Source organism: Molothrus aeneus, chromosome 5 (genome assembly GCF_037042795.1).
Source record: "Molothrus aeneus isolate 106 chromosome 5, BPBGC_Maene_1.0, whole genome shotgun sequence".
NCBI classification, from domain to species: domain Eukaryota; kingdom Metazoa; phylum Chordata; class Aves; order Passeriformes; family Icteridae; genus Molothrus; species Molothrus aeneus.
In genome coordinates this window covers 26,780,694-26,846,843 of record NC_089650.1, presented here as the reverse complement: position 1 = coordinate 26,846,843, position 66,150 = coordinate 26,780,694, and the positions used below count along the sequence as shown (strand labels likewise).

General features: G+C 37.5%; 1 protein-coding gene across 1 annotated transcript; it reads right to left on the bottom strand.

Annotated features, from left to right (window-relative positions):
• Positions 1-7,600: 7,600 nt before the first annotated feature.
• Positions 7,601-46,397, bottom strand: DCN (decorin). The gene is made up of 8 exons (XM_066549819.1): positions 46,269-46,397; positions 41,927-42,162; positions 26,507-26,619; positions 16,449-16,662; positions 16,148-16,261; positions 14,885-14,978; positions 10,940-11,078; positions 7,601-9,114 (listed from the first exon to the last, which is right to left on the bottom strand). Exons 2-8 carry the CDS (start codon positions 42,132-42,134, stop codon positions 8,920-8,922), a joined length of 1,077 nt encoding a protein of 358 aa, XP_066405916.1. The 5' UTR covers positions 42,135-42,162; positions 46,269-46,397; the 3' UTR covers positions 7,601-8,919.
• Positions 46,398-66,150: the final 19,753 nt, after the last annotated feature.

Sequence of the window (66,150 nt, the reverse complement as noted above, 5' to 3'; positions counted from 1 at the left end):
TACCTCATAGATAGCTTCTAGATAGACACAGATAATATAACTACTCAGTTGTGATATAGCAAACCCATTGCTCATATTCAATTTCATGAAAATGGAATGAGAGTATCGCATATTTGTAATAACTTCACTCATAAAGGGAAGGGTTTTACACTGTGTTTTAGCAGTTAAATCTTTGCCATTATTATGGACCTTTTTACACAACCAGAATTGAATAACTCTGAGACCCATCAGATATGTGTTGTCTCAGAATGGATACTCTTCCAGGGAGCCCACACGAGGGCTGCTCTTTCAAGCAAGTAGGCAATAGATGTGCAGGTTATGGCCCACAATATTTTGATTCAAAGCTTGGTGAAGGGAAGAAGGTGTTTGCTTTACCAATTAGCAGGAAATCCTTCTTCTGAAAGCCACCGCTAATGACTTGTCACATACATCAAAACATTTTTAGGGAAGTGCCTTCAAGGTTTTGGAGAACAGGGTTTGGGTTCCTAATTAACTCAGATGATGCAGATTTTAGTCCAGCCTCATCAACATTCTCCAGCCACACTGCCTCCACCTCCTGTCCAGCAGCTGTATTCCAGCGGGATCCCAGTCCTAGCTCTGCTCTGGGCATGCTGTTCCTAGTTTTGTACCTGGCATTATATCATTGACTGGCAATCTGAGCTTGACCTTGAGCCTACCCTCTCAGGGGACATCTGTTACAGCCACCCAAACAGCTTTGCTGTGCTTCATGGGGGACTGTGACACTGCTCAATCCTGAGGCTGCTCCATGCCTTGTGTGACTGCTGGCTCCCAGCTTGCCTTCTCCTCTAGCAGAGATGCTCTCTCCTGCTGAAACCCAGCTGTAAGCTCAGGGAAAAGACAAGGAATTGAGCTTAAATGCACTTCTTGGACAATGAGTGGTGGAAATCTAGGTGGACAGAGGCTGTGGAAGAGATGGTCATGGCAGCAAGAGCCCACTGGTGTACCCAGGGCCCTGATATTGCATTTGGAGCCACAGAATGGCTTGGTTTAGAAGGGACCTTTAGAGATCATGTAGTCCAAACTCCCTGTAATAAGCAACACTTTCCATGAGGCCAGCTTGCCCAAAACTCAATCCCACCTGGCCTTGAACATTGCCAATGAAGAGGCAGCCACAGCTTCTCTGAGCAACCTGTTCCAGTGTCTCACCAGCCTTAATTTAGGGAAAATCTTTCTCATGTCCAGGCTAATTCTACCATCTTTCATCTTAGAACCATTGCACCTTACCCTGTCACTACAGGCCATGGTAAAAAGCCTCTGTCTTTCCTATAAGCCTTCTTTATATAGCAAAAGGCTGCAATAATGTCTCTCCTTAGTCTTTTCTTCCCCCAGAACAGTTCCAACTCTCTCAGAGTTTCTTTGCAGGAGAGGTGCCCCAGCCCTCTGACCTTTCTTGTGGCTGTCCTCTAGTCCCACTGCACCAGCTCTTTCCTGTGCTGAGGACCCCAGCACTGTATGCATAACTGCAGGTGTGTTCTTCAGGGACGTGGAGAAGAGGAGGAGGATCAGCTCCCTGGATTCCCTGATGGCCATGCTGCTTTTGATGCAGCCCAGGATATGTTTTGCTTTCTGGGCCACAAGTGCACACTGCTGGTTCACATCCAATTATTCATACATCAGTATCCCAAAATCCTTCTTTGCAGGACTGGTCTCAGAGTATTCATCACCCAATCTGCACCAATGCTGGGATTGCTTTGATCCCCATGAGGTTCACATATGTTCATGTCCTACATGCTCTCATACCAGCCCAGAAGCTGTCCATGAGGTAACCAAGGGGTAGAAAGCTCTTTTATCTCAACTTCCTCACTTAAAAGGTGAGGGAGGGTGGAGCTGGGCTGGAGGCATCCTCAGCTTCCTCCTCTGTAGGACAGAGCTTTGGTAAGTGGGACATGTCTTCTTCAATTCATATTTCCAAGTTCTGCAGAATAAGCTAAAATCCTTGTGCTGTTGCAGTTTTTTTTCATAGTGTGAGACCGTTCCCACTGTCTAAGGTGTAGGAAACATGTTAGAATCCTGTGTGTCAGAATTCTAACAAGGCAGTTCAAAGGGAATATTGCCACTTCATTCTAATTTAGTCCTTTGACAGCAGTAAGGAGCTAATATATTTGAGTTTTTCCATAACAATCCAATTATCTCTATCTGTTAAAGAGAAATTCACACAGTCTTCTCTATCTGTCTGCAATCTACACATGCAGAGGCTCCCCTGTATATAAAAGATTGGCATGTCTTTAAAGAATTTGGTGCTGAAAATGAGCAGTAAAGGATAGAAATCTAAAATATAGCCAAAAGGCTAATTTTTTGCTTCATTTTCTTGATGGCATGATGGAATATTAAGTCACTTGAGGTTTAGGATCTCTCAGTCTCTCTCTGTTAGCCAACATTTCAAAGTCAGTGCTTTGTTTCAAGAATTCATTGCAATGTATCCATGTTTTTCTTCCATGTTAGAATGATGTGTAGGGACAAACCTCTGAAGGTTTATTCTCAGAAGGGAATATGAAATGCTTTTGAAGCATTTCAATTGTCTAGAGTTTCTAGCATAGGGAAGCAGTAGTTACAATTATTCTGTCTTTCATGTTGAGATTATTTTATGCATCTTGAAATTTCTTTTTTTTCTGCACGCTGGAATTTGGTTTATTCTTTACAAGCTTTTGATTTCTGCAAAGATTCAATACCTTGAAATTAAAAGATTAAGGGATTCAGCATCAGAATGCTACATGATTAGCTTTAATTGGTTCTGAGTTTTTCCTGCTGAAAGGGCTTTCTAACATGTGCTTAGTAGCAGACACATGGTCCCTATTTTCCATGACTTTAGGGATTTGAACACTTTCAAAAATTACTCTGTAGAGCAGGACTAACCTAATTAATCTCAATTAAAGTCTTCATCTGGAAACAATAATGTAACTTGTATAAACTTGTAGTTTCAAAAATAGCAACAAAATTCTTAAAGCTTTTTTATTCAAATATAATATATGCTTTAATACACTAGTTGAAAATGAGTAAAAGGTGTAAGTATGATTTATCATAAAACATTTCAATGCTGGTTAGACAATAATATAAAGAGTTGGAAAAAATTTGCTTGATTTCATGTTAAATATGAATGGAAAAAGTTTTGTAAATTGTAATAATTTGTACGGAATCACAATTGGAAGGGACCTTGAGAGTTGCCAGGGCAATTTAGAGCAGGTTGCACAGGAACTTGTCCAGGTAGGTTGTGAATGTATCCAGAGAGGGAGACCCCACAACCTCACTGGGCCACCAGTTCCAGTGCTCTGCCAGCTTCAGTGTAGAGAAGTTTTTCCTATGCTGAGATGAAACTTCAGGTGGTTTAATTTATGGCCACTACTCCTCTCTCTGTCACTGGGCACCACTGAAAATAGTCTGGCACCATCACCCTGACACCCACCTTTGAGATATTTACAGGTGTTAGTGAGATCCTCTCTCAGTTTGTCCTCTCCAGACTAAACAGGCCCAGCAGCCCCAGTTTCTCCATATAAGAAAGATTCTCCAGTCCCTTAATCCCCTTTGCAGCCCACCACTGGACCCTCTCCAGTAGCTCCCTTTCTTTCTTGTCCTGAGAAGCCCAGAACGGGACACAGCACCAGGAGTGGCCTCATCAGGGCTGAGCAGAGGGGCAGGATCATCTCCCTCAGCCTGCTGCCCACACTCTTGCCAGTGCACCCCAGGATACCACTGACCCTGCTGGCTGCAAGGGTGCTGCTGGCTCGTGGTCACCTTGTCACCCACCAGGACTGCCAGGCCCATCCTTGCAGAGCTGGTCTCCAGCAGGTCAGCCCCAGTCTGTGCTGGCACTTCGAGCTATTCCTCCCCATGTCCAGGACCCTGAAATTGCCTTTGTTGAGCCTCATTGGTTTCTCTCTGCCCAATTCTCCAGTCTATCAAGGTCCCACTGAATGGCAGCACAGCCTTCAACTGATCAGCCAACAATCCCCCCTCCCAGTTTTGTATCATCAGTGAAATTTCTGAGGGTACATTCTATCTTTTCATCCAGGGAATATCCAGAATAAAGCAGTACATATTCCACTGTCCATTCTGCAAAAATCTATTAACAACACTATCCCATCTATGAATTAATATTTTTGCATCTAAACAAAGTATCATGCCATTTATGACTAGAAATCATAATAATTTTCAAGTATTCACCTTCTCTCCTTCTGGGAGTGAGCCAAAGGAAGTACCTGGGACAATTCCTGGCATGAAAAATTCCTGGATTGAGGTGTTTTAGACAGTTCAGAATTTTTTTGTTTTAAAACAGCCTTTTGTATTTAAAGAGTTAATGTCTTTTTTTTTTAATTATTTTTTAGTTTACCTTCAAAATTGATGCCCATCTGTATTTTTTCAGCTCCTGTGAGTGAAACTATTAGAGCTATTTGTGTGGCTAAGTGTTTGCAGATGCAAGATGCAAGGCCTACAATTATTGCTGCTTTTCAAAAGCTTCTTCACTGTGTTTCATGCTTCACTGTGTTTCAAGAAATACTTGTGGATATAGAAACACAACCATCGCTGCTTCTCATCACACTGTTGTAATTTTGTTATTAGTTTTCTGCTATAGTCTAAAAAGATGTGTGAAATATATAAATAAATATATAATTAGGACAATAAGATTTCTCATAGTTTTTTTCCATTGTTTCTCCTGCAGATTTAAGTCCAATTCAAGCAGGCAGTAACAGAGCATTAACATTCTTCTGGTCTGCTGACTTAAGACACCCACATAGAGGTAATCTCCAAAGCTTTCAAGCAGCATAATGTACACACTGAGAAAGAAAACTGCCTGACAAAGCAGTTATGAAGAAACCACTTCTTTAAATCTCAGAAAGGAAAATGTGGTGTTTAACAGGCAGGGTAAACAGCCTTCAGTAGTGCCTGTATCCAGACTGATCCTCTTATGGCACAGTAACAGCCCTGAACTTCCAGAGCAGGAAGTAGGGCAGGAGGCCAAAGGCTGGTTTGTGTCACTTAAAATGCAGCCATTGATGAGTCTAGCTGTTTGAGTGTTTGTGTTGAGTGTAATCCAAACAGCTACACAGTTTTTGTGCCTTTTCAGGACACCACAGAAACTTTGTTCTTTTGCAGATGGAGCTGCAGGAGCATTTTTAAGATAAAGTTTTATGTTAAAAATTATCAACTATTTTGAATTTCACAATTTCATTTTGAAGATGAGGCAGTTAATATTGGAACCTCTATCTCACAGCCTATATTTCCCTTCAGTGCTCTGCAAATTGTCACTAACATGACTCTTTAATTTATTTTCCTTTTTCTTGAATGAACTATTTTCAGCTAAATTAGGGCAACTCTTCAAAAAAAAAAAAAACAACAGAAAACACAGATGTAGGCAAGTCTCTGAAGCAAAACTGACTTCAGAGCAACGTGTGCATACAGAGAGAATGAGCAAAAACACATCCTTGTTCAAAGCAAGTGTATTTGATTGTGGGTGTACAAAAAGACTATTGATATCACAGCTCTGCATCTCTGACTTAATAAAAAGAGAAAACCAAAACAACAGAGTATGTGAATTTAAGTACCCTCTTCTCATAAAGCTTCATAAACCTTTTTCCTTTTGGTTTTCTCTAGTTAACAGTACCTTTGGTGCTGTCCTTCTGTGACACTAGATGGCACTTCAGAGTAGTGGTGGGATCAGAAAGTCTGTAATCTTTTTAATTGTTTTGCATATGATATTAGAAATACATTAAGTTAATGCTTGCTTTGAACAAACACAATTTTTCAGCTTTTTCTTGTTTTTTACACATGAGTGAGTGTGAGGTAGAAATTGTTCTCTATTTTCAAAAATATCTAACATAAGCAGAAATAGATTATATCAGAGACATTCACTAGAAGCTTAAAAAAACCCCCAAAAAAACAAAACGAAAAAACTCAACCAACCTCCCCCTCCCCCCCCACAAAAAAAGGCCCCCAAAACCAAATTATGGGCCAAAGACCTGTTACCAGACCTTGTGCTTAGATAATTTTAGAAACAGTTTGTGGAGGCAATTGAAAAAATGTACAGTCTTGGAAATGAGAGCAACACACTGATGGCAAGGATTTAAGAGCTGGTCCTTTCCTAGAAATGAAATTAGATTTAGTGTCATTTATACATCAGCAATTGAGTATATGACAACTATCCATAACCTGGTGCACTGTAGGAGAAACCAGATTAAAAGATGGCCACACCCTTGTTGGCAGTCAGGGATGCTTTAGGCTGCACCAGGAAACAAGGGTATTAATTATTCTTTATGTGTTTTGAGTCCAACAATTGTGACCATTTACTGTCTTCATACTTTATGAAGAAGTTGAGGATGCACTGCAAGGCCCAAAGGCTTTCTACTTTAGTTCTCTTATTTCTTTCCACGCAATTGTTTATACATCGTTTGTGTTTGTTCCTTTTCTTTTTTTTTTCCTTGTTTTCCTTTCCTTGTTGTGTTTTTAAGTGGAAGAACCATCTGTTCTTTATTTATATGAAGAGCAGTTTTGAAAGTATTGGGCTTCCCACTGCTTTGAAGTCTCTGCAGATGCTGTGAGTGGATAGAATCCCATCAGTCAAATATTATTGGTGTGGCTGCACAACTTATGGAAAACCAACAGTGTGCTTACCTTTCAAATTTGTCATGATCTTGCTTAGGTCTCTTGTTACAGGATTTGCTTGTTTTGTTTCATTGAGAAAGACTGGGAACCAGGGAAGTCCTGCTATCTTTGCAGCCCTGGGTTGTTAGAAGGGAATGTATTTTATGAGAAATAACTTATGCTTTAGCAGCAAGCAGCAAGCTTGATAGGGGACCTATCGTGAGTATGACAGAGGAGGACCAGACTCAGATATTTGCTTCTGGACTTGTTGAAGTTTGTTCTAATTTGAAACAAAAGCCTTAGCATGTGAGATGTTAAAACTATGGATGGAGAAATGGAGAGTTTGTGCATATGTTTACATGACGCTTTATGTAATTGTTGTTATTTTTTGTGTGAATATTTTTCTGTAACGATGTACATACAAACTCTGTGGAATTTTTCAGGCTAAGACAATGCCTTTGTTCTCTCTTGAAATGCCAATGCTTAGTTTTCTGCATGAAGTCTCTGTCTGCACAATAGTCAACATCCAACCAAGAACCAAAAGGAAAAAAATAAACCATAACTGATGATTTTCTGGAGTGTTTTCCCTCCTGTGACAAAAAGATATCATATACTGTTTGTTTTATTTAAAAATAACTCTCTGAAAATGTGAAATGCAGAAGAAAAACAGATATAAAGCAGGGAAATCATTGGCTACTATATGAAGAAGATAGCTCAGAAGAGTGCAAACCTGCTTTTTCTGTGTAGTGGTTATAGTGAGTCATAATTGTTTCCAATTATTTACTACTGAATAAATGGCAGCTATAAAAAGACTATATTTGTTTGCTGCTGAGAAAATACCCGTGAGAGTCAGGCATGAAAAAGTTCCTTGAGGCGAAAGAATTTCACGCAACTTATTCTTAGCTATCACCATGCCAAAGATGTTCAATTTTCAAGACTTATTTAAAGTTCTGACATACGTATGTTATTCTATCAAAACAAAAGAAGAAAGACAAACACTTTGGAGTTTGCCTGTATTACATTATTCTTTAATATAAATGACATATAAGTTTTACAAATTAGAGAGATTGACTTTGGAGTATTAAGAGTCTGCAGAAGGTTCTTTTCAGGTGATGTTTTTATTGAGTATATGTTTAGCTTTGAAGATTGACAGTAGATATGTGCAGCCTACCTTTGATGTGCTTGCTACCCACTGGTATGGGTTGAAGAATCCCAATTTACAGAGGGCTCCAAATCACTCTAAATAGATACAGCTACAAATGATGTCCCAACAATGTCCACAATAGCAGCTATTTCACTTCATCTATTTCTATAATTATGGTTTTGCTTCTATAGTCAAAATTCCACAAATTTGTTGGACAGAGGAGCCTGCATATCTCTACTTCACAATTAATTCCTTTTTTAAAAAACCAAAACCAGTAAAGGATGCTGATAAATGTAAAATGAAGAACAAGTGAAAAGTGAACTGCTATGGGTTTTTTTTAGATAAATACATGGATTGATAACAATTACTAAACCCTTATACCATACTCTGCAAGGCAGTACAGTCATAAAAACTGCTCTTCTGACTAAGGTGAGAAGGATTTGCTCTAGAGAAATTTAGTCACTGAGCTCCAGATATAGGTTACAAGTTTTTTACTGCAGACTACTCAATATTTTATTCACTAGGATGATGTTAGGCTAATTCTGAATAGCATTGCTCTAGAAAAATGGCAAACTTTAAAGAACTATGTGTACAATACAAATTTATTTATTTTATTTTTTTCAAAAATAATGACATTAGCAACAACTTTATTTGCCTCTGCTAAATAGATACATTCAGAATTATCTTATAGTGGATATTTTTAAACCTCCAGGGCTTGAAATAAATTTAAAGGAGGCAACTCTTACCTTCTCAAGTCTCAAGATGATTTGAGAGTCTTTTTTCCCCTCTGCTATTTTTCTCTGTGTGTGGCTATAAAAATAACCTCAATCACTGTCTTTTTTTTTTTTAATAAATCATAACTTGACAAATATTTACTCTGAATTTCATATACAGTGGAATCTGAAAACCTGCAGCATTCAGCAAACTGAAAAATGCCACAGAAAGCATGCTGGAAAAGAAGGCTGAAATAAGTCAGTTTAAAGCACAGTGGGCAATTCTTATTGATGGTATGCTCGCTCTTGTACATCTGTTATGTCGCATTTATTCTACATCAATGGATCATCTCCACTTTAAAGTGAAGTTTCTGGCATTTGGCGTTAATTGTTAGCAACGGTTTTTTGAACAGGCCTATGAGGACAGACACTTTAGCTGGAACACAACTGACCCCCATCCCTAGAGATCTATTTGTAATTCCCAATCTGTACTGCGGAGCGTTCGTGGATACACCGGAAGGCAGAGGGCTGGATCTCCCAGTACTGCACGGGGTTGCTGAAGAGGCTCACGCCGGAGTAGCTGGCCTTTTTGGTGTTGTAGCCAAGGGGGCAGAAGTCGTTGATACCAATGGAAGCAATTTTGTTGTTATGAAGATAGACCACCTAAAAAGCATACAAGTACTGAAGTGAGAAATTGAGCTATCACAGCAAATAAGAGAAATTATTTCATATTAAATGCTTCATATGCATTTTGGCAACATTATACAAATATGTCTTCTTTCCAAACAAATCCTTGACTCTGTTTACTTTTTGAAATACCTAGCATACACCCAATTGACATAATTTCTACAGAAAGTGCACAAACTGTGCAAGGAATCTGATAATGTGTCACAGACATGTTTTATGAAAAATCCTTTCCTTAGGATTTTTTCTCCTGAGAAGCTGAGAGGCCTCAGGAACAAAATGTAAACAATGATCATCTGCTGCTGTGGAATGCAACAGGTGGATCTGATTGGTCCATGTTGGTTGTTTCTAATTAATGGCCAATCACAGTCCAGCTGTCCGGACTGTCTCAGTCAGTCACAAGCCTTTGTTATCATTCCTTTTCTATTCTTAGCTAGCTTTCTGATGAAATCCTTTCTTCTATTTTTTTAGTATAGTTTTAATATAATATATATCATAAAATAATAAATCAAGCCTTCTGAAACATGGAGTCAACATTCTTGTCTCTTCCCTCATCCTGGGACCCCTGTGAACACCACCACAATAATGTTACTGTCAGCTGGTGGAACTGTAACCAAAAGAGAAGCCAAAGATGTGAAATTATGAATACAGCACTGTGGCTCTGGAGCATGCTCTGTATACTGTAGGAAACACATTCTGTGCTGTTCTTGTGAGCCAGCAAAGGCTTCCTGAAGATAAGGAAAGCCCCATATCTCTCCTGAGGAAGACACCAAGGTTGCCACCATGGCAACATGATGAAGGAGAGAAAGTTAAAAGATACGGACCCTAGCTGGCTCACAGAATGATGTGGCACCTTGGTCACCTACTGAGAATTTTGTTTCTTTCTTATAACCAATGGGCAGTGAATGTGCATGTTAAGTGAATGTAAATATCTTGAAAAAGTATAAAAGCAACATGTTGCTATAATAAATCTCTTTTGAACCCTTCTGATGGAGTCGTGGTACTTTGTGTTGTGTCGTGCTCTTTAACAACATCATACAGAGAATATATTTGATGCTAATTGGTTTCTCTCCAGCTCTAATATTTTCATTCTCATGAGTGCAGCTATACAGGACTCAGAGCCAAAGTAATCACTAATGACAATTTAAAGTAGCTGATGAATATTATTTAGCTCCAGATTCACCACTTCTGGAGAATTTTTCCGAGCAACATGCAGGGGGTAATTTACATTTGAGAGTCTTCATTCTTTGGGAGCTTTCTTTCCTGTAAAACCTTAGTCTGGGTGAAGACAAATTTAAATTGCTCCCAGAGGCAATATTTCTAGATATCTGGTCAAAAGGACCTCAAAAATACTGGTGATGTGAAATGCCTATTTCGTCTATTTGCCCTCCTGATGGCACTGTTTTGTGAGATAACAAAGGAAAGGTTATTGGGAAAGGTTGCAAAACATCACTTAGTAGAAACTAAAAAAAAATCAACAGAAGAAATTATCTTAGAAATTATTTTTGTGCGTAAAGAGGAAACCAAAGTACAAAAATAATCCCATATTTTTGTGGTCCTTCAGACATACAGAGACAACGAATGTACACCTCCAGATCTATACATCTCCATAACCATTTCCGCAAAAAAATTGGAATCAGAGTCTTCCTGTTGTATTCAACATTTCCTTGATAATTCAAGCATTTATGAAACTTGCATCAAGTTAAAAATACTGTGCACATTTCTGTTTAAGAATGAATAAACACACAAATACCACGAGGAAACTTTCAACCACTGCTCTCTGAGAGAGTATGACAAACTTTACCTGTATGTATTTGTGATCACCCAGTCCACTGGGTACTCTGACAAGTTCATTGTTGTTCAAGTGGAGCTCCCTCAGGTGAGGTACATTGTTAAGAGAGCCATTCTCAACTGAAGAAATACTGTTGAAACTGAGACCCAGTCTGAAAAAGTAAAAAAACATAATTTAATATTGAGGGGGAAAATGCTCTGAGACTTCTTAAGAGCTTAATTGATATGAGAATTTAATACAGATAATAAGAGACTTCATGTTAAAATAATTTGCTATGGAGGAGTACTTTTAAAGAAAGCCTTCTTCACAGTTATCTAATAACCTGTCATTCTTTGTGGCTTGTAGCAGTTTCAGAAGTCAGGGCCTGAAACTAGAACAAATTGCAGGACTGAAAATCCTTGCTCAATCTTTACAGCTGAGAGGTTTCCTAGTACTAATTAGCATTACATATAATGCAAATAGTCTTATCATACTAATTTAAATATGGCAATGCTTTCAAACTATTAAATGACAAAGGAGAGTTTCATGAAAGCTCTCACTTGCATCAACATGAATTTACTTCACTTAGAAATCAATTCACAGTTTCCTAGCTAGGATTTGATCATGAAGAATTTTCATTAAAAGTTATTGGAATTAACTTTCTTTTGAATAGGGTATACCAAGATTTAAGATAGCTTGGGGAATTGGATTCTACATAGCAATTCAGTCTGAAGTTCTACAGAATGCTTACAATAGACTTCAGTGATGGGTACTCATAGTGAATGTCTTTGAAAAGATTGGAAAAAACACCTCCATGTTTTGTCAGAGGGCTATAAATTCTTGTTTGACACATATCTAAATATGTGCTCAGTACATATGCAGGTCTACAAGCAGATGTCTCAAACCTGGGAGACCAGTGCCAAGAAAACCAGTTCTGACTCTCATATTAGTCTATTGAAGAAAAATAGTCCCTTTGCACAGTCTTCTAGGGAAAGAATGAAATTATAGGAGTCTGTAGTGAAGTGGACCTAAATCCCAGAAAGAATGAAATGATGTGCAATTACATCTCCTCTAAATGTCTTACAAAAACTCTCAGTCACTTGGGGCTATGCTTACAGATGAAGTCAATATTATTGTGTAAAACAGAGGGTGATTTGGAAAGAATATGGTCTCCATCGCCCTTCCCATAGGAAAAGAAAGGAAGAATTTTACAAATCATTCTTGCTTCATACATTTGATATATTACTTCCTTTCTCATTAGTGAATAAGCAACATTTTCCCAGCATTTCAGTAAATCTCATCCAAGTGTTCTAAATCATTTAAGAGCATCATCAAAAACAAATCTCAAAATTGAAGAAACTCTCAAATAATTTTTCACCTTTTTTCTCTAACATCCCTGCTGAATCATTTCTACTGTGTTTTTGAAAGAAACTTCATGATGCTCAGCACTGTTATTATTATTATGGGTTTAGAATTATAGAATCATTAGGGTTGGAAAAGACTTCTGAGACCACCAAGTCCAAACATTAATGCAGTCCCACCACGTTCACCCCTAAGCCATGTCCCCAGGAGCCACATCCACATGCCTTTTGAACACTTCCAGGGAAGCTGACTCTACCACTTCCCTGGGCAGCCTGTTGAAGTGCCTGACCCCCCTTTCAGTAAAGAAATTTTTCCTAATATCTAATCGAAAACTCCCTTTTTTTGGTTCAATTTCCACTGTTTGAAGCTAGACCATTTCCGTAAGTTTTATTAGAATTTAGATGTTGGTAATATCTTCACGTAATGTGTAAGGATGTGTAATGTGAATGTTCTCTTGGAACTCATTCCTGCATGTAATCAGCAAAGTCTTTTTTGGATTTACGTTCAGAAGATTATTGGTTTTTTACTGAATCACTCAATGAAGGCTTTTGAAAGACTTAGGAATAATTTTACAAGGAAAACAAACAAAAATGACAAATATTGTGCATCTACTAGAATGCAAGAAAACTCAAAAGAGAATGAACAGACATACACCAAGCTCTTGCATTTTACAGTTTAAAATTCCTTAACACAGCCAGAAAAATTACCTGCTTCTCAAAGTTTATTTGTGCTTTAGGGCAGCTATTAGACTGTTAAGCTTGAGTAGGCTTGAACAAGGTTGTCTGACCTTGTCCTAATATCTCTGAAAACTTAGTCATATAAAAAAAAAGCTGGGGTTCTTCAATGGTGGGCTAGAGCTCTTCCGTAGCTCCCTCGTTTCCTCATCTGTCTGTTTTGTTTTGTGCAAGGTGCTCCTTGTTCATGCTCTTCCTTACCTCTCACCTTTGCAAAAGAGCATCTCTGACTATGCTTAGGTTGCCTGCTTAAGTACAGGGCAGAGAGTGCTTTAAAACCTGGAGCCTGCTCTGAGCAGCTCCACATTTCCACATCATGGTCAACAGACTACCTTGTTCCATACACTACAGCCACAATAGGAGCAGCCTAAGCTTAGATATTTTTAGGACTCCATTGGCACCTGCTGTTTAAAACTTTATGTCTTAAGGCAGACTTCGAACAATGTTGTCCATGTGATGCTGCCTGTGGTGTTTTCCAAGTGTGAATGAGAAAAACAGAAAAACTGTGTCATCTGCAGGACAGCTCACATGCCCCACAACCCCCACCTCCAGTAATGTAAATTACTCTCTACCTGAGTAGCTATCATCTTGTTTTGGTTTTGGAAGTTTTCTTCATAATTTCTCTGAAGAATCCTATAATCTATTCTAAGGCTCTGTAATAAACAATAACTGTTTCATAGTCCTCTAGTCCATATTTATAATATTTTTTATTTTTTCATTAAAATCTAGGACAGATTTCTTTTTGAGTCTGTAATGAAATATTAACATAAAACATAAGATGAAATGTCTTAATTTATAAGATCTGGAAAGCTGTTCTAAGCTTATATCTTGGAATTTTCAGATTCAAAATAAGTATTAGGTTACTATATATTTCATTGCATTGAACTGCTGTCCAAGCTACTATAAATAGTTGTAAACTTAACTCCTGTTACTCAGTAATCTCTCTCTGATTTCTATTTTCTACCCTCATTATGACAAGCAGAATGATGAAAATCCATTAATCCAGTAATCTGGTTAGAAGTCTGATTATCAGTCTTTTTAAAAACCATTTTCATAGTAATTTTTTTAATATTAAATTATAAAAATTACTTGTAGTAAAGGACCAGTTTTCTCTGCTACATGTTTTTTTATGTGAATGAATTCACAAATAATTCTATATAAGGGCTTTTTGGGAATTGTCCTTTTTATTGTCCTACACTTAGAGAAACTTATTCAACAACAGTCACAGATTAGCAGAGTAAAGTCACTCTGACAGTAACAATTTTTCAATTAAATTTTATGATTTTTTTTTTCTTAATCATGTTCCTGGACTCATTGCAGACTTGCCTTTCTTGAGAAACAAAGGAACCACTGTTGAAAGAAATTTTGGTTCCCATGTACTTTTTTCCTCATTTTCCAGGCAAACTGCATGAGCATTGCTGTGTTCCAAGAAAACTGCATAAACCAAAGATGGACATGAAATGAAAGAAGCATGATACAATTTTAAAATTCTAATTGTTCTTGTTTGTTTGTTTGGGTTTTTTGGGGTTTTTTGTTTTGTTTTGTTCTGGGTTTTTTGTTCGGCTTTTTTTTGTGTGTGTGCGTTTTGTTCTCTTTTCTTTTCTTTTCTTTTTTGTTTTTTGTTTTTTGTAAATCAAATAAACAGTTGTCCTGAGCATATAGAACTCATAATTGAAAACAGATGAAAAGTTTTGTCAGGAAAATAAAAAAAAGTGTTTGTTCTCTTCAATCACTACACAAATCCTTGGAAGCCTTTCCTGCTAAGTTATGATTATTTCAATGATTCTAATATTCATGAAGGCCAGACTTATGTTTTATAATTGTGTGTGGTGATTGCAATTTCAGCTAATATTTTATGTGAAAAGAAGAAATTAATTCTTACTTTGCCAAGTTAGTGAGTCCAGAGAGACTTTCAGCATCAATTTTGCTGATTTTGTTGCCATCAAGGTGAAGCTCAGTAAGGGATGGAGGAAGGCCTGAAAGAGAGAACACCATCAAATTACTTTTGATTAAACTGGATTCTTATATTTTAAAAAAAATATTTGTACCGTAACAAGACTCTTTCACAGTTGACAAAATTTTATTTCTAAACATGGCCATGAACTATTCACTAAATGAAATAAAGAACTTTCACAATCAGGGAAACTGGAAACAGATAATAACAATTTATTTAGTATGAAATAAGACCAAGCTCCTAGTGTCATTATAAAACAGTTAACTCTTGAAAAATTAAATTCTTCTCGTTTATTAATTCTACCCTTCATGATTATGTAAATGGGACCTATAAAGGTCTCTCACTTTAGCCAGACTATCCATATACATAAATGTGCAAACATGTGCCACCTAGATATTTAACAAGAAACAGCAGTAGAAAATGCATCTGTACGTATGAGGCAAAGTAATTTTAATGTCATTTTAGTTAGGGTGCATACTAGTTTACAAATTCTGTTTATCAGGGAAAAAAAAGACGAAACACATTTTACCTAACTGAGGTCCCTCAAAAGAACATCCAGAACAGGAAATATGGGAAGAAAAAAAATAAAAATCAGTATTATCTCTCAAAAAGTTTTCAGCCATTTCCAAACAATCTCTTGACTGAAGTATGAATAAATTGAATATCATTCCCTCTGTATTAGAATCATTCTCATTTGTTTGTTTTGTTTTTAATAAATGACAATGAAATTGTTCTTATTTTCTAGGAATTTGCAATTAAGGACTTTGAAAAATAGCAAAGATTTCTGTTTTGTTATAGGGACACTATTTTTGGCTTCAAACCCACAGACTTGTGGAGGGCTGATTTTATGCTTGTACAACTTCAGCTAATTCTACATGAGTTTACAGTTGTGTAATGTTAATCAGGCTGAATAACCAGGCTTGGAGGCTGAAAACATTCTTCCATTTTATATTTCAGCTACAAGACAACAAAAGCAAAATAACATAAAATGACATTTCACAGTGCACCTCTCATGAAGCTTCTTGTAACCGAATGACAAAATTTTCTAAACTAATAAAAGTAATCTGGTTTAAAACCAGATACTTTAAGGACAGACTTAAAAAAGCTTTCATAATATCTTTTTTCCCAACTGAGTAGAAGTTACCACATTATACCTGTGCAATTCTCTGAAATACTAATGGAATTTCTTACCCTTTGGGATGCTTGTGATGTTGGTGTCTGCGATACGGATGTAGGAGAGCCTCTTCATGCCCTGGAAAGCTCCGTTCTCAATGCCTGAACTCTTGATTGGATTGGTGCCTAGTTCTGCCAACAAAACATGGTTGTGAGCCGTGCTGCAGTGTTGGTACTTATAGTCTTCAGGTCAAAACTAATTTGGAGGTACAATTTATTGGGGCATTTGTTGCCTTCTGACTATAATCACTGATCAAACTACAAATAGCATCTTAAAAAAACACTCAGTTGTGTTTGTTATAATTTCTCATGCTCATACCTAAGACAATCACTTGATTCAGTCCATTAAACACAGCTTTCCTCAACTTGGAGATCTCATTCTCATGAGCCCGTATCTCCTGGAGAGACTTCGGCATGTTTTCTGGGAGTTCCTTCAGGTTGTTCTTGGACAGGTAAAGTCTTTCCAGTTTCTTCAGAGGAGCAAAAGCTAATGGGCTTATTTTGCTGATTTTGTTGTTGACAAGGATCAATGCCTGTGGAGTAATAATCAAGGAGATCTCAGATGACCACAAGGGAAATTATTTTTGTGGTGAAACATTTTAAAATTATTATTATTATTATTATTATCATCCTCTAGTGCCTTTTGAGGTCTTCTGATGGCAAATTTGGTGAGCTGAAGTAAATATAATGCAGCACTAAAAAAAAAAGATTATAAACTTCTGAAACAGTGAAACATAAGTCCTATAGAACAAGTGCAAGTGTTACCTCATTGCTGGGACTGCAATGCAGCTTCTGTTAGCATCCATAATTTATGTTTAAGAATAAGACAATCATTCCATTTGAAAGCTGGGAAGAACAGGACAGTCACAAAAAAATGCAATTTTTATTTGGGCATTTTTTTCCTGATTTTGTTTGTCCTAAGGATACTGTCATACCTTACCCATCATCGCACAACCCTTCTAATCAGTTTCTCCTGAACAGGAAATTCTATTACTCAATAGAGTGAAGGCACAGCCCAGCTTAATAAAAATATGCATAACTTCACCTCATTACTCTTATTCTTATAAAACAGCACTTACTAGATTTCTGACAAATAACAACCTTTTTTTTTTTTTCAGAGATATAAGCTATCTTTTTGGTAAGAAAAATTTTGTATGGAAGGGGAACAATCTGAAGCATCAGGCTCCAAGTTCCTGTTGGGAATCACGGACCATACGTACTTTGCCTCCCTGTTGGTGCCTAATCCAGTTCTCATAACTGTGATATCTAGACTCAGGGTAACTGTAACATTATCTCTCTATACAGCCAGGGGAGAAAGACCTCCATGAAAGCACTGTTATCTGCAACAGTGTTCTCTGCATGCCTCTGAAATTTTACATTACTTCTGAATCTCATAGATGAATGAACCGTGACACAAAAAGGGAGAAGGTCTCATTACTGTCAGGACATAACACAGTAATGGAGAGTATTTCAGATATAATAGATACTTGAATGACTCATCATTCCATCTGTTTGCAATCTGCTTATCAGATTTACAGTGCTGCATGCTTTTACAGTGGATTATGTAGAATGGGCCATTTAAACATTGATATAATATCTACTTATATTTATTAATAGGGCATCTTTTTTCACCACCTCCATTGTGCTAGCTTCAGAAACAGAAGACAAAAATTGTTGTAAATACTATAGTGAACATCAGAGCATTTTCATACACTTTCAATATTTTCAGAATTACACTTTAGTCTGCTTCTTGGAGGCAAATGGAGTGTCTGACTTATTCCATAATCAGGTAAGTATTAAAACAGTGACAAGACTATCAGCCTCTGTGAGAGCACCTCTCCATCATGTAAACTGGAAAGACAAGTGGGCAGATGAAAATGGTGATATGTTTTTCCCCTGATGGACTCCTCTTGCAGATCACCCTGAGCAAAGCCAGCAGCGTGTACTGGACACAGTTTCACTGAGTGCACGTAAAGCTGAACATAGCTGGTTTCAATTTGGTGTGCTAGCTAGAAATAACTCACATGCAAGAGGAGGTAGAAGAGGTCACCCACAGTTCAGCAGAGTATTTCCCTAACAATAAGCCCATCCCAAAATAAATACGTTGGGCAGTGGAGGCCCTGACACCAACTCTCTTTTATTTGGGCCTGTATGATAAAATGGCATGACAACACATAGATACACATTGGGAGTGGTTTTCTGATTCATGATTACCAGAATTGTGATACAGATGTAGCTTCTTCCCATAGTGAAATTCTGCTACCTGTAGAGTATTAGGACATGGCAATCCAGTTATTTAAAGGTGGTACAGTTGGAATTATGCAGATTAGTCTCTTACATTGTTTTTATTTCAATAATCAAATGTGCTACTGCTAATTACATTGGTCTTTATTAATTTCACCATGTATTTTTTTTGTAATCTCTAAGTCAACACTCAATGAGTTTGGGTTCATGTTATGAGTATTTGAAATTTTTATCCTGTATCTTGTTTTGTACTATGTAACCATTTGTTTCAGCTAAAAGTCTGCCTTTTTTGGATTTCTTTTAAATTAAAAAAAAAGGGCAACAGTAATCACGGCTGATGACTTGGTGTCAAATATTTCGTGAGGGAAATAGGCAGGCATACATTCAGCTAGGCACTGTAAATATTCTGAGTAGTTGATTGCTATATCTCTTCAGAATGTAACTGATACCCCTGACCAAACTCAGATGTTATCTAGGTACCTAGAATTATGCTTTTCCAATGCTTTCTCCTGAATATGTTAATGTTATCCTGGGGAAACACACAGATTTTTTTATTATTCAAACACTCAAGGAGTCTCTCACTTAGAAATTATGGTATTCTATCAAAGGTATGTATAAAGCCACTAATTTCACAGTGGGAACATATGTTTGGTGGCATAAGGTGGGAAAGTAACACAAGCCAGAATTTACAGCTTTTTCTGTACCAGATTATTTTTTCCCACTTAGAGCCCTCTCTGCTAGTCCCTGCTCCCAGTATTTTAAACCTGCATTATTTTTCCATTGTTGTGCAGCTGTAAAGAAGGAAAAATAAACCCACACACTACAGTTTGTAAGAGACATTTTACTGTCTCCCAGAGCAACAACAAATGATGAGGATAACACACCAGTATAGCACCTGGCAAGCCATAGCCCTGGATTCCTTTCCCACTTCACAATGCCTCTATTATATCCCTTACTTAAAGAACTAAGTTATTAGCCTTGCAGCAAGGCTGTTTACTTTCCTCAGAATGTGTCCCGCATGGTTTGCATGTAACAAAAGCTAGACCAAACCAAAATAAAATAAAATTAAAAACTCGGGGGATTTAGAGGTCAATGAAAACAGGAACTAGGGGACAAAAGGCTAGGGAAAACATCTGCAGGCAGTGTTACAGAGGAATGGACCTTAGGCAAAAGCAGGCCACAGGACCAGCTATGCAGAATAAAGTCCAGATGGCATGATGGGACATTACATTCAGTGTGTTAAAGGACATGACTTTTTTGTACAGGGCAAGAAGCACTTGGAGAGAAAAATAAGGGTCATCCTGAAAGTGCTCAAGAACGCTGGAGCCCTTGGTTACAGATACCACTTAGAATGTTGCTGGTGTGAGATAATTTGTCAGAAATGGCATCCTAGAACAAAAGTCACATGAACTGATGCCCTTATTTGAAAATGAAAATCTACCTTCTTCTACACTTCCACTTTTAATGGAGGAAAAAACGATATTTCATTTAGAATAAATATGCTCCCTAAGCTCTAACTTCGTCCCCCTCCCCAAAAAATGAAGCACATCATGAATTCACAATAAAGACTGAGCAAAAAAATGCACAGCTTTCAACATGACCTGGTATGGATACAAAAAATATATGGCCTTAAGAAGAAGGAAGGAAGGAAGGAAGGAAGGAAGGAAGGAAGGAAGGAAGGAAGGAAGGAAGGAAGGAAGGAAGGAAGGAAGGAAGGAAGGAAAGAAAGAAAGAAAGAAAGAAAGAAAGAAAGAAAGAAAGAAAGAAAGAAAGAAAGAAAGAAAGAAAGAAAGAAAGAAAGAAAGAAAGAAAGAAAGAAAGAAAGAAAGAAAGAAAGAAAGAAAGAAAGAAAGAAAGAAAGAAAGAAAGAAAGAAAGAAAGAAAGAAAGAAAGAAAGAAAGAAAGAAAGAAAGAAAGAAAGAAAGAAAGAAAGAAAGAAAGAAAGAAAGAAAGAAAGAAAGAAAGAAAGAAAGAAAGAAAGAAAGAAAGAAAGAAAGAGGCAAAAATGCATCAAGTATTTATACATCAGTTTGTTAGGCTTAGATGTTTCATAGCAATTTCCCATGGATAAGAGAAAACTCAACTTCCATCCTCATTTTCCTGAGATAAAGCTTTTTTCCTTTGTCATGATACAGCATGTAAAATGCACAGTAAACATTGATTCAGTTATAACATTGCACCACTTTATCATGACCAGTAATTTAAGTAGCATTCAGAGTGGAAAAAAAAAAACAACTTTGCTCCAAAGATGACTTCTCTTTTAGTGAAACACTTCTGGTATTTCTGTAGTGAGGAGAAAAATAAAAACCACTGTATGACAGGAATAGACCCTGGCTATGTTGAAGTCAGTGGGAGTCTGGCCATTCAGCTCTCTCTGACCTGGTTTCTACATCAAATATTTATTCCCAACACAAAAAGGAGGATTCACAATTCAGGAAAATTCTGGAACCTTTGTTGGCAGGCTTCTGTCAAAATACACCCTGACAAACTGCAGAGGCAGCGTGTGGCAGCAGGTTGGAATTAGCATAGGGTTGTTCTTCTTGCGGTTACTAAAACTTCCAATTTTTGCCCTGTCTAGGGGTGGGGAATTAAATTTTCTGGTGTAATTTCATTATATGAGAATCTCAGGAGACTGTTCTGAGGTGTTTCAATCCCCATTCATCTTAACTTAGCATAGTTAGAAGTGAGAGCCTTGCCAAAACTAGAATTAAAATGGAAAATTACCAGCAAACTTTCATCAGCCATGTTACATAGTTATACACCTGTTTTGTCAGCTGGGGATGGAACTCTTATCTAACATCAATTCTTTACTGATGCATGCATCCTTCAGGGTTTAAACTGAAAAGTCAATCCCTGACCCAATGGAATTTCTTTAATTTCCTGGGTTATGAATTACATTATTACATGTTTTTCATTACAGTTCTGCTAGGAACAGTTATATCTTAAGAACTTTAACATCAGGAGCCAGGCATCCCAATAAAAATAATAATAAAATTCATCCCTTTTGTTTACCTTACATTTCAAGTTAAGTCATACTTTTAACCTGAACATAGAGGGAAGACTTTCTTCAAAATTATTAAGGATGTATGTACATTTATGGAAAAAACTAAAAAACCAAACAACCCAAGAACAAAACAAACAAACAAAACCCCAAAAAAACAGAACTTGACATTTTTCTCTAATCATCCAAAGCTAGGATCAAGAGGACATAGCTAAGAAAAGCAAGGGAAAAGGGATGAGATGGAAGCAATAGAGATGAATGAATTATGAAGGAAGGAGATGTCAAGGCACTGGAGAAGCAGCCTACAAACAACAGAAGCCTGTGGAAAGCACTTTAATCATGTGCACAAGACCTTGTTGAATAATCTCACAAAGCAGAGGAGCCTGCTGCAGACCTAGTTTGCCTGGCCTTTGGGCTCTCACTGGTACCTCTCATGCAACATGACTTGCACAGATGATGAGGAAACAGGTGGTTCTGCATTTTCCTTTTTCTTTCAACCCTGTCCATGTCTACTGTGGCAAGAAATTTTGGTCATTCATTAAATTTATTACAATTGATCTGATTTTTTATTGTTCTATTCTATAAAAATTTCCCTTTTTTTATTAGCCTAGAATGCTGACTCTCTCCAGAATTTTAAGGACCTCAAATATTTGGTCCTGGCTTTTTTCCTCACATGAAAAAATCTTTACCAATTGTACAAGAAAAATGTTTTCTGTTCATGTGGTCTGTTTTATACTTGTTTCTGTGGAAAATCTCACTGTTTCTTAAGCATAATGCAAAGGAGAGTATGAGGAAGTGAAAATTCTCTAAGGGAGTGCTGTATTTCAGAAAGATTAATTTTTGTTCCCCCCTGTGAATATTTTTTAGGAACCTAAAGCTGCACCTCAGTCCTTCCACTGATGATAATAGGAACTGGGTTCAGAGGTAGAACCTGGACAGACATATCTGTCTTTGTTTTTCCACAGTAGGATGGTGATTACTGATTCTTCTTTCTGCAATTTACTGAGATTAGGTGTTAACTTCTTTTTATGCCTGGGAAAAGGGAACTGAAGCTGCAATGAGTCATCAGAAGACTGGATTATTTAATTGATATGTTTTGATCTCAGGGGGTTTTCTGTATCTCCGAAAGATCTTAGACTTTTCTTCAGGTTTGGTTTGTTTTGTTTGGGTGTTTTGGGATTTTTATTTTGTTTGTTTGTTTTAAAAAAGGATGGCATTAAATTTTCTAGTGCCATACATTATTTTTCCACTTGCTGTTACTACAAAAAGAGTTTCAGTTTCTCTGCCTGCACATTTAGTGTGGATATGATCATAACTTTAAGTTCCAAGTTTAAATCTTTTATCTCTTAGATCTTTTCCTTCAGTTTAAACAAAGATTGGTTTAGCATTTTTGTATGTACAGCCATGGCTTTGAACAGTTCTGCTAGCTTCAATTAGGTAATGTTCCATTTGATTTCAGGCCAATAGTGCACTCATCTTCTTTCACTACACTAGCACCCTGCCAATTGAAAAATTCTTGTTGGAGAAGCATGCAGTCACTATTCTGTTGTTTGTGCTGTTCTTACAATGATCTAACACAGAGCAGTTTCTTTCACCTCTTTTTCCAGGTGCAGGCATTCTTCTGGTTTGCTTTGGCTTTGCCACACAGCCTGCAACTCCATGTGCTGTTTGTGTAGGCTCCTCCTTTACTCTGCATGAGAGATTACTCATGCAGTATTTTGGATTCTTTATTGTGTCCATGGGGTCAAAGTACTGAACTCCATCCAGAAATGTCAGTCTGCCTGGAAAATTCTTTCTGTTTCATAGAAATAGAGACTTTTTTCCCTGGCTTTTCCAATAGATTTCCTGTCTGACTTTTTTGCCACAGGTCTAAGTCATAAGCAAGTTTTTTTATATAATAATATCAGACAGTTTTCTGAAAACGTGAAACTCAGTCCTCAGCCCGTAAAAAAGACTTAAATTTTCCTCTGTTCTCTCAATCCCTGTGCTAAAAAACAAAACCAAAACCACACAAACAAACAATCTTTCATTTTCAAATAGAGTGAAGTCTCACTGAGTTTTAATAGTACATTAATAGTTTAGCCACGTTTCCTGGATAATTTAAAGCTATGAAAATATCAAGTGCACTGTAACTGTTGACTGGGATGTTTCTTGGCAGAAATCTATTATTTGCAGGTAAATATTCCTTTAGCTGTGTCCTCTTGTAATTGCTTGCCATATTTCCACAGCTGCAAATTTTAGCTGTGCTTGGGAAATCTACTTAGGAAAATTTTCAATACTAAGAATATTTTGGTAGGTTTTAATTTCTCTTTCATCTCCAGCACTGTGTCACTACACAGTGATGTGTAGCATAAGCAGTTACATTTGTACTGAAAGAGAAGCCATGAACAAGTTCAGGGTAAATCCTTTCTTTTCTTGCTACCTATTCTGGATTTTAGAACCAGTCAAACCTTAGGTTCAACCCAACTTGTTCATGAAAAACACTTCTAAAACTGATTAACTGATTCACTTGTGGTTGGTGACGTTTGTAAGTATTAGGAAGGTATTTTAATGGATTATTTAAAAGTAACAAACTGTGTAAGCTGCTCATTTTTCAAGAGCTATGAAAATTGGGGTTTAAGGAATTTTTCCCTTAATTGATCATTCATGCAAGCAGTTAAGTCCAATTTCCAATTTTAGATTTTGAAACAATACTACTGTTAATTTTAGTAAATCTTCTTGTTTAGTAGAGTACAAGAAAGTTTAGTAAAGTCTAAGAAATTTTTGAACATCACACTGTCAACTGTGGCATTAACCCAAGCCATGTTTCTCTGGAAATAAGATTAAAAAGCACATGCCTTTTTTTATATGTACCTCACACACTCATATATCTTTAAAATAAATGAGATAATAGAGTTCTGTCAGCAACAATGCTTTTGAGTTTTACTTTCTAAAAACAATACTCCCTCTGAAAAATATTTAATTGAAAGTTGGGGAATGGGAATCGTTCCCAGATATTACACAGGAATATCCCTGCTGAGAGCAAAGATGGTGCCTAGTTACATAAATATACTGCATGACTAAATTATTTTTTTGGGGAGGAGATCATAGAATCTTAGAATGGTTTGGGTTGGAAGGGGACCTTGAGAGAATCATTACTTGTTCTTGAGTAAATCCAGGAAAATTGCAGTTTTGAAGTTACATGTTAAAATTTTTGCTAATGCATGATTTCCAGTGGTCCTTAAGCATCTCCTGGGTACTTTTGTGAGTAAGTCAAACAAATAATTTCTTCCCTGAGGTGTTACATATTCAATTCACTATTAAATTGCATCTGTTGTAAAAAAAAAAGAAAAAGAAAAAAGGAAAACCGAAAAAAAACCAAAATAAAGAAAACCCCTTACAGTTAACTTCAATGACATAAAATAAGGTCACAACAGCATAGCTCACAGCAGGATGTGTAATTGAGACCTGGACCAAATGCCAAGTGGGTAGAAGTCACTGGGAGCAGTGATTTTCATTTGCAATGCTCTGACTCATTTAATACAGTGTCATGAAGAAGGATTGCCAAAAGATTAATTTCACTGATAAGAATTTTGTCTCTTTTAGCACCTCACAGATAATCTTCACTGAAAACACAGGACTTCTTTCCAAGGTGGAAGAAAACCAAAGCAATGGGCAGGAATTACTGTGTCAAATCTGTCCTGTAGCCAAAGAAGGGAATTGAAAAAAAAATCTGGGGAACAAATTATCTCATTCTTAAAGCTAGACTGGTGAAATGTGATGTGGAAGAACATGTTTTGTTGTCTTTAGAGGTTATCTATGGAACTAGATCAACTATAGACACCTATGCTAAAATTAGATGACATGAACCTCATCATGATTCACTCATGCAGATCCCTTCACTATGGACAGTCTGGCATTCATATTTTTTTTAAATTATCTTTTTGATGTTGCCTTTAAACAAATATTTAAGATGGAACTTGGAAGAAATTAAAAGAGGTAAAATTTTATAGGTTTTTTCCAAATATGAGTGGCTGAATGTAGATTCTTGTTTTAAACAGTGATTCTTTGGGTGATGATATTGGCACCAGTTATGGATAAAAAATTGGGAGTTGGCTTCTTGTTTGTGAAAGAAATGGAATAGAATAGAATAGAATAGAATAGAATAGAATAGAATAGAATAGAATAGAATAGAATTAAAATAGGCTGTGAAGAGCCAGGCAAGAAAAGCCAAATAAGATATTGTTTATAATAATAAAGGATCAAATGGAGGGATACACAGAATAAAATGAGTTTTTGAAAGCCTAGAAAGTAATTTTTTCAGATGTATGCCTGAATTAGGATATTACTTTCAAAGAGAGAAAATAGCCTTTTTCTGCTCTGTAAAGAAAAATATTTCAACAAAATTTAGGCAGAAGTATGAGATGTGTATTTAAAAATGTTGATAAAAACTATAGACAGGGAGGAGGACCTCAGACAGAGAAAAAAAATAGAAACAGAGAGGAAGGTAGCTGTCTGATGGAAACTTGGAAAAGAAGAGGTGAACCAGAAAAAAAAATAGTCACAGAAACCAGGAAGGAAAATATTTCAGCAAAGAGGAAACCAGACATAAGTGTTAGAAGAGACTGGCAGGTAAAGGATGAGGATGAAGCTTTGCAGGGAGAAGGTTATTGCAAAAACATAATTTCATTGTAGTCCAGGGGGCAGAAGAGTAATTTGGAACCATTCTTGAACCAAAATTAGTACAGAATGTCTGCTGACAAACGTGGCACATAGAAATCTCTGTGAGCTCAGAGGTAGGAGGGGAAAGAGTGCAGTAAGTGAGTGAGGTGGCAGGGCTGAGATGGAAATAACCAAGTAACTGTGCCAAAGAGACTGAGAACATAAATAAATATGTGAGGGGAGCTATGATGGGAGATCAGGGGACTGAATGGACAGGAGACAGGCATGAAGAGCTGAAAAGAGCTGAGAAACTTCTGCAGTTGGGCAAGAAAGCTTGCAGGAGAGAAATGGGGATAGAAATAAATAGGCTGGGCTGGTGGAGGAAGATCACAAATTATTTAATCAGTTTTTGATAAAAAATGCATTGCCAGGCCAAAGTCACATTTTCTGCTCATTTTTGTTGGTAAATACCAGTTCATTTTTACACTTACATGGAGATTCTTCAGGTTCTTGAAATCTCCTTCTTTAATTTCAGTGATTTTGTTGTTCTGTAAGTCCAACAGGGTTGTGTCTGGGGGAAGGTCTTTTGGCACCTTTTCCAGACCTAGTGACAGTGAAAAGAACAATTAACTTTGGAAGAAACTTTAAATAAGGGACAGTGCCTTTCTTAGTAGCATTTTTCTTTCAGTAAACACCATTTATAGAACTAATTTCCTGAAGCAGCTTATGAAGACTTATTTGAAAGTGTTTCTGTCTCCAGCCAGTCAAAGAGTTTTATTTTGCTAAGTTGAACCAACATTTATTTATTCACATTTCCATTATGCCTTTTCTGAGAAAATATCTGAGGTATGGCTTGAAGCAAAGGATTTAGTTTAGGGAAATAATTTCTAACATGTTTTATTCCACTGAACTGTGTGAATAAAAAATAGAACAGGGATATAGTATTTGGACAGAGATATAGTATTTATTATTTTCACTGGGTGTTAGCTTTTGTAGACAGAGAACATTTCCTGCTTTTAAAAGGTACTAGGCTTTTTGAAGCAAGTATGATAGTTAATTATAATAATTTCCAGAAAAAATACAGTTTGTTTGACAGAAACTGAGTAAATTGCAGTAAAGTCCACCTTAAAAAAAACCCCAAACTACCAATCCACCTCCCCCCTTTTCTTTGAACTGAAACTATGTCCCAGTTTTCTGGAGAACAAATCTCTTGGTTTCCCTACAACTGCCAAAAGAACATCAGACAGTTTAAATTAAAGACTCTCTTTGGGACTATTTTCTGAATAGCTGATATGTAAGTCTGATGAAGTCATGGAAATGAAATTATTTAGTGTTAAATAACACTTGCTTTACCCAGCTTTCCTTTCATACTGTGACTTGGAATAAAACAAATCTTTTACAGTCATTCTGATTTACCACAAAATTAAAATGTTCTTTCCTAACTAGCTTTTTTTTTTTTTTAACAGAATGTGAAATGGTAAATGAATAGTTGGTAGTAAAAATTTTTTAGACACTAATAAAGTCTCTATATGGACATGTATCAGAAGTGGATGTCTCTGGGTAAAATTGTCTTTTTACCAGTAAAGGTTTTAACTAGTATTCCTGAAGCTATATTTGAACTCTTCTGGGAAAGATCTCTCTGCAAGTATTTCCAGTGTCTCCCCAGAACGATGGTGAACTGCAAAATATTCTTCTCAGAGGAAAGATATATACATATATATGTTATTTTTTAAACCTGCATACTAATCCCAAGCATGGCATTGCAAACACAGTGGGATAAGCTTCCTGGAGAAAAGCTGCTTTGCCCACCATGGCTGTTGAGATTCCATGCCTGGAGATACTCCAAAGCGGTCTGGATACAGCCCCAAGCAACCCTCTAAGCAGGGGAGTGGCCTAGATGGTCTCAAGAGCTGATGCCCAAATTCAACAATCCTGTGACTCTGTGATACTTATTGCTCATCAAAAATTTGTTCTCACACACAGAATGTTGGTTTCTCTGTCAAAATCTTGCTGCGTATAGCAAAACTCCTTCTCTTTCAATCCTTTCTTAGAATAGATGTGTGTATATGTAAAGAGAAAAGTAAAGAGAAAAGTTTGGTGACATAAAAAATATTAAAATATTTGGATCAGATTTTTATTAAAACTGAGTGCAATAAAAATTTATCTGAGTTTTAATTACAAGAGATTTCAAAGGTTTTAAAAAGCAGAATAATGTGGCCTGGGATGAACTAGTTAAAGCTTCATAAACTGACATCAGCCAAAACTCAAATCCAATCCTGTTTACCTTAATGATGGTCAGTGCACAAATATTTGATACAGATTAAGATTGTTCATATTACTAAAATAACTTTTACTCATTTAGGCATGGACTTTGTTCTTACTTCAACAGTTGCAAAACCTTCATTACTTCCAGAAGGGTAGTACTAGAGTTCCAAATATATAAGAATATGATACTGTATAATTTGCCTGTTGGTTGTCTTTGGACAGTTTCTGTCTTCAGTGAACAGGACTGATGTCAGCAAGTATAAAATTCTTTCCCAAAAACTCTGCTTTTTCAAGACCATAATTTTGTTATAACTTCCTACAGTCTAGCAACTTTTCTAGCCTTTTTCAAATATTAAAAAAAAAAACAACCAAAAAACAACCTGAAGGGTTTAATTGTTTATATTCAAAGACTCAAAGTAGCATTAGTATGTTCTGGTTGTCAGCACGTTTGTGTTGGTAGGCTGGTACCTCTAATAAGGGTCATGGCAGACAATAGGGTGCAAGAGCTATGCAGCCATGCTTTATGGGATGTCCTTGGAACACACTTTGTAAGAGTACTTGGTGAACACTTGGCTTGCCACTGAAGGGATAATTTCCCAGAGCCTAAACTTCACCCACATCTTCCAGCTGTAATTTTCAGTTTATAAAAGCTGTAGTGTTATTCATTAATATGGTAGAACTGATAATTTCTCAGAGCAATAAAGTTAGACTTTCAATGTTTCATATTATAAAGATAAGATAAATTTGATAATCAGAATTCCATTTCTGAAAATTATTTATGACATCATTTTCCTGTCTTGTATTAGAAACTAGAAGGATGTACAACACAATAATAGCTCTGCATGCAGAGTATAATTGCCATCCCTTGAAGAGTTGAGCTTTTTTTTTACCTAAGCCACATATATTGTAATGCATTTCCTGAAGCTGTTTTTTAAAATGTTTTCAAAACCAGCTATAGACATTATATTTCTTTTTTTTTTTAATTGACTTGTGTGGGCTTTGAAGAGCAAAGTGTAGATGAGTACAGGGTGCATATCAGCTGCTGTGGAGATCTTGCATTATCAGTGAAAGCAATTGAAGACATCCTCCAGCTGAAACCTACATCATCTAAAGCTCTTCAGTGGAGGAAGAGTCTATAAATGTGTGAACCTGGACACTGACCTGCAAAATCAGCATTTAAATAATTCAGGACTAAACTGCATTTGAGGTGTAAACCAGACCCACATCTACCTTGTCTTATGCTTCAGCCTGCAGTTCCAGATCCCTGTACAAGCTGATGAACCTCCAGAGAGATCCATGTGGGAGGAGCATTGGTGTCGTGCAAACTCATCCCTGTGCTGCAGGCTCCCAGCCTGGAGAGCAAAGCTTCAAACCTTTCTGGCCAACAGCAGCCAGTTCAGATGAATGGGGGAGCCTGAACTGATGTGACAGTGTGGCAGAGTTTAAATCAAATGGAGAAAATTGTAATCCCACTGGAAGCTCAGATGGCTCCTGGGATAGAATTATCATGTCCCAGAGAGATTTTTTTGGTTCTTCTGTCTGGGAGACAGAAGTTTAGAGGGGAATTGTGGGCTGTCCTTACTACTCATTTCTGAGAGACTCAGGAGATACCCATGTACTTCTGAAGCCATGTTGTATGGTGCAATCACACACCCACCTACTGATAACTTCTGGTGAAATTTATGTAATGCCAACCAAAAGGAAAACTGGTGTCAGAAAATATCAATTGAGTTTCCTCTCCATCATTTTAAGAACAGTATACTCAGATTCCAGCTCTTAGCTGTGATGTTTTCATACATTAATACTTGCTTCTTGAAAAGCCATATGAAAATCTCTCATAGCCCTCTGAGCTTTTATGTCAATAATCACTGCTACACAGTTGGGTATTTAACTCCCCGGAAGAATTTCAGGCTTCTAGTTCCTAAAATTAACTTATAACTTATTAAAAATTTAGATCCATCTGCCTTTCTAACGTTAAATTGAAAATACATATATACATATATCTATGTATTTTATACATATTTTATACATATGAAATACATATATCTTCTTTTAAATTTTGGCTGAATAAAATTAAAGTTGATAAATAAATTTTTTAAAAATAAATTTATTCACAAACAAGAGGAAATGGTACAGCTCCACCCTTCCAAAATTCTTGTTTATACTGAGATTAAGAGCTTAAAGCTTCTGGAAAGAAAAGATGTTTAATTAACCAGTTCATGTATTTTAGTCAAAATACCCTTTTGATTTGCACTAAAATATTTCCTGGGAGAAATCATTACTTCCTTATAGAAGCTTAACAGCCATCAGTTCCTGTAGCCCAGCTCAGGTCTCTAATATCCCTTATGAATTTTTATAAGCAGAAACTTCCTACTGTTCTGCATTGTCAACCTGGAGCAAGCAATTTTCCCACCAGTATACATTTACTTGTGTAAAAATGTATGCACATGAAAACACATGAAGAACAGAATAAGCCACAGAGCTACAAAATGGCAAAAAAATTGTGTAAGGAAGTTTGAGTATTTCCTTTTCTTAGGATAAGATGAGCTTTTATTATTCATGACAGAAGTTTTCCTAACTTTTTTGTATACTTCCTTGTTACACAACAGATTTCTGAGATAACATGCAACATCAAAATTTATTCAATAAAATCCAGAATAATTGGATTGTTAACCATTTTCTTTCTCACACAAGAAAGATTCATCCACAGTCACCTTTGGTGGGGAGATGTTACATGGACCAGGAATCCCTGCTTAGGGGGAGGTTGGAGAAGGTAACTTTGCAGAAATCAAGCTTGTCTCTGTGGGATCTCATCCTTGTGAGGTGTAGCCTTTTGTCATCATTTCTTAAGCAAATGGCAGTGTCTGGCTGCTCAGCTGTGACAGCCTCACCTCCTGGAGAGGATAGAAGGCTGGTGGGTCTGGAGATATTATGAGATGGGAAATTAGGCAGAGAAGGGCCAAGACTGGCATAATTCACTCCTTGTTTGGCCCCTGAGAAAAAATCAATCAGTGGCTAGCCCTCTTCTGTGTAGCACTGCACCAGCCCAGCTAGCACATGCTGCTCTTTAGCCAGCCAAACAGGTGTGGGAGATGCAGCAGGAATTTGGGAATAGTGTGAGGATGTTATGGGTTTTGGTGTACACAGCAGGCTTTATTATTTCTGCAGCTGAAGGAATAACCTGCTCAGCTACAGGAGCTGAGATCAAGTGGCCATGGAATCTTTCAAACCACAAAGGAGAAGGGAGAATTTTGAGCCCTCCTGGCTGTGCAGAGGTTTCAGTTCACTGTTCCAGCTTCTCGGCAGTGAGAGCCACAAGTTAGGCTGTGTCTTGGCATGGAGCCACATTTCTGCTGAAGCCATACGACTGTGCGAAAAAGGAATGCAAGATTTATGGGGCCAGCGAGGGAGACCAAGCAAGTAGAAGTCTGAGTCTGCAGCCCAGAGATGAGGACGCTTTCCTGACAATTGCATCTTTCCCACACTGAGACCACAAAGCCTAAGTCACAAATATGTGAACAGTGACAGTGATAAACAACTTTTACAATTTTGTGGTTTGATTTTTTTTGCTGTCTTTAGGGTATTTTGGTAGATTTTTCCTTCACCTATCCATTTCACAAGCAGCAGGGATGGGGCTTATTCCTCTGAATAAACCTTTGCTTTCCCAGCTGGAGAGCACAGGCCAAAAGGCAGAGAGACATCTGAAGGCTCTAGCTCAGATACATGTGTTACTACATTGCAACACTTACGCTTATTATCACAGGGGCCATAAAATGGGGCTCGTTTCAAGGCTCTCTCAGTTTCCGCAAGCAGCTGCTGCCAGCTGAGGAATTTGGACCGAGCTCTGTGTAATTCCCAGCCATGATCATCAGTGGCTGCTCTCCCAGTGGAGGCAGCCTCTCCAGCAGCTGCCTGGGCTGTCTCTGCTCTCTGCTGCCTGCTCTCCCTGCTCCGAGCCCAGCTCTGCTGCATCCCACTGATGGGCAGTAATCCTCCCAGGGGTGAACGACCTCAGCCATGCCCTGAGTGGACTCTGGGGCAAACGAGGCAAAAGGCAAGTTTACAGGGTCAGGATACTTAGTCACGGAAAAATAACTGGATCCAAGGACTGCCTTCTGGAAGGATGGCAAGGAACTGCCTTGAATGCTTTGACTTAGAAAAGTTTACTGATACTTTCTCAGGCAATGTGCTACAGTATTTACTGGAAATTTGTTCTCTATTGTGTGGGATTTGCAAATAGGAGTAATTTCATTATTTGCATCCATGAAATAAGAAACAATTGTCTTTTTCTACAGACAAGTATCCATGGCCTCCTCTCTCCCACTTTCAAACTAAAAGCTTCTTCTCCACTTTCTCCACTCTTGCTAATAAATTAGATATAAAAACCACTCTGGAATGAATAAGGTTCTTAAAATATATCTTCTTGAGGATGATTCACAACCATCTTTTAGATACTTTTCCTGTTCGGCAGTCTGAAAGTCTCATAAGATCCATTTTAGGGCTATTTTTATCACAGATTATTGGTTTTATATATGGCTGACCCTTCCCGTAGGAAAGAACAAGAAAACAAACTCCATTCCCTGCTGAGATGGCCCCTCACAAGGGTAGACCTACTGACCTATTACTACATGGAGTATTTTTCCCCCCAAATACTTATAACTTTGCTTCCCAAAACAGAGTGAGAAACACAGAAAAATGGAAATTAATTCACACACACTGAGATCAAATGCATAGTTCTCCACTATGATAGTACTAATAATGATAAAAGCCCTAGCAAAGGTATAAAAGTGAATGCATGGCTTTCTCTGCTCTTTTCCACCTCCACCCACTCTGAGTAGTGAACACATATTTCAAAGCATAACGAACACTGCAAGGCACAGCTGTTATGAATTATTTTTCAGTGCTAGTCACATTTTTGGTACAGATAGAGTTATTCTCCTGGCTCCAAAAGTTAATACCTAAGAGTAATGATACATTTTTGAAGCTAAAATTCATGTAACTTCTACTTCTGACTTTTAATTACAATGGTCTCAAATGTATATGCCTTCTAAAGAACACCAGCATTTTAGATAGGCAGAAAAATATTCTGAATAATCTTTATACTTCAGGGATTAAGACATTAAGTGAAATAAAAATTAAGTATTATGAGTTTTCTAGTTAACTCCTAGAATCATCAGCTTTACATTTCCCACTGCTGTGGTTGCAGACATAAAACATCCCATCAGAGAGCAGCAAGTGACCCCTGTGATTCATGCAATCTGCCAGCACCATGTGTGTAATGGCTTTACTCAAAGTGGATGCAAGGCAGATGTGCTATCTACCAGTGCTCACACAGTAAGGTGAAACATTTATTCCTTCAGCAGACTAAGAGAGCACTTCAGTGACTCAGAAAAGTGAGCATTATATAGCAAATTATGTTTTGAATGACCCTTTGGAGTAATGCAATTCGATGTTTACCTCTGCTGCAGTTTAAGTTAGCAACAGGCAACAGATTACAATTTGAGGATAGTTCCCTCAATTTTTACTTTGGGATTTACCAGAATTGGCTCTAACATAATGTCATAAAGAATCATTTGGGGGACGTCTTCTCTGGTTTCAAGTGAACTTACCCCTTCCTGTTCTGACCACATGGTCATTACACAGCCCTAGTTTATAACCTGAGGGCAGAGACATGTTCCTGGTTATTTCAGGTACTTCTAAACATAACACAGCCATTTTTCATAAATGTTTTAGAATTGTTGTCATGCAGTCATAAAATGGAAGTAGCTGCTGTGGTCATGTCTGGACACAGTGAATAACAAACAAATTTTGGAAGAGAATTCCCTGACTGAATCAGGAAATCTACAGACCTGCTAATTCCTTCTTTCTACTAGAGGGTGTTTTATATACCCTTTGTAACTCTTAGGCATATATGCTTTGTCACTCCTTTTATTTTGTCAGACATTTAGTGATAGAGCTTCCCCAGGTCTTCTGCAACTCTACCAGTCATCTCCAGCCCAGAAGATGTAAACTCTACCACAGAGTGAAAGAATAAAGAAGAGAAAGTAAATTTTATCCCCTAATCCTGAAAATGTTAAGATTTTAATTCAATTATTTGCCTTTGCTCCTATATCTCTTACGTAGAGGTATTCAGCAATGAGTTTGATTACTGCACCACTACAGATACTTTTCTTCCATATCGCCCTAAAATATTAATTAATTGACAAACTCTTTAGTTTCTGAGGTCCACTCTGGAGCAGTAGAAGGGAAAATATGTACTCTAGCATAGAAACTGAAATCATTCTAGGCTTTCACATTTTAAGTGGTAGAGGAGGTGCAAGCAGAAACTGGTTCTGAGATGTCTTATTGCACATTTTTGTTGTGCTAATTTTGTATTACAGGACCAAACTGTAGCCCCATTTACACTTGTACACATTTTAAAAGCTGTGACATTCCTATAATAATTTATCCATTTGGGTTTTTTTGCTATTAAGTCCTTAAAGTTGCCATTAGGTGGGCAGAAGTGGTCTCTCACTTTCTCTGCTATTTGTAAAATATAAGTATTATATTCTGTTTCTTATTAAAATTAAAACTGTAAGCAGTATCTCTTTAACAGATTGTTGTAGAAACTAAAAACACTCCAAGTATGTCACAGGTAACAAACACAGAGATGGTATGGGATTCTCTCTTGGATGCTCCCTCACATGAGTATGCATGCAGAGTACATAAATTCTTTAAATACTGCTTTTCCCCTTTTTCAACTCCTATTGACTGCATATGAGGTTTGCAGTAGAGCTGCCTACATAGCAAATGGAATTTTACTAAAATCAGGGTCATTTGTAGAGAGCTGTTTGAATCTCGTAATTGGCTCCATAAGCTGAAAACTGCAACACAAATATATTTTTTTTCCTCCCAAAAAACCCATGGTCCTTGGTTTTGAGATCCCTGTGTTTTGGTGTTTATTTTTTCCACCTCTGTCTTTGCAGAGAAGCCCAACAGCAAGTTCTACTCTTTTATTCAGCCTGGAGAAGAGGAGGCTGAGGGGAGACCTCATTGCAATTTACAACTTCCCCATGATGGGAAGAGGAGGGGCAGGCACTGATCTCTTCTCTGTGGTGATCAGTGACAGGACCCAAGGGAACGGCCTGAAGTTGAGTTCGGGGAAGTTTAGATTGGATATTTAAAAAAGGTTCTTCACACAGAAGGTGTTTGGGCACTGGCACAGGCTCCACAGGGAAGGGGTCACAGCACCAGCCTGGCAGAGCTCAAGAATAACTTGGCAACACTCTCAGGCACATGGTGTGAATCTTGGGGCTATTGTCTGCAGGGCCAGGAGCTGGATTTTGATGATCCTGATGAGTCCCTTCCAACTCAGAATATTCTGTGATTCTGTGATTATCTAGCTACTTTGCTTTCATAATGTAAAGGACAACAGTGCTCTGTGTAAACATATTAAATACAATACAGCCAAAGAGACATAAAATTCCAGCATTTATCAATAGTTTTTTTTGTCAGAGCAGACATGGAAAAGAGGATGAATAAATTTTAAAAAATGACAATATAGTTTGAAGAATATAGTTTTTCATTTGAACTTTAGGAAAAGAATAAAATATATTCAGAAAAATATTTTATTTTCCTGTAAACTGATTACCTTCTTTTGGACCACTTCCTTTTGATCAAAGATTCAGGGCATGTGTAAAGCAAATTATAGACCACCTAGTCCAAATTTGATAAGGCTGGGACAATCCAATTTGGGTTTGAAACTGGTGTTTTGAAAATCTGCTTAAAATTAGATTTACGAAATACCATGGTAACTGGACTGTGTGAACAGAGTTTTTCTGGAGAGCTGGGTGCTGATACCAGAAGTTTCTGGCTGTTATCATTGGTTATCTTCCACACAGGATCTGATTTCCTAGATCTCCTCCCTGTTGCTATGGGTTCTCAGTGAACACTGGGAAGGAGCTTTTGGACTCTTTATCTCTTCTATGGCTGAGAACCCTCCACAATTAAATACCTGAGGCTTTCTGTTGTGAAAACACAGGTATTTTTAAAATAGCTATATCCCTTACCAAGTAACACTCCCTACAAATGTGTTAAGAACATGCACACCTGTTAGTCCATAACAGTAGGTCATGTAAGGAATGGTTATTCAGCATGTTTTAAACATTATAATCACCTATAATCACTTTTAATTTACTCATATATTATTAGCTATCTATTAGCTATTTATTATTGCATTGGGAGATTTTAGAAATGAACAATTGTGACAGAGCAAGCCAGAAAACAGTCACTTCCTATATCACTTAGACTTGGCAGTCTGCATTTCCATTCCTGCCACCAGGATTTCATAAATGGCATTTCCAAGTCTGAAGCAAGTAAACAAATCTAAAAAATCCTAGACCAAAAAAGAAAACATACAAAGCTGCTCACTTTTACTTTGGAGTAAACAGTAAATAAAGAAGGAATGTACTTAGAGAGGCTTAATTTTCATCTAGGATCATGTTTATCAGCTGAAACTGGAACATCAGTAATTCAGGTGGTGGCGTAAGAAGGCCTGTCTTTTACTGCCATACTGGCAAAGATAATGGCTTTTTGTTAATATAAAGTAGTCTACATCCAGGCCAATATTATTTTTCTTGACAATTTTTCAAGAGTGTTTTCTAATTATTGAATTCTTCATTTAATACATTTTCAGAATGTACTGAGCACAGGGGCTTTAATTAATGTTTTTTTAACTTCCAGGGCATCCCCAAAATTGTATCGAACTAGAGTATATACAAAAAAAATAGGAATCCATGCCAAATTTATAACTAAACGAAGATGGCAATGTGGGTTTATTTTTCCTTGCCTTAATTTTTTAAAAAAAATAACTTCATTAATCTGAAAATAAGTTTTATAACCTCCAGTGGTGATTGCCCTGTCTTGGCAGTTTGGTTCTCCAAGAGGGATGCTTCTGTCACTGACATCCACCTTAGACAGGATGAACCCCTGCATGGGCAGCCTAACTCACCCAATGACTATGAAAGGGAAGCAGACCACTCTCAGATCCTTAACATCCTATGATAATTCCTATAGATCCTCCAGTCTGACCTCCAACACTTTAAGAGTTCACCCAGTCAGCATGTGGAATGCCCAATGGCCTGTGCTTGCTGACAGCCTAAGTTACGTTGGGCTAAAGAATGTCAGTTTTAAGGCCAGGGTCTTGTGATGTAGATGCTATTCTCAGTATAAGTTACAGAATGCTTTCCCAGATTTCATGGCTCCTTTTTTAATAATAATAACTTGGTAAATGATCCAGTTCTATGAAGCCAGGGGATTTCATGAGCATATCAGCTTCTATTAAACATAAAAGAGTAAGACTTTAATCTTTATTGTAAGAAAAAAAAAAAAAGAAAAATTTAAAAAAACCACATCAAAATTGAATAACTTGTCCTAAAGGTCCATCAGTGATGATATAAATTCACAAAAATTTTTTATTTAAAAATTGTATTTGTTAATGCCTGGCCACTTAAGAATCCGTGCTTTCTTTTGCATGTTTATTTACCTATAGGCTTTTGAGCTGAGCATTTAGCCTCAAAGATTATGTTTCAAAACAAGGTATATTGCAAAGGAGATAACTTCCTTTATAATGAAAAATGAGGTTCTCACATGAAGTCAAAATCAGAAAATGGTTGTTCAGATATTTCTGGTAGATTTCTTACAATGAGATAAATTATCTTTTGCCAACAAATATATTGCCATGTTACGATGGTTCAAGTGTTGAAGAGCCATCAGTTGATATATTGAGACACTATTTGTTCAGATAAACTGCCTCATGTTACCAGATAATAATTACTGATAATACTTTACATATCTGTGAACCTTTCATCTCCTGGTCTCAAAGTGCTTTTCAAACACACCCTCCAGCATCCATACTGAGCTCTAATGTACTCTTCTTTATATAAGCTGGAGAACCCCTGCATTTCTGAGCTGTAGGCAAGATTTCAATTTTAGCTATAATACCACTTGATCTTTGTTTGCTGGCATGTCTCTCTCACACACCTTTAGGAAACCACAAAACCTCCATGGATACTCCAAGTGACACGGTGGAGAGACCCCCACGATGCCCTGTAACTCTCCAAGGAGGGCAATCTCATTGCATCCTGTATAGAGACACTGCTCATTTAGAAGGGGCTGCCAGACTTATCTGAAGGTGAAAGAAAGCTCTGGCCACCACCTCTGAGTGTGCTTATGAAGCATTCTGCATCTGCTGGAGGGATGAGTAACCACACATGCATCCTCCTGCCTACCAGGACACTCTGGATGAACTTTGCTTGAGACTCCCTTTGGGGGGATGAGACTTTAAATGGAACTGTTAATCCTTGCTGGGGTTTCTGAGGCGTGTTTGCCTGCCCAGCTGACTGCACATCTTCCTGTATATATTACTTTAGAGCAGGAAAAGTGGCCTCTGAGCAGCTACATCAGTTACTCCCCACCTGTACTGTGCTCTAATAAGGAAGATGCCTGTGATTCCTATGAAAAGCCTGGGTACAGCATAGCAATGCCTCATACTGAAGCATGATCAAAAAGTGAACCTGTGGCTCCCTTTTAACAACAGGAGGTAGATTAATAAAAGGCAGCACTCTTATAAAGATAGCACAGTGGCCTTCCTTGATAAGATCCTTGAGCCTGTTCGCAAAGGTAATACATCTCATGAAATGTAGGAAATGGGGTTCTGCTTTTGATCCATCAGTAACCAAAACTTAGAAAGAATTCTTTTTCAGGATGTGAGAAGGCAGCATTATCCTTCTTGTCAACTCAGCTCTTGGCTGGGAAGCAAAATAAATTAATTTGTAGGTATGTATTTAGGAAGATGTGACTGAAGTTTAAGACTATAGGAATGCAAAAATTCAGCTGACAAGAGTGTAATTGGACAACTGGGCGTTTTTGTTCACTGTTTTTATTGAACTTAGATTTTATTTTTTTTGCTATTCCCATCCAGTGCTCATGATAAAAGGGGCAAACCTGATCTCTGGACTCTGGATTCAATAGTTCTCCTGTGGTTTATTCACACAATCCTGTGTCAGATGGTTGGTTTTTTCCTTATGAAGTAAGAATCTACAAATAGCAAATGTCCATTTAGACACAAAAGAAACAGGCTGAGGAAGAGGAAATGTCTCCATATGTTGCCCACGTTAGGGTCCTCCAGTTGCCTTGCTTGGCATGTCCCCTGCACCCATGGGCTCATGGCTGTAAACACTCCTTCCATGCCAGAGAGTGAGTAGGGGAAAGGATCCTGATTCAGGTTTCAACTTTCCTTTGTGAGAATTTATTTAGGAAGTCTTAATATGTCCTTGTGAGAACCCTTGTTATTGTGCCTGAAATTTTTCTTCAACTAGTACCCATGGGACTAGATGACTAAATTTGATAATTTTGGAGGACCGATGTAGCTAATTTGGTTGGGTTGGAAAAGCCCAGAGCTGAAGGGAGAAGCAGGCCAGGAGCACAGGTTAACAGGGAGGCAGAACTGTCACTGCTAGTTTCATGCCTTCTGTGTGCAAATTGCACTCCTGATCCCTGAAACACGAGCGTCCTTCATCCCACAGCTCAGGAGCGCGCGAGGTCACCTCCACAGTTTGCAGCAAAAGGCCAATAAGTGCCTTGTCTCAAGTCAGTAGGTAAATGTGACTTTGCCTGGGTGTGTTACACAGAAGTGAATCCAGAAGAGTAGAGGCCAGGTTTGCCTGTGAGCAGGTGCCACACAGCTCTCCTGTCCCTGCTTGCAGGGCAGCCAGCAGCCCTGTGTTCTTCATGAGCCTCCCAGCTGGGCCGTGCCCCATCAGGGGCTGGGATGAAGATAGCTGAAACTTAATGCCAAGGCTGGCACTGCTTGATAAATAGTTCCTTGAGTTCTGCCAGGGAAATATTATTTACCATTTTTCAGGGCTGCATATTTTGAGCCCAGGGAGATCTCTTTTCCTTTGTACCCAAGGGCTGGATGTTATCAGCCTAGCTGATCCAAAAGCACAATCTTTTCATTGCATGATATACAGCATGTGGGTATAAAGAAAGCTCAAAATATATCTCTTTCTATTCACACCACTTGAAATTATCTGGGAAACACTGACCTGGGGCATTAATTGCTGTATTTCTGAGTTTCCTTGTCAGTGGGACTCTACTAACACAGAAGTATCATATGCAATGTGTGTGTGAAGAAGTGCACAACTGCAGGAGCAAGTACAGGAGCAAAGGGTCCCTGTGTGAATGTCTCTACTTTTTCAATAAGTGAAAGCTCATTACATTCTGCAGAATTGAAGTAGACTGAGAACAAGTTCTCTAAATAACTTAAATTCCATCAGCGTTACTAAGTGTAACAACAATAAAACCTAAGGCTTTCATGGCATGTGGGGCAACCTCCTCCCCACCCCCCAATCCATGTTTGCTCTCTCTGGCACCTAAATGGTAAAAAAAAACATCTTTCAAGAGAGACAGTACTATGGAAGCTTTCTGAAAGTATGCTTAGGTTACCCACTCTGTTTCGTGCAGCTTGGCTTGCATTGTTCACTGGGTCTTTGCCAAACATATCCATTGCATAATTACATGGCTCAGTTTAATAAATTCACAGAAGTTTCTAGGGGTGTAGCTAAAGTTTCCCCTCCTTTCTGTAATTATACAACCCCTAATACAATGAGACACAGGTCCTAATTGGTGGATTTGTGCCATGATTTACAGTAATTATCAAAGCCAATGTCATAACAAGAAAATAGAAACACCCAGCTATACATTTAAAGAACTAGGATGATTAAAAGAAAAAAAAAAGCTATATAAAATCATGAGAAGCTATTCATCTGTTTTCCTGTGAGCAAAACCAATTCTACATGATTTTCTGCACTGTACACTAACTAAGACTGAATTATACTGGTTTAAACTAAGAGCAGTCTCACTGAAGTCAACTTCATTACTTGAGACTTTTCTGCATGGAAAAGCCAAATGATGGCAGACATGGCTTCATATCCTGCTACTCTGACTGTGCACACAAGCCCCTCCCTTACATAAGGGAGTAAGGAGTGTTTGTGAGAAATGTTCTCATGGTTTCAGCTCATATAGTGGCTCAGAAAGATATTTAATAAGGAATTCCATGCTGTGTTCATTATTTTGGTGGGTTTCCAAGCTCTTTACTCCAAAAAGCTGGTTCCAGGATATATGATTCAGTTGCTTATTTCATGCTTATATATTTCTATGGAAATTGGATGACTTCTATGTTGAGGTACTAGACAGTATGATTAAAGGTGTTGGACCTTAGACCACACAATTTAGAACCTTCTAAAATATTTCCATCCCCATGTCTGACCTCACTGCAGTTATTTAATATTAATCTGAAGGAATACTTTGAAAACTTATTTTCTCTGCAAGAGAAATCTGCGGCATTTCAAAGAACAAATGAAATGCACACATTCAAAATACACATTTAAAAAATCAAAACATTCTCCATGGTCACAACAAACGCCCATCTTGCCAGGGCTTTGTGGCCTACTTTGTAGAGTAAATTCTGGTCAAGCGCAGCTGTAGCATATTTCTTTGCAAAAAGCCAGTTAGGGAGTGACAGTCCACGGCAGCCTCACCATCCCAGCTGCTAGCCCGTGACTGGAGTGTGAGCACAGAGCCTCTGCAGGTGCTCTTGGGCTTACCTAGGTCGGAGCACTGCACCACGCGAAGATGGCACTGGCAGCGGAAGGGGCACACGGGCCCGAAGCCGGATATGACGGGATCATCTGTTGGAGCCATGTCGGCCGAGCCCTCGTCCTCCAGCATAAAGTCAAAGAGGCCCTGCTGGTGGAATGGCTTGGCCAAGCATGCTGGCAGCAGGAGCACAAGGAGCAGAGCCAGCCTCCTCATGGCTCAGTTCATGGACGCCTGGCAGAACCTAGGATTCAAAGCAGCGGATTAAAAACAAAAGTAGCAGTTTCCCAAAGCTGCACAGTTCCTCCTGAAGGAGGTCCAGAACATCCACCAATTGCATAACTGTTCCTCTCAATGAAAGAAAACTGAATTGTAAAAATAGGACAGTTATGTGATAGGAGTCTGGTAACTGCTTGTCAATAGGCCTTTTTTTTTTTTTTGCAGAGCAGTTTGAAGGCAACAGTAAACACATCTGTTTGCATATTTAGAGTAATATTTTTTAGGAATAGGCAGCACTGTCAACTTTGTTATGCAAAAGAGTCAAAGCAATAAGTCACATTTTCCATGTGCCTCTCTTCTGCCAATGTAACAGTCTATTTGATTTCATTAGCATTTATTTCATAGCAATGGGTTTGACCCTGGGGACAAACCTGAGGTTCCCAAACTCACTGTAGTTCAGTATTTCATGTCTTGAGAAATATTTTTAAGTGTCAGCTTGCTGCGTGTTTTAAATTATAGCCTAGTAAAACTGACTGAGAAAGACTAGGATTTAGTGAAAGGGTGGAAAGTGAGGGGAAGGTCTCTAGTTGCTTAAATGCACTATGCTTCTTTCCTAGTTCAAACAGCACAATAAAATGGAATACAATGTTGTGTTATATTGAATATTCTTGGCTTTCTTTCTAAATTTTGACATCCACCCTGAGAATCCTCTGCTTTGCACTGCATAAGCATTTGAATTGATGCTTGAAGTGTTGTGTGCACACCTTCTAATAGGACTTCAGAGCTTCATTCTGCAGACTTTCATGGTCAGGAGCAACTTTTACAAGTAAGTATTGCCATAGATATTAACAAGAAAAGCTGCTTAAATGCATGTTCTTAGGACTTAGGCCTAGATGCAATTCAACACACTCTAGCTTGTGCTACCTGTCTTGATGTCCATTAAAGGGAAATTGCACAACTGTTTGCAGGTTTTGTACCAAAACTGTAAAGAATAGCTAATTTTCTGAATATTATTTTCTTTTATTGTCTATTTTATAAAATGAAGTTCATACTTTATTGATTTTAATTGATTTAAAAAATCCACCAAAAAAACCCAAAAAAAACCAAAACAAACAAACAAACAAAAAGCAACCAAAACCACAAAAACCAAATCTGCCTTCAAATTGCCAAGTGACACAAAGGGAAACTTGTCATTTATATATAAGCTTTTTCTTAAAATGGATGGCGTAGTCCTAAATGCAGATGCTGCTCTTTGTAATGAAAGCAAAAATGTCCACTTGCATCTTCAGGTCAATATCTTAGAAACACCTTGCCTGGATGCTAGCTGGGATTATTTCTTTTTCTAGAAGAAGTTAGCTAACAGCTTGGGTGTGGTAGAGCTCCATATTTATTATTTGATAAAACCTGGGAGAGGCAGAAGGGAAGGCATTTTTCAGCTCCATATTTATTATTGGATAAAAAACTGGGAAAGGCAGAAGGGGAGGACTGTCTTCCTCTCTACTTTGACATATGGAACCTACCAGGCAGATGTCAAGAATGGACAGATGATATTAGGTGAGAGTTTACTGGAGCCTACCTTTCTAACATGCTACCACCAGGTACTCTAAAAGGAATGATTAGTGTTAAGAAAAAAGCTAAATATATAAAAAAGCCATGAGACTGGATTTAGATACAATTTATGTTGTGTCTGAGTTCATTTTCCTTTATGAATTTCTACCTACAGGTGCCAAGTATACATTTCTCCAGAAACCTTTAGGTCTGTTTCTTGAGAAGATGATTAGGTTGCCCAATAAAATATGCTGGTGTCTTAAAATCATAGCCTATATTCCTGTGACCTACCTGACAGGAAGACATGTATCTACTATCTTTAGACATCCCAAAGACTTCAAAGTGAAATCACATGGAGTAAAACACTGTTAATGTTGTCTCTTTCAGGGACATATTTGTTTTCTTAGTTGGACAGGAAAGTACTTCTGTTCCTGGAACAGACACCTTACTGACAGCCTGTGCTGAGGGGGATCACAGACCCCAACATCAGCTGGAGAGTTTTTAGTATGTCCTGTTAGCCAGTGCTCTGTAAATTCAGGACATGTAGCAGGGGCAGGCTGTGTCCCCATGTGGATCATCCTCCTGTGCTTCCTCCTGCCCTGGCTCCCCACTGACACTGGGGCTGTGTCCCTTTCCCTCCAACACCCCTGCCATTGCAGGCAGAGTGCACAGGGACATGTCAGGATGCCACAGCCAAGTGCTGTTAATGCATGGCAGTGAGCTGTTACCAGGGCTTCATCTAAAACATGATTTTTGAAAGAGTAATCATCATGTGCAAATTATTGTAAAATAAAAATGCAATTTATTTATTATCTCAGATAAGAAGAAAAATTTGCTAAACCATCACCATTCATCACAACAAGCTGCTTTGTGAAAATGACCAATAAAACATTTCCCCAGTACAAATTAATTTTCAGAATATATATTAACAGCAATAAAAAATTTGGAATGCTGTACACTAACCCTTGAATGGCAGTGGCAGTCAGGACCTTTAAAGACCATCCTCAGTCTTTTTTATGTATTAATACGTTTTTAAAACATTTTAAAATATTTAAAACTTTATTTCCTCTCAGGGTCACTGCTGAAGTACCACCCATCCCAAGAATGCACAATCAGGATCTTATCCTGGAGTTTAATTACTACCGTTCAGAAAAGTCAAAAAAGAAAAACAAATGCAAAGGCACTTTGGAGTGTCTTCACACTTTGCTTCTTATTCACATTAATATTGATGACTTCATTTATCTCAGTTAAACCCTGTAGCAGGCCTTTCTTTTCGTCCCTGTTTTGTAAAAACGTTTATGAAATCAAAAAAGAGCTGGCTATAAAGAAAAACTGCAGGACAACAAAGGATATCAAGTATATAATCTGAGGATACAGCAGAGAAAACAGCAGACACATATTAATCAGGATATAGGAACAGATATCTCCAGGCATATATGCATCCATTCTGCAGACACATGCATCTGTCCCTATTGTTTGCATGTGTAATTGAACATAAATAAAAGAAAAGATATACACAAAGCTGTACGACCAAGAAATGTTTACACTTCACTTACAAAAAGAAACAGTAGGGAGAACAAAAAAATCTGAATTCTGTGACACAATATTTATGTCTGCAGGATATAACTGTTTAAAATTCCTTTAATTATGTGTTTACAATGAAGAAGAGTTTTCCACAAGCAGAGGAAACTATACCATAGGCTTGGCCACATTTCATTTTAAAATACCATTGAAAATATGCTCCATCAGTTCACGTCACCACTGTATTGGTGGTCTTCTTGTCAGTTTACCTTAATATTAAGGTTAAATTATTAGTTCACCTACTGTCAGAAATCTCTCAAAATTCCACAAAGACAAGCTAAACAATATTTTCCAGTTTCAAAAAATTCCCCTCCATTTTATGTTTTGCTCATTTTGTGCAATAAAGTCTATATATGCAAACATAGGAGTTAGATGTTTTAGAGAATAAAACTCTGTTAACAGGAGTTTCAACTGCATGAATTTTCTTTTCTACTATTTCATTCATAAGAACTTTCTTTAATCATGATTCCCTTGTTTGTACCCTGTAACACAGCACTTTCTAACATTACAAAGGCATACACAGAGCCCGTTTAACTTACTTCTACGCTTTTTTTTTCTCTGAAATTGAAATTATATTCATCAGTGTCTGAAAAATATAGGAAGAAACACAGGAGAAAAAATCACAGAGTGCAGTTTAAAGCAGAAATGTAATCATACACACATTTTTCACACTCTCTATATCACCGATTCTAAACACTGGATTGCAGAGAATATACTGCTGTAAAAGTTTACAGCAAAGAAAAAGAAAGGACTACAGCAGTGCTTATACAAATCAAAACAAGAGACAGAACAGTCAAATAAACAGTAGGAAATCTGCACAGTCTTTGAGAATGTATTCTCATGTTTCCAAGAAACAAAAGTGCTGCATAGAAAACTTAACATTAGTAAACATTTAGGAGGATTTTTAACTTGCTTCTTTTAAAATTCAAATAGTTCTTGCCGTAGACTTGCCCGAAGTTCTATTAGTGCACCATAGTTCAAGAGAATTACTAAAAACCGTACCTTTTAATCCAGGAATTTGCAACAGGAGCTCTCAAAGCTGAGATGTAATTAAACTAAATATTCAACCCAGGCAGAAGGCTTTGCAGGTGTGGAAAGGAGGAGGGGGTAAATTCAGCTCAGTGACTGTCACTTGGTGGAAAACCCTCCTGCTTCTATTCCATAGCACAGTTAAAAAATGTTTCTCTCAATGAACACAATCCAGGCTGACACCCACATTAGATCATATGGTAATGATATGTCTCCTGTATTGCAGCCAGAAACTTTATCAGCTCTTTTGCTTTCTTTTCCTCCTTTTTCCTTTTCATTTGCTTTATTTCTCTTTCATCTGTTTACAATCCCAAACTACTTGCACATTATAAGACAGATTCTTAGCTGTAATTCATCCTACTTACTTTATTTATGTCCCCACAACATATATTTAGGAAAGTTTTCTTGGTTTTAACTACAGGGGGTTTTACGATTCATTAATGAAAAGAATCTTTAGCTCTCCCTCTTGTTTATAGTTTTTGGAAATCAAGGAAATTATATAAAATTAATCTTTGAGTTAGGCAAACTAGAGATTCGTATCAGAAGAAATGGGTTAGCTTTGAGTAAAACTATTTAAACAGATATCAACCTGCCTTTGCTTATGTTATAATCATTGTCAAACTAAGTAGTATATAGTTTAATGCATTATTATCTTGTCTAATAATGGAGTTTGCATGTATTTTTTCAAATGACAGCATGGTTTTGATATATAGGAAAATCATGTTTTCATTAGTAAAATGATTCTAACATTTGTGGTTAGAGCTGCTTTATATAAACTTTGCTTTTTTTTTTTTTTTTTTTTTCCTTCGCTGCCTTCTCACCAGGACAGCAAAACAGCAAAACAGAGGGGAAATTAGCTTTAACTGTTTGGGTTTTGTGTTGGTAGTTTTATGTATATTTTAATTTTTTAGTGGTTTTTTTTGGTTAGTTAGGGTTTTTTAAGAGACAGAAGAGATTTTTTTTTAAATATGGGATGAAAAATGCATCTGACTTATTGTTTAGATTTATATTTTATTTTAGTAATTTCTGGTTTTATGTAAATGTCACTGGAAGACAAAATGCAATTTCTTTATTCCTACAAAATTTTGAAAGTCTAGTGAACTGAAATGAGAGAAAATACAATAATTGCTATTTATTTAGTAAACTGAACACATTGTGAACATGTGTAACTTCACTGCGCTGTTAGCTGTCCTATCTAAATACTGAAGGCTTGTGTCTCTGTGTTTTGACTTGCATCCTTTTTATTTCTGCCCCTAGGCCAAGACCAGGTGCAAATCTGAAATTAAAGCCTGTAAAATGATGCTTAAAAGAAGTCAGGATTTTTTAGAAACATAATAGACTCTTGAAAGTTTAGCTGTCCTTCTCATTTAAATTCAAGAAAAGCCCTTATAATAGATCTTAAAATTGTTCTCCTTTGGTGGAAGAAAGCATGGTAGAATAATTGTCTGTTAGTTTTGGTCTCTGTAGAACAAAGGTGTAATCAGACATCTTACATTACAGATTCCTTATATAGCTCACTCTAAAAGTTAGGGATCAGTTATTCACCCCTAGTCCTTAAGCTAACTTCTTTTCCCTGCCTCTCCACTGGATTCAAGACTGCTAATGGTTTTTGTTGTGACATTTCCTACATATGATTAGTGGTGTTCCAAGCTTTCATGCTTACAACAAAGCCTTATCTTTGTCCAGAAGTGTCGCCATGAGGCTTGCTGAAATCTTGGCTGCATCTTAGTAATGTCAGTTATTTGAACCTTGGTCACCAGCTGCATCTGGTGTATAAAAACATTTCAAAGCAAGATTTTGATGAGGAACAGGTCAGGGTAAACTTGTTGTCAGTTTGCTTCACAAAACCCATTCATATCCTTTCACAGCAAAGCCTTAATACACATTTGTTCTGATATCTGTCATGGGGTTGAAAGGTGTTGTAATTGAATGCCTCAGTAATTTCTTTGGAGCCAGGGTGGGGATGAACAGCCATCTCTCCTTCTCTTTTTCTTGGGCATTATTAAGATTCAAACCAAAATATGAAGATATAGGTGGGAACAGGTGGAGCACAGGGTGTCTGCTGGATGGGCTGGGGGTTCTGTTTTCTTTCATGAATTCCATTCCAAGAAGTTCAGAGAGGAAAAGATGCTATGAGCTTTAGGAACAATGCAAACATTTATGCTACCTGTTGATACCCAGAAGTAGAAGAGTTAGTGTGTTAGGTTTCCAGCTCTTACTGAAATGGAAAGTGGAGTTAGGTGGAACAGAGCAACTGAATGGGAGAGGATTTATGACATTGATTATTGATGCAATATCCTAATAATTGTTTTGAATCAAGAAATCACAGAATTGTTTAAGTTGGAGAAGACCTCCAAGGTCATTGAGACTAAACTTTGACTGATCACTGCCTGGTCAACTAGACCATGGCCCTAAGTGACAAGACCAGTCTTTTCTTGAGCATTTCCAGGGATAGTGACTCCATCACCTTGCTGGGCAGCCCATTCCCATGCCAAACCACCCTTTCCATGGATAAATTCTTCCTGATGTCCAACCTGAACGTGCCCTGATGCAGCTTGCAGCTATTTCCTCTTATCCCACTGCAGGGTTGCCTGGGAGAAGGGACCAATACCCACCTGGCTAGGTCCTCCCATCAGTTTGTTGTGGAGAGTGATAAGGTCATCCCTGAGCCTCCTTTTCTCTAGGTTAAACAATCCCAGCTCCCTCAGCTGCTCCTCTTAGGATTTATTCTCTAGACCCCTCACCAGCTTCGTTACCCTTCTCTGCACACACAATATTTTCATGCTTCCATGGGAATGTGGATCCTTTCTGATACAAGCATTCCTTGAATCCCACTCTTTGCCCCCTGCTGTGTCACACAGAAAATAAACAACCATAGAAAAAACTACCAACCAAAGAACAATATTAACTGATTATGTGATTTTATGGCCCTTGATCATACACAGGGCCTAGTGTCAATCAGCTATCCTTCTCAGTCTGACCTACTTTGACTACTGCTTAGTCAATATAAAAAATCATCATTAGAACAGTCTTGGTTTCTATGTGATTTTATTACTCCAATTTAACAAACTTTTAGAGCTACATGCTGCTCCAAATACTGATTCCCAGAAAGTTGCAGGCAACTGCATGTTAATGTTATTTATATAACAATATTTTTATTAAATTTTGATGGATAGCATCTGCTTCATTTGCTCTTAGCTTATTTTGTTGAACTTTCAAAGGGCAGTGGTGGGAAAGAAGGCAGGAAGCCTGCCTGCTTGTGAGTGCTTTACCTGGGTCCAGTGGAAGTCTCTGCATGAAAGAGATGAACATTGCCCTGTAAGCAGAAAGCATTTTCTGGGGCAATTGCTCCTGGAGTGTGTGGCTGAGCTGGAAGAGAGGCATGTCCAGCAGGCACTCAGTGCTGCCAGAACAGGTTGAAGACTCCTTAGAGGAACTGACAATCTGTCCCTGGGTGTGGAAAGAAAGGCTTTCTTAAGGGAGTCTGGGAAAAAATGGGTAACATTTATTGCAATCTAGAAAGCTCCTGGAATGAAACCAAAGCAGGTGGACAGGATCCATTTTGCAGGAACATGGTGTCCTGTGTCCCAGAGCTACAGATTCTTACTAATTCTAAGTTTTCACTAGAGAAGAAGGCATTTTCTTGGGCTGCCTTCTAATGAATCCTGGCTTTGATGATCAAAGACTGGTTAGCATTGTTGCGGTTTTTGTGGTAAAGAAGGGCAGGCAAGTCTGCCTCAAAGCTCTCATAAAACAGAGAGTTAAGTGCCAGTCCCCATCAGGTAAGTGCCAATCCCCATCAGGAAGGGATGAAAACACATCTCCTGCTTGGCTGCCTCATGGGAACTCTTTCCACCTCCTTGGTATCCCATACCTGGGCTTTTATGAACAGCTTCCCAGCATTTCATCTTCCACATTCACTAGGTACTACAGACTGTCTCTTCTTCCTACACTAGGCATAATAATTTCTTCCCATTAAGTTTAATAAACTGTTCTTCACAGTTAGCAGTGAAGTCCCTTTACTAAAAATGTGAGTAAATATGCACTCAGCTTAGTAAACACTGATCCAGGTAAATATTGACCCAGGCACAGCCTAACAAGGTAGTTAAAGAGAAGAAATGTAATTTCTCGATATTCTGAGTATGAAAGTTTCCTTCAGTGCTCTGTGACCTTAGAAATTATCAGCCTGGATTCCTTCACATTTCTACAGATCAAAAGGGCTAATGTATCAGACTTTGGATGTGTGCTACCAGTAACATTCTATTTATGCTTCCGTGAAAAGTAATACTGGTACAACTGTTGGAACAAAATGCAGTCAAACTTCAAAAGACAGAGCTCTCTCTTTGGAGGACTGGTGTGATCATATCCTTCACTTTGGTCTCTTTTCTTTAGAAAGTCCTATCTGTTCCTAAACTTGACACTAGCTTTCATTTTCACTGGCTTTTCTATTCTCTCCTGAATCAAATAATGTTGTCCAGGTCTTTCTAGCAGCTGTCGAAGTTAACCACATATTGATGTAGCCTTACTGCTCACTAGGATTTCAAACACTCTGAACTTAACTTCTACCCTTGAGGAGGAAACATTTCCTGCCTAACCCTCATGTTTTTGTAGTGTAGATGTACATTTTCAGATTGATCTTACTTCTCTCCCTCAAAAATGCAGGAAATAGGTAAAACTAGACTTTGTATGAGTCATACCAGCTCCTAGCCAGGCTACAAGCAAAAAATGAGGGAAAAATAAAAGTGATTTTTGACTAAAGATCTCAGAACTTCACTTTGACTTTACTTCTTCACCTATAATTAAAGAAATTGAAAATGCAGGCAAAAACATTTGCTCTCACACATTGATTGACAGAGTATCAGTACTCAGGTTCTCCATTTGCTGTACTTCAGTGACAGGCAGCATTAAATTTTGTTCCTGCCTGGTTTCTAGGAGAGCATCAGCAACCTTCTGCCCTCCATAAAATTTCTTGTATGAAAGAAAGAGTGTGCTGACATAGCAAAGGTTCCAGGAGTCTACAAGTCCCTGAGAAAGACGCTTTCCCAGAAAAGAGTATAATTTTGGGAGTGTGGGCTGTGAAAAAGGAAGTGATGACTGAAGAGGAGAGAGGATTAGTTTAGGTAAGAGGAGATTAATTTTCTTTCCAGTGAGAAGCTTTTTCATCAGATTTTGGCCTTTCTCTATATTTTGCAGTATCTTGAGTTGCAGTCCAACTTTTTCCAAGGTTCATATGAAAAATACAAACCTTAATTCTCATTTGACGGCCCTTAGATCATGCTCTGGATAAGCTTCGTCATCCCAGCTGAATTACACAATGCCCTAGAAAAGGATGACAGTAATTCATGCAAATGTTGTAACTGTATTCCTTGCATGTACTCTTTTAGTCATGGGTTATGAACCAGCATTCAAAATGAGGCACATCCTGTGCAGCTCTGAAGAGCCTATTCCCAGATTATGAAAAACATGTGAATACAAGGGTCAGCCTGGATTTCCAATTTAGTCATCACAGAGTAAACTTGTTCAGGGGGAGCTAGTGACTGCTTTACTGAGGAAAGTCAAGAAAAAGGAGTGGAACAGGGAAAAAAACAACATTTACATAAGGCATTGTGTCTTTTTCTCTGTACTAAAATGCTCATTTTTGGCAATCTGTTGAGGAAGAAAATTCTAACTTCAGCTAAACATACAAAATAGTGACTTTGAAAATATAAGAAATGTCATCACAAAACTTACCAGTATGGACTGGGATTTGTTATTGAAGAGGAAAGAAAGGTGAAACGGAAGTTTAAAAATAATGCAGTAGAAGTCTTCAAATTGATATTCACAACATAAAGACTTAAAAGTCTTGGGTATTTTGGGAAGAGTCTTTAAAATATCCATTGTATTACCTTAAGCAATTGAAGAGTCATTCACTTTAACTTGCCTTTACCACATATGAGCTTTTCTTTGACTACTATTTAAAGTGTATATATATATATATATATCACTTTTATTCTTGTAAATGAGCTCTTCAAAGGATTCTGCTGACTAAAATTGCACTGATGTTCCTCAACAGAAATTTTCCATAGCCAACCTGGATAAAACAAAGTGAGATTTACTAAATGAAACAGAGTTTAATTCTACAAGGAAAAACTTTAAATGTTATGGCAATTCCTCCACTTACTGAATTACAGCTGAATGTTAATTGGCAATCAGAAAAAAAAAAAGAAGGCTATCCTTTTTTCTAGACCTTTTTCTACATTACTCATTGTTTTATTTCCTTCTTTACAATTTGTTTCCCAGTTACCTTTGGGAATATTATGTCCAAAAATTTTAATTTAGAAGATAGCACACATCCTCTGTGTTCCAGCTGAATAAAAGTTAAACTACTCTTATTATGAATATTCTTTTTTTGCATTTATTTGTCTTACTTTTGGTCTGCATATGTAATAGATGAATTTATGAGCATGCTGGGACACATCTCCAGAAGACACAAATCATACTATTCTTATTGAAATTGCAACATCCTGTGTTTTATGCCATTTCAGAACCTAGCCACTGATTCTCTTGACTCATCTTCATCTATCAAAATATATGAGGAACACAAACCCTTAAAGGCTGAGTAAATGTGACTAACAGTTTTTTGAAATATCTCTGATAAATTTTGATTTTCTAAGTGCAGTTTCTGAAAATCTGGTGTTGCATAATGCACTGGAGGATGGACACAGAAAAAAGCTAGGCATCCATGCTATGTAACAGCTTTTGAAAAGATCAGTGTATTGTACCAAATACTAAATTTAAGGATCAACATATTGTGCTTTAATTGCAAAAAATACATAGGATGTTTCAAAATTAGTGTATCGGCTTATTATTGGAAGATGGAAAGCTTGCCTCCGAAGAAGCCACATGTGCCTGCAAGGAAAAATCTATTCAGAGACTGTTCACTTATAAAACAAAACCCACTCCAAACTGTATTTTGAGACTTGGATAGGTTAGAACAGTTTTTTCTGAAAATGTTGTTCAGTGAACTCCTGCACACTGTATCTCCTTCAAAAAATTTGAAACAGCTTCACAAGAGGAAATGCCTATCTTTCAGTCACAATTAGAAAATTCATCTCTCTGAGGAGTTCAGGCTCTATCTAACCTACTTTTAGCCTGCAATGCCATTCATTCTTGTGTCAATTTAAAATGAGAAAGAGTTGACAAAAGAAACAATGGAATTGAGTTAGATAAAATAAACAATTGTACAAATTATTAGGAGTGAGAAAAGCAGGTTTTAAAAATACATCCAAGAAAATGCTAGTAGCTCATAAACTCTGTTGAACCTTTTTGGCCTCACAAAACCCTTACTTTTGTGGCTTTATTTTGTTTGTTTGTTTGTTTGTTTGTTTGTTTTTCCCCAGATGTCTCACTATGGCTATAGGTTAGGTCAATTTTAGCCTGAAGGACACCTGATATTTAGTGTGAGATGCCTAAGAACCATCATCTATTTGTTAAGGGAATATCTAGGATGGAAGCAAATATAGTTTATGCCTCCATTTTGCAATCCTCTCTTCCTTCCTGTGTCCCATAGATATTGCATTCCCCCAGCTTTAACAGAATAAACATCTGTATTATAAACTACAGCAGGCTGTTGGGGACAAGCTAGGGTTAGTCAGGTTTAAGATTTCTTTAATACATCTTTATTTTCTTTTGTGGCTTTGAAGTGCTAAACCTGAGGTGATTGGGATATCTTCTCTACTTTGTTATTACTGTTCCCAGGACACACAGGAGACAGCATTGCCAGCCCGAGAGGCTCAAAGACCTGATTTGTCTGTTGAGCCCAGGTACCCACCCACAATGACAGCAAAACGTTGCTCTGTGTGTAGATCTCAATGTCACCCCTTGTCACCATGGCCCACAGCCTCATCTCTGAATATGTTGACTCCCATCCACAAATGTTGCTGGTCAGCCATTTTATATGAATGAATACAGAGTTATGGAGCTGGCACCATCTACTGAAATTCTCCCTTTTTTCCTGCAAGTTTTCCCACGGCCTCTCCATTCTTGTGTTCATTGAAACAGTTTGGTGCTACTTTCCAAATCAAGCATTCTTTGTATGGTTTCTTTTTCAAAGAGTGCACTTATAATTTATTACAGTATGTTTCAGATTAAAGGAGAACAATATTAGTGATGCCAAAAAAGTATGAAATGTAATTGTGAAATAAACTGGAGACAGCAAAATGGCTTTTGTAGTTCTTAAAAGTATTTGAATCTTGAAAGAAGGTTCAGCCTGTTTTAGATTACAATTTTTTTTATAGCTTTTCTTAAAAGGTATATCTCAGTATATTTTATTTCTAAAAACCAAAGCCATAATATGACCTTCTCTTTGTAATAAAAGATCAGCAGATGTAGATGATGAAAATTCACATTTTTATATTTCAGGTCAGAACCTTTTAAAAATAATACTAGATATCTTTCATCAATGAAAAAGTGAGTCAAATTACACCTTTGTGACAGAAGTTTGTACTATATTTACCAGTCTGAGAATTCCTGGGCCTATTCTGAAAAATGTGAATTTTACCTTTTCCATACTCTAGCTTTTAACCAAGACATGAGGGTATATTTTCATCTTGTCTGGTTAAGATGTGATGTGCATTTAGGGATTTGCCAGTTTGTAGACTAAATGAGAAGGAATTGTGTTTTGGTGGTGAGGATAGATAAGCCTTGTGTTGGGTGCTAAGTGGGACCATAAAAAATATTGTACTGACCCTATGACTCCTGTGACTATGAACTCTTGACTTAGGGCAGCTGGCAATTTAATAGTAAATTAGTACAAAATGTGACTTAATTAAATACGGAATTTCTAGACATTTAGAGTACCTAACCCTCTTTTTTTCCCTGGTTTCATTTTGTTTGTATAAAGCTGGTGAACAGAAGTGACTGATGTGACATGTGCAACAGCTTTACCAATCTCTGACCTACAGTGTGCCCTTTTCCCAGACTTTCCAGGCTTATCTTAAGCATAAAAGCTTGATTTTAGTTTAGATCTACTGCTTACTAAATTTTGGATTTTTGTGTTAGCTTTTCAGAAGTCCAAGACCCATAAACTCTTGATTACATAAGATACAGAACTCTGTGCATCCTTTTCTTCTTTCCATGTCTCAGCTCTTGCAGAACAACATATTCCATATAGGCAGTAACTGGGCAAAAGGATATTTTCTATCACCATGAAAAATGGTTTTACATCAACATGTATTTTGTTTTAGAAATCGTAGAATTAACGTTTTTTATCTGAATATAATTTACTTTGTCTTTATAATCATCTATCACTTTGAAGGCAAAAAGACACAAAATCATCAGAGAGGAAATCTGATTTTCCAAATTGTGTGTTGAAAAAGTACAATAATATTTAATAGAATCAAAATTAATGTTGTATAGTATTTTTAAAACGACCAACACATTCAAATGTAAAATCAATGAAAAATTCAATTCTTATTACAGATCACTTTTCTACATCCTGTTCCATGTAAAAATTCTGTGGAAAGAATTTCATTCAATACTTGGTTCTCCTGGATTCTAAGTAACTCCTGTACAAGCACATTTATTTTATTCCTGTCTAACTCAGTTACTCAGCTCTACTGATGGTTAGCAAAGGTTTCCCAATATTTCCCAAACATGAGTATCTGCTGCAAATTAAGCCAATTACATTTTGTTCTACTTTCTGTGAGACATCTCATGACAGTCTTCTTCATAGCAACATTTTGTGTACTTGAAGTGTCATCACTTCCTTCTTGTTCTCCAAACTGTTAATTCTCCAACTATTTTGCTTGCTCCACTTTTCATCCAAATGTTCTGATTTTTCATTTATTCTTTTGTTTATGATTTTTAAGGTCTCGTCCAATATAAACCGTTTATGATTCTCCCATGGATTCTCTTATTTAAATCTTAAAGCGGGGTACTGGAAGACTGCTCCAAAGACTTCACAGGCACTTCTCTTCAGTAAACACTAGTAGAACCCAGCAAATCAGTTCTGATCAGATTTGAGCTGAGCTCCATTGTGTGTGTCTTGGAGGCAGAGGAAGTGATCAGCAGCAAAAATATACATATGGTGGGGAGGTTATTTCTGAACACTTCTGCATTTAACAGCAAATGAATGACACTGGACATCCACTTCAAATGCCTGGAGTAAGAGAGTTTTCTGAGACTTAACAACAAATAAGATGTGCACAAAGACTGCTGTTCTCCTTGAGGGATTGCAGGCTTGGATTTCTTCAGTATCTCTGGTGTAAATGTTACAGAATACAATTTAATATAAGGCTATGTTCAACCTATTATAACTGGGTTTACAGCAGTAATTTAAATTGGACTGATTCAGTTACTTTTAGCTTTGCATAGATTATTTGTAATTTGTAAATGTTTAATGGGAAACACATATTATTTCAGATAAATCTTGTGCTTTGTTTAATTTGGTAAAGAAAATATATTCCTGTCTTTTAGTGCATCTGAAGTTGAAAATTCTGGAGTAAATTTGCAAGTTTTCCTTTTCATTGGTACAATGAAAATGTGGATGTGGATTTTATAGCAATCCATTTCACATGAACCAGTTACTGGGGGAACATATTAATGCTGAGACACACCATTATGTGACTTTTAGGCATGAAAGAATATGCAGGCAACTTAAAAAATTCAACTCAACAGGACTGTAGAATCATATAAAGACATCACAGGTTTTTTTCTGGCATTGAGGAGACTGTTTGCAATCCAGATATTTACTTGTGAAAGCCCTTCTTGGAGGGTGGATATGGAAAAGGCAAAGTAGTTGTGTTTATTATATTTTGTAGTAAATGTCACTAAATGTAAGGCAGTCCAGTAAGCAAAAATATGTATGCCTTGAAAAGTTTATGCTTTAGCACATAGTGCTATAAATAATGAGTGGTACCTAGGAATAAACATATCTTTTGAAAAAAATACATCATGCAGATAATTGAATGGGAATAAATAAAAATATTAACTAAATTAAAGGAGAAAATCAGAAGATAAGACAGAAAAGGGGGAAGGAGAGTACTAGATGGAGACAGATTAAAAACCTATTGCTCACCAGACTGAATCACCTAAAGTTTTCCTCCCTTGAAACATATATTTTTCTGATATCTTCTCCCATTATTCACCAATGAGACTTTAATAATATGTAGACTTAAACATTCCCACAGGGTAATACTTTCTACTTTCTCTCACACCAACAAATTTCTCCGGTAACTCCTAGAAAAAGTAACCCATATTGTTACAAGGCAAATTCTGTGTTCCAAGTTTCTAAATTAAAAAGTGTACTTCCTAAAAATCTCTAAATGGCAGATAACTGACAGAGTGGAATGAACACTGGAATAATATCATTTAGTGCTAGACTCCTTTCAAGCCTGCATGTGGTACAGAGGCCGCTAAAAGCAACTTGTCTGCTATCTGACCTTGACTGGACATTTCAGTGGGCTTCCTTGTTGTAGTTTTTGGGTTTCTCAGAGTAAGATAAGAACAGAAGAGTAAGAAGCTGTCAGAGGCATGTTGGAAAGCTTCTGTAGCTTATGTAGGATGGGCTCCAACAGAAGCAGAAGTCTCAGAGACATTCATAAATTAGCAGGCAATTCTGTTTACTCGATAGGCATTGCATGGTTTTTTGTATTTTTTAATAAGGATTTTTCCTCAAATATTTATTTCACATATTTAACAACTTTAATTTGGTTTATTTAACAAATAATTCTGCTCTTTGGAGTAAGTTAGTCACTAAGTGATTTTCTTTTCTCAAAACTCATCCAGTTTTGCACATAATTTAAAAGAAAACATTTTTTTTCCACAAGCCACAGGAAGTTCAAAATGCTTATTTAAAAGAGGGCAATGAACGCTTCCCAGTATGATGTAAAAGTAAAATAAATACCATTCTCAGTCACATACTGTTCAGACAGACACAGAACAGATTATAGGAGAGGCTGGGAGAAAACACACTGCATTAATAGGCTGAGTAATTAAAATAGTTTGAATAGCATTATTATAGGCCATTTGCTCATATCATTATAGTGCATTTGCTCAAGGCTATTTTCATTAGTCTCCAGATAAATGTCTTTTGCCCTATGGCAGAACACTGAAACACTTTTTTCTCAAAAATAGTTTGGAAGGAAAATCTTTGTGCGAGCGTGATATTCTGAGTAAGAAATACAGTAATATAGAGGGTTTTTTGCAACTTCTTTTAATTAAACATAAATTACAACAGGAAAGACTTAGAAACACATTTCCCAAAATAGGTCAATGATCAGAAATAATAATCTTCCTCCAAACCCAAACTCCTTAACCACATTCTTGTTCTTGTATTTTAAAGATTCTTTTGACAAACTTTTGTGTGAGTGCTTAAATTTAAAGTATATAGCAAATTCCTTCATCTTATTGCACACAAGATATTTTCTTCCTTTATTTCAGTTAGTTTTGAATAAGACCATAAATAAATAAGTCAATTTTGCACATCAGCTCAGTTGTGATTGTTTAGTGGGACTTGTGGGAAAATTCTGTCCTTCTGAAATGAGACCACACATCTGGATATAAGCATATATTTTGGGAGTTGTATTAGAAAATTTAAGCTACTATGAAATCATGTATGAATAAAATGTTAGCGGAAGAGTGAGCAGATATTTCATGTACTCAAAAAGTGTTGGCTTGCATACACTTTAATAAAGACTTGTATTTTTATTTCTGCAGGACATGTTTAGAAGGACCATTAATTTGGATTTAGCCCAGATTGCATTTTTCTCCACTAATAATTAAGACACCATTTCACATCCCACAGCTCCAGTATCTAACACATTAGTCTTCCTTGGCCTGACATTCTTCATGTAGGGAATATCTTTGAAATAGCATGGAATATACTGCTGTGTGTTCATGATGCTGAGTTTTGTGTTATTACCATGGGCAGAGTACCAGGCACTTATGGTGGAAACACGTTTAGTAAATTATCCAGACAGAATGCACAGACTTCTTGGCAGCATTACTCTTTTGCTTATTGCTTTTCAGTGTACTAGGAGTACTTCTAAATATCAAGTAGGAAAAATTTTTATGCCAGAAAACATATTTCTGCCACCTAAAAATTGAAAAAATAGAAAATTTAAATCTGTAGGCTTTGTTGGGGTTTGACTAGAAGTGTTTCTTTTCAGATACTTATCTAGTTACATGAAAACAAAGCTCATCAGTACTCTAGGAGCTATGGCACAAATAATAATATTATAATTATATATATTTAAGTGACATTTGAAAGGCTGATTTTTGTGTTCTGTCCTTGCAGTCTTTTAGGAATATGTACTTTGCATTTAGCAGCACTAATGGAAATACAGAGATATTGACAAAGGCAGCAACCAGAAAACAGCAAAAGTCACTAAACTTGAACAACATTCTTGGCATATGACTTGTCTTTCAAAGATGGATAATTTCTGCCTTTGAACAGTTCTCCCTCAGTGATTTTAAAATATATTGACAGTTGTTGCAATTTCTGCAGAAGGTAGCATTCAGATGTTGATTTGAACCAACTTCCACATGTATATATGTTCAGTAAAAACAAACACAGAAAAAAAAAGGAAAATAATTTACAACATATTCGAATATTTGAAAATATTTTGCCCCTATATGCACCCAAATGTAGCGATAACTCAGGATTCAGTCTTGGTTAAATACCTTTTAATTCCCATAGGTGTGTGCAATTTCCAGCTCATGTTTTTTCAGACAGAGATTTCTATAGACAGGTGCTGAATCTTAGGAACAACTTCACATTTTCTAAATATGCTTACAGCTGCTTGAGATTTTGGATATGATTCATGGAGACAGGCAAGCCTTAGGATCCCACAGATAAATTATTGCTTGCATTAGTCTGAGTTAAAATTATACTTTATAAGATGGTCATAAATATTAGTCAATCCACGCACTGTAAATATTAGGTAACATACTGGTTCTGACATGCACCATCATATTTCTTGATCCACCTTGTAGATATGCCCAAGTGTGGACACAAAATGAAATTGAAATTGTTAGCAGGGAATAATTTTCTTCCTCTAAACAGTAAAACATAACCCACATATTATTAGATATATTGTCTGAAATCTTGGCCCAGTACTGGTTTGCTCATTACTGAGCAAGACTGCTGAACCATATCTGTTCATATCTGAAAATTAGGGCATTTTTCTGGGGCTTGCTAATGATTTCCTAGCAGCTAAGCACCCAGTTGAATGTATGGTTTCTCTTTATTTTACTTAAAAGCCATTGAATCATTCTTCATTGATTGCTGTGACCATATCAGTGTAGGTTTAAAAAAATAGAAGGCTGCAAGCTATTAATGATTTCATGAAATATATGGTTTGTCTGCTGATAAATGTTAGAGACAGTAAGATGCCTGTTTTAACACCTTTAACACTGCAAATATGCTACCTTCATAAACATCCTTTGGAAATGTTTTGCTGCTAATTCTACTGGACCTCAACGAATATAATTTGTAAACAGACAAAAAAGCAAAGTGTTTGAGTGTAAAAAGTGTTAGGGCTTGATAACTAAAACCATATTAGCATTCTATATGCTTCCTTAAAATTAATTAATGAACAGACAGCTGACAAGCTAAGAGTAAAGATAAAAAATTGGGAATGATTAACAGAAAGCAAATGAAATGCAGTTTTATGCATCTTGGCTACAGAGAGTCATAAAATACTACTTGTGCTATGACAGTTGCTTAAATATTTAGTAGAATAAATCAAATTATGCATAAGAAAATATGACTACAAATATAACTGCAATCAAGAAGCTGTATAACTAGAAAAAAAAGAATTTAAATTGAAGCCAGAAGCACGGAGATGTCCTATTGTCCTTTTTTTTCCAGTGGGGGACTGTTTTTTCATATGTGAATATCAGCAGGGAATCTTGGCCTCTCCATGGGTGTAGGAGTCTGCCCCAACTTGACAGTTTTAGGCCAGTTGCTAAAGAAAATGTGCTTTTCATCATTAATGACAAACACTTTTGCTACTGATTAGTGATTTGGAGCTCTGTCACTAATCAAAAATTTTCTGATTCTGCCTTTTCCAATGTATACACAGAAAGCTTTCCATTGTTTTGTGTTGCTATGGGGAATGGCAACACAATGTAGCTGACAACTTAAATTGTCAACTACAATTGACAAAAGGAAAAGAGAAATTAAACATGAAAAAATTCAAATCAAAATAGGAAGAGGACTGAAAGTTACTTCAGTTTCATCACAGTGGTTTGTGTTGGAAGAGACCTTTAACAGGATCTCATTTCAAGCCCCCTGCTATGGGCAGGGACAGCTTCCACTAGACTGGGTTGCTCTCATCTCATCTCACCTGGCCTTGAAGACTTCCAGGAATGGGGCAGGCACAGCTGCTCTGGTTAACCTGTTTCATTGTCTCATCCCCTCACAGCAAAGAATTTCTTCCTAATATCTAGGAAGCTAGTCTTTTCCAGTTTGAAGCCATTCCTTCTTGTTGTGTCACTACATGCTCTTGTAAATAGTCCCTCTCCACCTCTCTTGTACTTGTACACCCTTCAAGTACTGGGAGGCCACAATTAGGTCACCCTAAGCCTTCTCTTCTCCAGGCTGAAAAATCACAATTCTCTCAGCTTCTCCTCATAGGAGAGATGTTCTATCCCTCTCATCATCTTGGTGGCCTCCTCTGGACTTGCTCCCACACATCAATGTCTCTGTGCTGGGACCCCAGAGCTGGATGCAGCCCTGCAGGTGGGGTCCCACCATACAGGAGTAGAGGGGCAGAATCCCCTCCCTCCTCTGCTGCCCACGCTGCTTTGGATGCAGCCCAGGACACCTTTGGCTTTCTGGGCTGGGAGTGCCATTGCTGGGTCATGTCCAGCCTCTCATCCACCTGCACCCCCAAGTCCTTCTCAGCAGGGCTGCTGTCCATCTGTCCATCCCTCAGCCTGGATTGATACCGGGGGCTGTTCCAGGTGCAGCACCTTGCACTCAGTCCTATTAAACCTCATGAGATTCCATGGACCCATTTCTTGAGCCTGTCCAGGTCCCTTTGGATGGCATCCCATCCTTCAGGTGTGTCAATCACACCACTCAGCTTGGTGTCATCAGCAAATCTGCTGAGGGTGCACTCAACCTCTTCTTCTATGTCATTAATGAAGATATTAAATGACACTGGTCCCAGTGCAGATCCTTGAGGGACAATACTTTTCACTGATGTCCATCTCTCTGAGCCACTGATCACTACCCTCTGGATACAATTATCCATCTGCTTTCTTACCCATCTAAGATGCTGCTTATAAAATCCATTGCCCTCCAGTTTAGAGGGAGGGATGTTGGGGGGGATGATGTCAAGGGCTTTAGAGAAATCCAGATAAAGGGCATCCTCATCCTGTCACTTGTCCACTGTTGGAGTCACTCAATCACAGAATATCACTGGGTTGGTCAGACAGGACCTGTCCTTGGTGAAGCTGTGCTGGCTGTCTTGAATCATTTTCTGGAAAGCTGAGAAGACTACAAATGAATACTGCCTCTTTAAGACCTACATTTCTCCTTGTTTCAGGTAAGGAGATTAATGTGATGAAACAGTTCTTGGTGTTGTGCTGAGTTCCAAATGAGTATTGTGATCAGAGGTTCAAATTCTTCCTTCCAGAAAGGAGTTAGGATAATAAAGGAGGTAAGATAATAGTACTATCCAAACACAAGAGGCTAAGTTTGGGCCTCAAAAGGAAACTGAAGCAGCATTCCTGTGGGAAAAAAACAACCAGTCAACCTTATTAAAAATACTTCTGTCACAGCCAAAGTGCCTCTTTCAGAGTAAGGCCAAGGGCATTTTTGAGCCTATAGGAGAAAGGGAATGCCAGCAGCAGTGAGAGCCACTCTACAAGTCCCCTAATGCATCATTTTGAAGAGACAGCTTTGGTTTTCTTCCCCAATATTTCAGATTTCACATCTAATTTCAAAACTCTTCCTTTTTTATTTACAGGAAAAAAAAAGTATTTAAAAAAAAAAAACTATCTGAACTGAGGACAAAATGGAAGCTTTAATTATGAATGTTCTGTCTGTTTTTTGGTCTGAAATACTTCTTGATGAAATATAAAGACATTTTATACCTCAATAACATGAGTAATATATACATTGTTTTGAATGACTTAGATATCAGAGGAGTGTCTGAGCATCTTTAATTTGAAGACCATACGTGAAAACATTCTCTAAGGAGTAATATAATATCTTTAGGCAAAAAGGTCATTTAAAATGAAACTTTCAGCTAATTCCTGCATATTTGTAGTAGTCAGATCTCAAGAGAATCAGTAGATATGACAGCAGAAAGTCCAATAAAAACAGTAGAATAGACACAAGTTTTTTGTGAACCCAGTATTATCCAAAGCCAAAGGAAAAGTATACTGCAATCACTACTTATGCAGCATTTCAACTCTTAAAAAAGCAAAATAGTACTGTGGTTTAAATGCTGCACTATCATCAAACAGCTGGGTTTGCAGGGTTTTTTACACTGAAGATAAAGAGGGAAGTATCTGCTGCTTGTTTTTAGGAACTCCCTCTTTTCTGCTGTTTGCCTGTGCATAGTTGCTAAACTGCAAGTTCTCTAAAGGAATGAGATTTTTTTCTTTTTTCTTTTTTCTTTTTTCTTTTTTCTTTTTTTCTTTTTTCTTTTTTCTTTTTTTTTTTGGTCTCTTCTAAGCATTTTGCCACTCACAAGGATAGTAGCCACACATATCTGAAGAGATTTGGGCAAAGCTGCATGATATAAACTGAATAATTTCTACCATGCACTTGCATCCTAAACTAATTATTCCCATTTGTATTGTTTCTGAGTACATTTTTACCATGGTATCATTTTTTCCACTTGTGTAGCTGTGTGACTACAGAGACACAAGTAACAGCACACTGCTTACACCATTAAATCACATTATAGCAATCACATTTTAAAATGTACTGTGAACTATCTTTGCAAAGGAAAAAATGCCATTTCAATTCCTACTTCTAATCTCAATACTAATGTATTAAATCAATGTGATAGCACCACTGATCTTGGGGTGTTCCTGCACAGGACCAGGAGCTGGAAGGCCCTGGTGGGTCCCAACTCAGATATTCTATGGCTGCATGATTCTCTCAAATTTAGCAGGCACCCACCCCAACTGTATGCCATTACAGCAGTGGAGCACTGCACTGCTTTTCCCATGTAACTTGGCAACACAGGCACTGTGTGACAGATGCACCAGCCAACGAGCCCTATAAATCCCAACAGCATTTCCTGGATCTTTTGGTGAATATAACCCTCTCTTGAAAACTGAGAAGATCACTGGAGTGTTCTGTAGGAGTGAAGTCATCACCAAACTCAGGTTTCCATGGTTAAAAAATATTTACAGTTCATTTGCCTATATTCAAATACATATATAAACTTCTTCCCAAGCAGTAAGAGATTCTGAAGTAATTTACAACTTTTTGTACTAACTCCCTGAAACTGCAAAAACACACCAATTAAGAGAAGAGAAATGGTGGAAAGTGAACTTCCACATTAAGAAATATACTTGGAAAATAGTATTTTCTATTATTTCATCACATCTAACTGCACTGGCCATCCAATAAGACATCCAAGGTGATTCTGAAACTGATAAAAATAAGAAAGATGGATTTCTTGTTTATTGATTCCTATGTGTTAACAATGGAGAATGACTACACATTAACACTGACCTAAGAGACAGCTCTGGAAGAACTACAGCTGCAGTGCTGCTAAAAGCATCTACTCTAAACAGACAAGATAGACTCCTGAATGGTTTGGAAACACAAACATGACCCCTGGAGTGGCAGCAGATCTCAGACTGGCGATAGTGTCAGAGAGAGTGGCAATAGTTGCAGGGAAAACACTAAGTAAAAGCAAAGATAAGAAGAAAAGGGACATTGAAAGGATCAGGGGATACTGAAGCAGTGTCAGAGGAGAGCCAGCTGCGGCTTAGATGGAGGTGAGTTAATGGTAGTTACAGGTCCACATATCCCCTAGGTTGGAATGTCTCCAATCCTCACCAGACCCTCCTTGGGCTACATCTGGAGCTGCCCTGGTAGCTGAAGTCTCTGGCTAGATCTTGTCTCTGAATTTCACCCTGGAAGACACCTAGGAAAGAAAGAAGATGATCTGAACTTTAAATTTCCCAAAATTCCCTTTTGTGTGGTTCCAGGGTCAGAATGATACTTTGGAGTTCAAGAGTTAACAGCTGGGCCCTGTCATATCCCTTCTCCTCCAGGACAGCTGCCCATGCCATCTGATAGAAATGTGGTTTATACCTCACACAAAGTCTCTCTCACTACACAGTCACTACAAGGCATGTTTATTCCACTGTTGGAACATATTCCCTCTTTTGCATTTTTCTGTTCCCACCCATTTATTCATAACAGATGATATTGTTGCAGGACAAATGTATGCCGAAGGTGTTTTCAGCCTTTGTAAAAGCTGTAAAACATGTGCAGAAAGTCCATTATTAGCCTAGGTTTGTAAAAAGCCCTCCCTCCCTCTTTTATTGTTTCCTTTTGGTATCCTTCCATACAGCAAAGTCTACATTCATATAACCCAAATATTTAGGACCCCAAGCTCTCAAATGCAATCCATGCCTGCTCGTTTTCTTTACAGAGAGTAAGGCTGTGATTAGACATGAAATAACTGTAGATAATAAATCTGCTCCCAAGGACTGAGTAATCTTATTACAAGTGGGAAATGATGGTTTACTCATCAACATGTGGAGTGCCTTAAAAGTGCTGTAATAGCCAAACTAATGTAGAGAGGCAGGGAAAGTCTGCTCTAAGAAAAGGAACCTCTGGTGATGTTTTACATATGTAGCGACTTAATGTTGGAAAGAAGAATAATGTATC

Excerpts from the sequence above, each read along its gene's own strand:
- DCN (XM_066549819.1), bottom strand. The coding sequence starts at position 42,134 with ATGAGGAGGCTGGCTCTGCTCCTTGTGCTCCTGCTGCCAGCATGCTTG. Across the intron at positions 14,979-16,147 it reads CATCACAAGCATCCCAAAGG|GCCTTCCTCCATCCCTTACT; the intron begins GTAAGAAATTCC and ends TCTCTCTTTCAG. Across the intron at positions 9,115-10,939 it reads GTGATCACAAATACATACAG|GTGGTCTATCTTCATAACAA; the intron begins GTAAAGTTTGTC and ends TATGCTTTTTAG.